At 44.8% G+C, this 71,584-nt stretch overlaps 2 protein-coding genes across 16 annotated transcripts in view; both read left to right on the top strand.

The window, feature by feature from the left end:
• Positions 1 to 21,006, top strand: part of CADPS (calcium dependent secretion activator) — a 464,832-nt gene extending 443,826 nt beyond the window's left edge. For all 15 annotated transcript variants that reach the window (XM_032411665.1, XM_032411674.1, XM_032411675.1 and 12 more), the window contains 2 exons: positions 16,339 to 16,443; positions 19,781 to 21,006. In XM_032411665.1, coding sequence (XP_032267556.1) covers positions 16,339 to 16,443; positions 19,781 to 19,960 — 285 coding nt within the window. In that variant the 3' untranslated portion in view covers positions 19,961 to 21,006. The remainder of the gene's footprint in view (positions 1 to 16,338; positions 16,444 to 19,780) is intronic.
• Positions 21,007 to 44,843: 23,837 nt separating this feature from the next.
• Positions 44,844 to 48,783, top strand: FEZF2 (FEZ family zinc finger 2). Its single transcript, XM_032412205.1, has 5 exons — positions 44,844 to 45,117; positions 45,482 to 46,408; positions 46,759 to 46,893; positions 47,079 to 47,211; positions 48,121 to 48,783. The coding sequence occupies exons 2-5, from the start codon at positions 45,545 to 45,547 to the stop codon at positions 48,378 to 48,380; spliced, it is 1,392 nt and encodes a 463-aa protein (XP_032268096.1). The 5' UTR covers positions 44,844 to 45,117; positions 45,482 to 45,544; the 3' UTR covers positions 48,381 to 48,783.
• Positions 48,784 to 71,584: the final 22,801 nt, after the last annotated feature.

Raw genomic sequence — 71,584 nt, 5'->3', positions numbered from 1 at the left:
CTTTGGACCCCATTAGAGTTGTTGGCTTTTGTTGTCTTGGAATCTTGGAGCTTTGGACAGGGCCTCTTGGATGCTGTATCAATGTCCTTTTCTTATCTGCTTGGAAAATAGCTGTGTGGTTGGACCTCGAGCATTCCATTTACCGATTTACCTGAACGTTGCCCACATAACAGCATGGAAATTATGCAAATGTAAAGACATGCTCTTTTATACTAAGAGTAACGAGTAAAACAACTTCAGTCCAGGAAGACAACTCCCTCTAAAGTCAGTACAAATTTTCCTGCATAAGAACTTCGACTTTGACTCACAAAACTCTCATGATTCATGACTCTAGAAAGTTTAATATGTGCAAATTATGAAATTACCCCTAATGTGATTAACCAACCCTGTTTTAAAATGACAAAGTTGGCACTCCATTTTATCTTTCCGTTCTGTACATGAGTTACAATCCTTATTTTAGAGTATGATTTCTATAATCATTTCTATATGGTATGCAAATTTCTTATTCAGTTGCTTACGTCAATCTGCTTGCAAATTAATGCATTTAACTCTAAATGCACTTCCCGTACCTAAGAAGCAATCAGTGAGTGGGCAGATGCTGTTCGTGAATAATCTGAATTCAGTTCATAGGATGAATCCTTCTCCTACTTCTGAAGTCCTTGTATACATATCAGAGAATAGTTTTCAGATAAATTATTCACAATTCTCACATGGATAATGGGTGGTAGGATGTGCCACCAATACTAGAATTTCGTTTTCAACATAATTGAGCTTTAAGGGATTGAGATGACTTTGAAAGTGTGAATTTGGATTATAACTATACATTTTCTCAAAACAGTAGGTTCCTTTGAGAGGGCAGAGGCTAAAGGCATGGGGGTCCATTTTCTCAGTACACAGGGAGGCCTAGGAATAAATCCTTAACATATCCACAGAAAAAGAGGCCCCAGAAAAAGGTATTGTTAACCGTGGTCAGTTTGTTAATGCCCAAACTGCACACCTGCCCTGGGCAGCCCGGGTGGCAGACGAGGCCTGGTTAGAAGCTGATTGGGGCTCAATCACATTCGGCTCATTATTTACGTCTCTTGGAGAAAGAAAGAGTCTGAACTGAGAAAATCCAGGTACGTCAGAGAGCTGTTCTTTTTCTCTTAAATGTTGCAGTTCCCCAATGTCCGCTTGCTGAAAGTTAGCTATCAGCCTCTGACTTTGCTGAAAACTTGTCTATTAACAGAAGCCAGAAACTCGAGTTTGTCCTGATTTGCTGTGATGTGTCCTGCTGATCAGCCAGGGGTTATTGGAACAGCTGTGGCCGGGCCCGTGTTCCATCTTTCATTCTGGGTTTGACCACTAGTTACATTTTTACTCAATTACTTAGAGGACCAGCAGTTTGAGAAGTCATGATGTGTACAGGCAAGCACAGATCTAATTTTGATACTTAAATTGGATTCTCTCTTGGAGGCTAATCAAAAGAGAGCGGAGAGGTATATTTTGCCATTTGGATACCTTAAGTTCAAAATTGGAAGAATTTTGCAAAGGTATGCCTCGCTCCTCAGTTTATATTAAACAGGGCATGGAGTTATAGAAAATATTATTTACTTAGGGAGCCCATGGGATCTCTGGAGAGTCAGAAGCAGGAGAAATATAATGAAAAGTAATAGCCAATTTATTACATATAGCTTATTACATTTCCTTTTCTCTTTCATAGAGAATGAATTCATACAACTCTCTGCTATAGAAATGTAAATGGGATTTAAAAAGTAACCATTTCTTGAGGTTGCTGAGAGAATTAAATGAGTTTAATTCATATAAACTACTTAGAACAGAGCCCGACATGTACATGCTCATGAAATATTTCCTGCTATTATTGTTGTTATTGCTATTTATTAATATTAATGTCATTAGAGAGCTTCTTTCCAGAGTGGATTCAATAGAACAGAAGCACCCTGAAAGATATTAGTAGGTGGGCCATGGAAAGTTGTTCTTTAGTCAAATACGTTTGGTAAATATGAAGCAGAGTTAAATGCATTTCTTTACTGCAGGACTTATCTGAGCATTTAGTTTGTTATGTAACCCTGTGACTCTGAATTGCCGACAGCAGTTAGATAGAGGATAGAGCATGCTTATATGTCTTCACAGACCCATTCACAGGCCTGTGAAAAATGCAACCCTGGAAACGTTTATGCCAGTATTACCTTTATTTCCTTTTGACATTTTGCAATTAACTCCCTCTATATAGTCTTTTTTTTGTCTAGAGTTAGCTCCACTGGTATGATAAAATGGTAAACATTCCCCAGTAAGTGTCTCTCGTTCTCCTCCTCCCGAACTCCGGAGCTGATAGCTAGAGGCCCAAGCGGGGGACACGACTTTCGCTGCAGCTGGGAGGCTGCTGGCCTTTGGTGCACACGTGTTCTTTTCTTTTTATTAGGCATTGTTCTGTGTCTTCATGGTGTTTTTGAACGCATCCCACAGCCTCAAACCCATAAACTTCAGAATCTCCTTGGATTCCAAAGGTAACAGGCCCTTACTCAAAATTTCGAAACAAGTTCTTGTCCTGGACAAAGAGAGGAGTGGCCTCTACCTGGAGCTTTCCAGTCCAAGGACGTGTCACCATTGAAATAAATAAAAAGATACAGACTCTCGGGATTGGTTGAGCTGGGCTGGGAGCCCTGCGATAAGAGGTCACTGGTGTGAGTTACTATGGTAATTGAGCACTATCAGGAACACTTTTGCTCTCATGAGCATTAAAGCACATAATAATAGGCAAACAACAGTGGTTAAAGCAAGCAGGTAGGATTACTATGTTCTTTTGTCAGAAGTATATAATGTCTTGTAGTCAGTTTTAAAGACTTCTCAACCCCCAAATCCACCCCACCATCACCTGCTGAGTAATTTTGTATGCTTAATCTCCTGCCCTCAACTCGAAGATCTCTGCTAATTTGAGGCAAATGGGTATTTCTGACATTAAATAGGGCAGCAAGGAAGCTCTGACCTAGAAAGCCCGCGTTCTGAAGCAGCGAGAAAAATATTCTTTCAACAATTTTTGTTAAGACTCTTTTGAATGAAGGTGGGGGGGTGGGGGGGTGGCGGGTAGGAATAGCTTTCACTGCAACGGGAGGTTGCAACCTCCCAAGGAAGGGTTTTTGCAGACCAAGAAAGAAAGAAAGAAAAAGGAAAGAAAGAGAAACTTGCAGAGCATCCCCGCTCTCAACTTCCCCCATAAAACTTGTCACTTCGCATTGCCATCCGCTACCGCAACAATAATCACTCTGTGCCTATTGCTAATTGCAAGCACAGCTGAGGCCCAGCGGGGGGCCCTTGCACAGTCTCAGGCCTTTATACGAGGCTCAATCTGTTGTATGGCACTTGTTCACACACAAAAAAACTACCAGCAAAGGCAGAAAGAGGCAGAGTCACAGGCTCCTTGTAATCCCTCCGCCTCCCCGCTGACAGCCCAGCCCTAGAAGCATTCCTGGTTTTGTCCTCCTCTTTACAAAATCTGAAGTGACCTTAAGCTACATGCATGTCAGCTTTTGAATGTGAGTTGCCGGCTCCTTCAGGTGCATTAAGGAGTGGGGTGGGGGGGGCTACATCTGGCTTCTGCGTGTCTGTTTGCAGCACCCCTGGGGCGAGCTGTGGCTTCCTGTAACATGTAAAATATGAGTGTGAACTCAGGGTTCATGGCAAGGAACAGGAGGTCATGCCTCCATTCAGTTCTAAGTAAAGAAACTGGGAGTTTGCAGATGTTTTTCTGTATGTGTAATGACACCACCCCCCTCCCCAGCCACCGAGCAACCGAGCGCCGTTTTTTGATAAAATGTGCCACAATCAGTGTGCTACTTGCAGATTTATTCATATCAATTTTTGCAATTTATATATTCAGAGACAAGATTGCTATTTCGGCAACTTTATGTTGGATGCCGTACGTTTGCGTCTAGAGAAAGAGGGAGAGAAGTATGGGGCGGGGAGGGTAGGCACAGAAAGAAAAGAAATTAAGTCTGTTCCTCGGGCCACCAGCTGGGGTGTTGTCAAGGAGACAAAGCATCGGACAGGAGGGTCTGTGTCCCCCTTTTGCCCAGCGGTCACTTCCTGCCCAGGCCTGGAGGTGGGAAATCTATTGCTTCTGGCCCAGAAGAAGGCCCACTAATGGCTACTGTGAGGAAGGGAGTAGAGTTGAGGCTGGCGGAGAAAATCCCCTCGGTAGACAAGGCTCCGGCCACCTGAAGAAAGGCCTTCCATCCTCCCGCCAGGTTAAGAACAGGTAGGCCCAAGAAGATGCTTGGCCCCGGCCTCCATCTGGGCCTGGCAGGGGGCGTCCAGCCCCTCGTGTCCACCTCACCACCCTCCTGTCCAGTTCCCACTTCCAGAAATTTCTGTTCCCAGCCCAAAGCCTCAGACCGTATTTTCACCAACGAAAGACATTGGTCGAGCAAACATGGAGATTAATCCTCCTTAGCCTGGGGAATAAACGCTCCTCAGTGGGGCAGGGTTAATTGCTGAGCTTGGTGCAAAGATCATTTTGAGGCATTTAAGAAATACATGATTTTTATTAGTACAACTGTTCCATGCAGGAGTTATTTCTCAGCAAAGGGCAAAAGCTTTGCCTGCCTTGCATTATTAGCCTAATTCTACTTAATTGTTTCCTAAAATAAGGGCTTCCTGAACACACATTCCAAACCTTAATAAGTCTGTTGTGCTGGGAGTGATTCTGGATGGGCATCTGCTGCCCTTTTGGGCAGAGGAACTGGGATCTCAGGGCTGAGTGCTGCTTGAGCAAATCTATGCTTGGAAAAGCAGGGGCGGGGGGTCTGTCAGGGGCCGGGGGAGTCTCTGTGAAAACATAGGAGGTGACGTGTTGCGCAGCGTGAAAAATGCATCCTTTTCTGTTGTTTGGACCCAAGCCTCTATGAGGATCCTTAGTTCTCATCTCTGGGCTTCATTTAATTCTATTTCACAGATTTAGAAATGTTGGCCCCGTGGCATGTTTTAAATAAACCAAATAAATGACTGAGCAAATGCTACCAGATTTGTTCTTTGTTCTTCGCGCCGTCTCAAAACTCGGCCTCGAGAAATTGTCTCAGTCCTGGTATTGAACAAAATGCCCATGTTCATCTTACAAAGAATTTTTTGGCTTTTTGTCAAACATGGTTGGGTGTTCGGATTAGAATCTGTATATTGTTACGTATCTGAGCTTTCCTAAGGAAAGTTTCCTTTTCAGTATAGGAAGTGATTTTTTTTTCATTTCCCATGTTTTTGTTTTAATTGTGGCAAAATAATTATAACATAAAATTTGCCACGTTAACCATTTCAAAGTATACAGTTAAGTCGTGTTGAGTACATTCACATTATTGGTGTAACCAGTCTCCAGAACTCTTTTCATCTTGCAAAACTGAAACTCTGTACCCATTTAAACGATAACTCCCCATTTCCCCCTCCCCAGTCCCTGGCAACCACCATTCTGTTTTCTGTTTCCATGAATTTGACTATTCTTGATCCCTTGTACAAATGGAATCATGCAGTATTTCTCCTTTTTCCACTGGCTTATTTTACTTTGCAGAGTGGCCTCAAGATTCCTCTGTGTTGTAGCATATAACAGTATTTCCTTTCTTTTAAAGGCTGAATAATATTCTACAGTATGTGTCTATCACCTTCTGTTTATCCATTCTTCCGTCCGTGGACCCTTGTATTGCTTCCATCTTTTGGCTTAGAATTATTATGGATATTGCTAATATGAACATGGGCATGCAAATATCTCTTCAAGATCCTGCTTTCAATCTTTTGGCATCTGTACCAAAAAGTGGAATTGCTAGATCCTTTCCTAATAGCACTTCCTTGGGTTGTGGAACTGGTAAGAATAATGGTGTTTGCATTTGAGTTAAGATAGCACCCGCAATTAAAAATTCACATTAGTGCCTCTGCTTTCTCATCATATGCCTTCCTATCATATGCCTTCCTATCATTAGGTAGATATCTATGGTTTGATCTTTGGCTTCGTTCTCTCATTCAGGGAGGGTAAACTGTTTCCAGCAATATCTTACAAGTATTAGGAAAGAAAACCTTTCAGAGACCATCACATCTGCCTGCAGGCAGCCACCTGCCGTATTGAGACATGGGATTGGGCAGGATTCATGGGGTTTCATACAGTCCGATTCTTTCAAAAGCAACAAATTCCTTTCCAATCTGGCTTTGGCTAGCTTGGATAGTTTACAGAGATTGCCAACAAGTTAATCAAACCATTAAAAAAAAAAAAAGAAAGAAAAAGAATGTCTTCTAGAGGGAGACCCCTGGATAGTCCAAGTAAGCTTAGCTTTGGATTAAACTCTCCTGCTTGATTTGCTTTCAGAAGGGATCCTTCAGGACTCTAACTTCCCTTGTATTTATCCCTCAGCAAGTAATGGTGACAGGCCTGACTCGGGTAAGAAGGGGGCAATGCATTAGGTCAGGATCCAAGTACGGATTTATCATTTCGAATGTTCATTTGAAATGTCAGTGCTAAAGACACTTGTTGGGTATTTCTGCACATTTCAAGGTTAGAGTTCAAATTTGGTCTTGAATAGATAACTGCTTATTTTAATAAAAGAATATTAAGGTATTAATTTAGGCCCTTTCAGAGGAGGTTAAAATAATATTGCTCCCAAATGCTAAATTCTATCCATCTTCCTGTAGAAGAATCAATAGTCATAAGCAGTAATAACTTAAATGAAGTTTTAAAAAAATTGTTTCGGGGCACTTGGGCGGCTCAGTTGGTTAAGTGACTCCCTTCGGCTCAGGTTGTGATCCTGGAGTCCCGGGATCGAGTCCCGCATCAGGCTCCCTGCTCGGCGGAGAGTCCGCTTCTCCCTCTGCCCCCGCCCCCAACAGTGTACTCTCTCTCTCTCTCCTCTCAAATAAATAAATAAAATCTTTAAAAAAAATTTGTTTCATTTGCACTATGTCTTCCTTATGAGAAGACACTAAAGGCAAAGAGTAGCTGAATGCTTTCGGCTCCAGGTTGTAGATGAATATGGTCTCTGGTGCCTCTGACTTCCCCATCAGTCTGGAGTGCATCAGACTTTTCGGGGTGTAATCCACAGTTTAGTACCTTGAAGAGCCACAGCACTAAGACAGCTTTGCAAAGACCTCAATGAAACGGGTGTTTTAAGCATCCAAAGAATTACATAGTTTTAAATAAAAAAACAAAAAACAACACCTCCACTAAAAAGGACTTTTGAGACAGCTCGGAAGTTCATTCTGATTACCTGCATCCTCTGATTTTGGTGTCTGTTTATCTTTTGGTGTCTTTGTGCTTTGAGCTGAGCGTCCTGAAGCCGTGACTGGGAAGTACCCATTTCTAGGTTCAATTGTTTGGGGGAACCAAATCCTGAATTACAGTAACACTGGAGGAAAGCAAAAGATTGCATCTTTCAACTGTGTGCCCATGTTTAAAAGTACTCAGATGATCCGCCCTTTCAGAAAGTGTTGCTTCAGCCCTTGGGGAACTTTGACAAATCCCGAAATTTGCATGCGGTTGTTTACTGCTTTGCCCATTTGGCGTAGATGGCTTGAACATGCCAAGATTTCTTTGTCAGATCCTGTCTGAATCTGGAATAGAACACTGAATACAACCAGATCCCTGGCAATCCTTAGACCTGAGAGACCCATGGGGCTGTGGAATTGTGGCTTGGGTTAACGAAGCTATGGGTACCTTGGTAAAAGTATAAAGAAACCCTGGATGATGCTTTTCACATGCTCTTAAGTTACCCATATTGTAAGGAAGAAATATGCATTGAAAGCTTCAAATGTGAAAGATTTCATTACGGTATTTCAATACAGCAATTTAAATAGGTTGTGGGTTTTTTTTCTCCCCCCTAACTAATAATAACCCACTTTTGTCACAAAAAGCAAAGTGAAGAACTTAGTCATATGGGTGTGGTCAAAGTATTATCTTCCTCTTTGACTCCTTGCCAACAAAGAGAATGCCCTTGCCTTCATTAGACACTCTAGGCAAGGTGTTGAGGCAATTTCTCTGATGTATGGCTGTGTTGAGTTGGAGAAAGGGTACTTTCCAAAGAAAAGATTACCATCCTCCAGCATTCACTGGGTTTCTTCAGTCCAGAAGTACAGACTGGTTACCAAGGGGTTATACATTGCCTGTTTGCACAGACAGTTTTAGAAGAATGGAAGCTTCCTCAGAAAGGTTCGTGCAAACCTTAAGAGTTGCACTTAGAGAGGTAGGATTCCCTGTTTGTGAGGCGGAGCAGGATAGCGTGGCTAGGGTCTTAACAGCTAACATGTAGTCTGTGCCCGGCTCTGTGGTAAACACTCCACACATATTAACTCATTTAATACCACCCCAACAACCCTAAGCAGTTTTTATTATAATCCCCATCTAGCAGACGAGAGAACCGAGGCTCAGAGAGGTTAAGGGACAAACACAGGAGAGGCCCGGGTCGCGTCCATTCTCTTAGCCACCAGGCTGCCCTGCCTCTTGGCCTCTTCAGCTCCATCTCTTGCTAGCTGCCAGGCCACTTCTCTGAGTCTCCGATTCCTCACCTTAGCCACAAGCTGCCCAGGCGTTTAGTGCTGTGTCTGCCGGCATATACGCCTGACCATGCTGGTTTCAAAGGAAATCCATATTTAGAGATGAACTAACAATAGAACTAGATCCTTGTGGATTTCAGCTATTATTTATGCTTAGGATATATTGGACCGAGTCACAAATTTTTAATCTGAGAAGGTGTGTGAATTTGGTGTGCGGTGGTTATTGGCCCATAGGCCAAATGCCATACTTTCAAAAAGAGCTCATTTTTACAATATTGAGCTAAATATTATCCTTAATTATAGGCATGGGGCAACATGTCTTGTTTGACATATGCATATATGTGTGTGTGTATGTTTTTCTTAAAGTGAGACACTACAGTATGGGTGTTCTACTTCAATAAAACTTTTTTTAAAAGATTTTATTTATTTATCTGAGAGAGAGTGAGAAAGAGAGATAGTGAGCAGGGGGGAAGGGTAGAGGGAGAAGCAGAGTCCACGCTGAGCAGGGAGCCTGATGTGGGGCTCCATCCCAGGATGCTGGGATCATGACCTGAGCCGAAGGCAGATGCTTAACCGACTGAGCCACTCAGGCGTCCCTCAATAAAACTTTCTTTAAAGAGAAAAGCAACAGAGAAAGAACTGGGTTTTGCACTAGACTGTTTGCATTGGATTTGTTACTCTGCCTAAAATTGTTTCTTTTATAGCGCTTTCTGATGGCATCTTTTTAAATTTCACATGAAACCAAATTTCCCCAAGGTCCTACTATTTTACTGTCACTATTCACTGAAAATTTTAAAGCTTATGATGTGTAGTTTTTCAGAACTAAAATTTTATTCAGTGTTATAACTTTTGTATCCCCAAAACTCTCAGGAAAATTCAGTCCATTGTGATAAAGGCAACTTTTCTAGTTGTATTTCTCCTTGAAAACTCAACCTGCCCTCAGTGAGAACTTTCTACTAATAGCATTTGCTGAGTTACCAGCAAATACGTAAAAGCAAATACGAAGAGATCAGGTAGGGCTACAGAGGAGAGGAAAAGAATACACTGATTCTAACTAAGAAATGGCATGCACTCATTCTCATCCAGTTTTTTCTAATCATTTCCATTAAGAGTCAGCAATGATTGTCTCCCATCCATTAGTTCTTTAAGGCTGTTGAGTGGTTTTCCCACACTCTGCTTAGCCACTTTCCAAGCTCATAAAAAGTAGAATCTTTTCAACCCCAAGCCAAGCTTGGGCTCTGAGGGAAACAGGTCCAACAACACTATCCTACCCACACACTTCTCCTTTGAGAATTTCAGAGCTGAATGACTTTGCTGAGGAGCCACCTAGAACTGGAGTTGTCTCTCTATAAACAGGCCATTACTTTTTAACATTATTGTGTTGAATGGGACAACTCACACACATGTAGTGGTAAATAACCAACTTGAAGCCTATCCTACCACTTACTAGTTGTGTGACCCCAGGCTATTAACTTAATTTACCTAGGCCCTTTTTCCTCATCTACAAAATGAGGCTATTAATAATGTCAACCTCCTAGGAGTCCAACTCAATGATTGAATTATAAGATGTTTGCAGAACACTGTGCAGAGCACTTGAACATTGTTAAGGGCAAGGTGTTCAATGAGTAGCTAAGTACAGGTTTCCCCTGCTATCCAAAAATAGCGCATTCCTCTGAAAACCTTCCTAAGTCGGAATGGTATAAAGTGAAGCAGCAATTACCATTAATTTATATGGAAAAATTTTTGAGCTTCCCCAGACCCCCCAAAATAACCTCTCTTAGGCTTTTCTGATGTCTTAGGACACATCTGGATAACGGATGCACAGAATAAATGGAGAGAAAGCACCAATGCTCGTAGACACAGGTCAAAACTCTGGCGGTGTGATGCTGAGAGGCCGAGTGCAGCTCCCAGGGAAGGAGTTTGGTGGGTCTGCCCTCGCTGCTCGGAGCGCGTGCTGCCTCTCTAAGGACTTGCTGCAACAGGGATGCTGACCGCTCTTCTTGTTTTTTGCCTGTTTTCATTAGAGCGAAAATCCTCTTCCAATTTCTTTCAGTTAGCGAAAACGGGGACTAATGTTGGTCTTTCATAAAAGCGAAGTGGCACAAGGTGAACTTTAGAAAAGTGGGGGACACCTGTACTTTCATTAATTGCGTGTGTTGCAAATCCGGTACGCAAAAGTTCTGCGTTGAAAACAGTAGGCTCTAACACCTGATACGTGGTCATATCGGACAGGGGGTTGCTTCCGTCAAGGGCATACGTTACCCTCGTGATCGGGGAGGATGGAAGCACACCGCAGCGTTCTCTGCTCAGCCCCTGTTCCTTGTTGCCATGCTGCTCACGTGTGATATGCTGTTTGCTCTGAAGACAAATGAGTCATTAACAGTAAGGTCTCTTTAGGACATGAAATTAACATCAAGATAGGGAACGCCGGTTTCAAAGGAAATACATATTTAGAGATGAACTAACAATAGAACTCAGATCCTCCTCTATGGAGGAATTTAGACGCATCTAGGTGGCTCTGATGGCAGAAGATGCAAAGGCAGCAGGTATCCTATAGTCACTGTCGTGCTTGCTGATTAGGGCATCTCCAAATCTAAGTGGAAATCCAGTTCCTGTGAACCCTCTATTGTCCAGTGATGTGTCAAGTATTCGTTGTACCTCTCAATCCTGCAGCTCTTCCGGGTGATCAGGTTTCCAGGGGAACAGGGAGCCCCGGGGCAGGGACTAGGGAGAGGTGAATGAGTCACTTCTCAGATATAAAATTTAAGGGGGAACCAAAAAAATGTGGTAATCAAGATCAATAATATTTTAATACATCTTAAAAAATCAAAATGAATGCAAATGATCCAGGATGAACAAAATATGAGAATATTAATGAAAGACAATATCCAATCCTGCATTTGCGGAATCCTGCCTCACTAGCGTAACCCTAATCCTGGCCACAGTGAACCCCGATATTACAGAAGAGACAGTTATGTATAAGGGTTTCTCTGCCTGAAGTCAGTATGTGTTCAGGGTACAAGGTGTCACCTGAAGAGATCTGCATATTAACTGTCTAAGCTCCTACTAGAAATGAATCATGAAAATTCCTTTGTGTTGTATATTGAAAGGATATCTTTATGTTTCTGAGAGTAATAATAATAGTCGCTAAATTTTATTTATTTTTTTAAAGATTTTTATTTGAGAGAGAGTGCATGCGTGCAAACATGAGTGGGGGGAGGGGCAGAGGGGGAGGGAGAAGGATGAGCAGACTCCACGCTGAGAGCCACTCAGAGCTCCATCTCACGACACTGAGATCATGACCTGAGCCTAAACTAAGAATCGGACACTTAGCTGATTGTGCCACCAAGGCGCCCCATTGCTAAATTTTATTGAGTGCTTAGTATGTGAGAGTAACTCTGCTGGGCACTTTACATAATTATCTCTTTTAATGCTCACAGTAATCCTATGAAGTAGGTACTGGTATTAACCCCAAGAGGAGACTGAGGGTCAGACAGTTAAGTAGCTTGTTTGAAGGTTATCCAGCTAATAAGTAGCCAACCCAAGCTAAAGCTGTAACTTGTCCACACAAAGTTTGAAAAATCATGCATTATTCGTCTGAATCCTTTTCATCCAATATTAAATCTAGGTCAGTATAGTTAAAAATGTGCTTTATGCACCCAGGATGGTTGTATGGGTTTGGGTGATGATCTACCACAAAACACTTTGCAATGGAATTGCTGAGAGTTAGTCCGTGGCTTATAAGACTCATGCATACAATTCCAGAGGTATTCCATCAGGAGCCATTTTCTCCACCACCCCATGCCTTTCTGTGGTCACTTGCTCAGCTTTCTCCCTTGTTTTGTGGCATTTCTTAGTGAGAGAGAGAGAGAGAGAGAGGGAAAAAGCATAGAGGGATGACGGTGATCGTGATGAAGATGTGAGTGGTGATGGTGGTTAACGGTGGTGGTGGTGGTGGTGGTGACAGCTTACATTTCTCGAGGCCTCGTTATGTGCAAGGTACGGGGCTGAGAGCCTTCCTAGCATACCTTCCTTGCGTCATCAAAAAGCCTACGAAAAAAGGCTGATTAATCCCCATTTTCTGTTCAGGAAACTGCATCTTTGAGAATGTAAATAACTTGCCGAAGCTCACAAAGCCAGGAAGAAGACAGGTGGGGCCTCTGCTCTTAAGGACTCCATTGTAGAAAGGAAGAAAGAAAGATAAAAATGACAGAGCAGCGTTCTAGCTCCTCCTCAATAGAACTTTCAGATCTGGTTGCAACTACTGGAGAAGGCCCCAACTTTCCAAGGGACTTCCTTTGGATGGGCATCCTTTTGGGTTCCAGCTCCAAAACCCTCACCGAATCATCCCCAGAGAATACTTTAGAGGGGCCCCAGGTACTGGGGATTTTATTTCTCTAGTGCTTTTTTTTAGGATTAAAGTAACTTTAGGAAGTTTCCAATTAATATACCTGAACAAAAAGGAGGCTAGCGAAGGGGTCATGATTATACTTAAATACTTAGTCCATGTCGTCAGCTCACAATTTTTATCCTAGGGTTTAGAGTGCATTTTATCGAAATCTTAGTGTCCAGGTGTTAGGATATTTCTGGAAAAGGCAAGACAAAACAAAATGGGGAGACCTTAAAACGTTTTATCTCCTGTTTTGAAGAATACTAACAAATCTGCTTTGTTAGCATCAATCTCAAATAAAGCAAACCTGAATAATAAGCACCACAGGAGAACAAGCAGGAACAACCCAGATACCCAGTAATGTGCTGATAAATGTTTAACAACTGGCTTTCTGGGAGGGAGAATGCCCTGGTTTGTGGCGTTTGCCAATTTCCACAGTGTAAAAACTCCCACTAAGGCCTATTTCTAGCTGTCAGTGCGGTACCCTGAGCGTGCAGTTGGAAGGAGGTGCACACACCCTCCGGACCAGCACGCTCTTGCGCCCCGCCTAGTGAGGACTGATTCCATGATCAGCTATTTCAGTGCAGTGCCTAATCCTGAAGAACCTCCACTTGGGGACTCACCAGCTACGTGACCTTGGGCAAGTCACTTCACCTCTCTGGGCCTTTGTTTCCTTCTCTACAAAGGATAACAGGGAAGGTCTTTTTCACCTCTAACATTTTAAAGTTCTAGAAGGCAGTGACTCTTGCTTCCTCCGACATCCAAATGCCTTTAAGCGCCTTTCTGGAAAACCAAGTTAGCGCTGTGCCGCATCCAAGTTAGTGCTGTGTGCCTCCAATTTCATCTACTGAGCATAAGGTTTGGAAAGGAGTGACTTACTCCCTTTTGCCTCTTGAAATGCGTAGCCAATGGGGCATCATACATTTTTTACACTTCTCTTGCTAGATGTGAGATCCAGGAGGAAAGGCATGGATGTTCCAGGGCTTTCTTGTTCTCCTGGGGTGGGAATCGGCAAGCGTGATACACTGATCCGTTGCTATACGCATTGCCTACCTCCCTACACTTTCCACAGCAGAGAGAGAGGATTCAGAGTATCCTACCTTTTTATTTGTGTTTTTATTTTTTACTCTCCAAAAGCCATTTTACAAGAATAGGAAGTACTTATACAAAGTGGTGGGGGGGTCGTTATTTTTTTTTTCCCCCCGAAAGGTGGCACGTCTCTCAGCAAAGAGAAAAAGGCATGTTGCGCAAGGCTTGCTGGCACTGATAACCAGCCAGCGCCGGTTTGCCCGTTGCCACAGCCAAAGCAAAATGCCACCTCTGCCTAGAAGCCAGAGTGCCACATTCCTCTTCTGTGTCCCCGAGATGCACCCGTCATGTGGCCCTGGGTTTGTAGGTTTGGCCAGGAAGTCCCCACGTTCTTTGCAGGTCACCTGCCAACCCCAGGAGGTGGGGTAGAGGGGGGGACCGATGCTTGTGACTCTCGAAATATATTACTGCATGTCAGATAAAGCCCAGCAAACAGAATTTGAGGGCTGGGGTGAACACAAGAGAGCCCCCAGTTGCCGCGAGTAAGGGAGGGCTGCAGGAACGCCAGTGACCCAGTGGTATTTCTGTCCCCAGACCCCATCTTCACAAACCCAGATGCAGTGACAGCAAAAGCTCCAGAATCCCAAGGCAGGAGGTGCCAAAAACACTCCCCAATAATCACTCCCCCACCCCCCAAAAAAGTTTCAGTAAAATGTTCTCACTCCTAGAGGGGAAAACCTGTCCATGCCTGAAGCAGCTTGACCCGGGCAAACCCCCTCCTACATGGAGTGAACCGTGAATCTCAGGGAAAAAAATCCCCACCCCCCACCCCGCCTGCTCCCTGGGGAGGGACAGAAGGTTCCTCAAACTGACAGTTTCGCCTCCATGATCTTTAAAAGAGCAGAAGTTGGCTGTGAGGCTGCAATGCCGCCTTGATTGGGGTAGTGTGGTCTCTGTTTGCGGCTGGGCTCCAAGGAGAGCCACAATTGGCTCTGATGAGGAAGGAGCCTAGAAATGAAAGATTGCAAAGAGGGCTTCTGAACGCCATGGCTGAGACTGTGTCGTTTCTTACAAGGTGAAACTTGGCAGTTCTACCTTGCAAGTAAAAAACCCAAATTAATTTTTTTTTTTTTAAAGAAATTAAGTCAGAAACAAGGCTTCAGAAAAACTGTGAGTGTTAGGCATAAACTGATTTTGGATGATCTTTAGGTGAGAAAGGGTGGAGTTACCATCAGAAACATGTTTTTATTTATGCTTTTCAAATCCCCACTGGTGTGCAATGTGTGTGCGTGTGCGTGTGCGTGCACACGTGTGCATGCGTGTTGATTAGCATGAAAGGGTGCATCGTCTCAATTCTCTAACCACTCTTTTTTTCTTACATCTCTTCTGTGCACAGTTCATATAGATGCCCCATAAATAAATATATAGGTCCATCCACACCTTTTCATTTTATTTGTAAATTGTTTGGTATAAGCGGCAATGCGTAATGAAACCTGGTGAAGTTTAAAAGATTAGATTTTTTTTTCATACTGACACTTCCTAACACTGTTCATATGTCTCCGAGTGAGATTTATGAATATATGAGCAGTACTGCAAAATCATACCGCACCAGAGACTTCCTGCACCACAGGGGTGGCAGTCTAAAGTGACACAGCTTCAAGCATTTTTCACAGACAAGAAGCAAAATTTAACCCCCTTAAGGGGAAGTATGATTTCAACAGCTTGAAATGAGCTCATTTGTAGATGGTTTTTTTCTCTCATCTTCCATAATTTTTTGGTGTTAAGATTAAAACAGATTGCACAGCCAACGTAAGGGCACAGAAGCTGCCCAGAGTATGAGTTGGCCCTTAAAGAGAAACCTCCTTCCTTGTCTCTATCCCAGTGCCCCAGGAGGGTAAATGAAGGTACACTTCACCATCAATTCATAAGCCTCTCAGCCCAAATCCCAGCACTGTCCTCCGCAGACAGGGTCTGGATTTTTCAAGAGGTAAGTAGCAAAATGACATCAGTTTGTTCCATGGAGAAACCCCCATCTCCCTGGGCATCTGAAACAGTGGCATTAAGAAATATGCAGTGACTTGAATCTCAACGGAGTAAAATTAACCAACAAAAAGGAGAATCAGAAGAGCAAAAATGGTCTATGTGAATTGATCGTGTAGGAGATGTCGATCGTGGAAGAGTTCTGTCTTAGATTCAAAGTCCAAACCCATCTCTTTTTAGGCTGATCGGGTACCTTGTGATTTTGTGTCGATTAATGTTCACAATTTGTCTCTGCTCTCAAATTCTCTTTTAACCATTTAGTCTCTCCTCAGAACAGAGCAGGTACTCAAACATGGCCTGTTGCCTCTCTCCTCTGCAAACGCTCCGTGATGTGTTGGCTGGAGAACTTTTGTCTCTTTTTTCAGCAATGGTACAACAGCTCCATGAACGTGATCTGCACCTGGTTGACGGACCGGATGGACTTACAGCTTCACATTTATCAGTTGAAAACACTAATTAGGATGGTAAAGGTAAAAGAAAAGAATAATTATTCTTCTTTGCACATAGCTCACTGAAATACATTTCACTGTCCGGCTGCAGAACTTCCTTAACACAAAGAATATTGGTTTACATATAAAACAAGATGATTTCTAAAGCAGCATCTCGTGCAAGAAAAACCTATGCAATCACTTCGGGATGCGTGGTTAATTCATTACTCAGATATCAAAGGAAAAAAAGTAACGAAAAGGAATTTGATATTTTATTCAGGCCGGAAAAATACTTTATGTATCTGTCATGCAAAAATACTGCAGGGGCCTTCGTGCCCTGTGCATTAGACTTTCAAAAGCTGGTTTGGGTACCATTATGCTAATCACATAATTACCAATTTCATTTATGGTTTAATTAAATAAAATTTTGCCACAATTAATGTAATAGAAATATTTACCTCCAGCTATTTCTAAATATGTCCTGTGATCATTATCAGGATGCAAATCAATATTGTTCTCATAGTTAATTGAAGTAGTTTCTCTTACAATGCGTGTATACAATCAAATGGAAAGGATCACAAAGGTGAGATAACATACCCTGAAAGTAGCTTTTTTCCCTGTTCTTGTGTGTGTGCCTTGGACTAATGATAATTATTTCAGCGTGAAATCTCAGTGGTTTACATGAAATAATAAGATCACAGAAGGGGGTAAATACATTTTTGATCATTTCAGTTTCCATTTGATGCTTCACCATAGAGGGTTTTAAAACATTCATGATGCAGAAATTTCATTCAAAGCAGAAAGTGTCTTTAAAAATATTTTAACAATAAAACGTAGCTGAATTTCTATTTCTTAACCATTTGCCAGAAGTCCCCCCTGTCCGCCCCCTCTCTACTCCCTACCCCTTCCATCCCCCGCCCCCCCCTCCGCCCCTACCCCATTTCTTAGTCTCTTTAGGATTAGCACCATTTCATTGAAGGTACTCCTCTACCCCAGTGCTGACTTAAAACCAATTACTGTTCTGTTGAGTGTAATTAAAGAGAGTTATTATCATCTGCATTTGATCTCACAAAGCGTCTGCCCAGGGAAGGTTACAGACAGCCGTGTATTACAGCTCTTAAAAAAGAAATGTATACACTAGGGCCATAGACCCAGCCTAATTTCATATTTTTAAAATTTCAGTTCCTTAAGGCAAGCTCACTAGCCTGACCACTTCAATTCCATTTCCTGGGTATAAATACTCTTCTTTGGGGGGATTTGTTTGTTTGTTTGTTTGACACTTACTGGGTGGACATTAAAAGGAGACATTAATTTTTAAGATTTTAAAATATGTATCTTCCCATTACTGCTGTCTCTAGATCTATGTTGGGAATATTGGAACTAGCAATATTTCATTAAGGAAAAAATGTAAGTCTGAGAGAAGGTTTATTCTTAGCCTTCTGCCAAAAAAACACAGACATGAACCACAGAGAAGGGACAGAAATGTCACTGGCAAAAGAACTCCCTTCACTTTTGCCAGAGATGGGCTCAGCCTAACTAGTGCCACAACACACAGGTATGAAGCAGAATGCACCACCTCTTCACAAGCACATTAACCAGAGGTCTCCTACCCCGAGGCAAACTTCCAAAGACAGTTGGCTTTCTTTCCTGCCTCCACATCCATTCCCTTCATTCCTCCATTCCTCCATTCATTCATTCATTCTTCAGCAAGCATTTATTCACTCATCCAACACTGGATAAATATTAGTTGAGCCCCTTCCCATATATTACAAGATGGAGAATTTTAAAATGACTAGATAAGGTCCCTGTCTGAGGCATTTAGAGTTGAGTTGGGGAATGCTGCTCTGGAATTTGAATAAAGGGGAGAATACTCAAGTGCTTTCTACCTTTCTTTTTCCAATCATACTCTGGCACCAATTATATTTCTTAAGTGGAAACAGAACCACTGATTGAAAAGTACAAAAAAATCAAGTTAATCTTCTGGATATCTGGTCTACACCATGCCTAGAATTTACTCAGCCTCCTACCCTTTCCCGTCAAGGTGAAGACAAGTCAGGTAGCTATCTAGCTACCTAGGAGAACCTTGCAGTTTGATCCATAATTAGGAGGACCTATTAACTTATTCCAAAATCAGATTACTTTTACAAAGGAAAGAAGGTGCCGTGATTAATCATGCTGGGACAACAGGTATAAAGGGGACACGTGGTCATCATATCCATAATCTGATATTATTGGACTTCACTGGGCCGACTGCATTCACTAGTTAATTCTGCAGTCATTACAACATGTGACCTTCAAGAGGGGTTGACACTGTGATTGTTGATACTTTGATTGCTTTAGATGGACGACAAGAAATGGAAGTCCCAATGGGAATGCACTGAAGTATGTTAACATTCCTTCTCATGCCCCTTTAGCAAGTGTCCCACATCAATAGAAGAAACACACAGCAGAATCGGTAGCTGAAATGATATGTAGTGTGATGAGAAAAGTTGTTAGAGAGAGACCTTTTTCCAAAAAGATGTTAAGAAGTAGACAACAGCCAGATGCTTCTGGTCATGTTCAATTAACGCTAAGGGATTTCTAGGGAAAAAAAAAAAACGAAAACAAAACAGTCCCTGGGATACCTCAGGAAATCCGAGAGAAATCGCCTGAAGGAACAAAGAATTTGTGGTACAGTAATACCAAGCCATTGTTCTTGAAAAAGAGCCAAATTTCTTCCCCGAGACCATGAAGTTGTGAACAGAATAGATACACTTCTTTCCCAGGGAGATAAGAAATGAATCACATGTCTGCGACATATTGATGAAGCATTAGCACTCCATCTTCCCCATAATTGTTGCTGCCCGTACTAGGTTTCATATACCAACATACATATGTCTGTCTTGTGAATGAGAGATACGCAGTTACGAGCCTCAAAAATATTAAAGACCAGACTGCAAAGGAAATGGCAAAATACCATAATCAGTTGATCCATTATTTATGTGTTACGGCCCCTTACACAGTCTATCATATTGTATTATACTAACCTAAGAGAAAGAACCTGACCAAAAAAAAACAGAGAGAGAGAGAGAGAGAGAGAGAGAATCAAAACAATCATGGAACATTTCTCTGTATGGAACTGAATAAACACAAGCTTATGTTCTTTGCTTTGTCTCAGCTAATACAGTTTATCCTGCCACAATTTCTCATTTTCTATTATTCGGCAAATCTCAGTTTTCAGTACCAGTGAAACCTGAGCACGGTGGCTTTTCATTTGACAATGCATAGAGTGAGTCACTTAGCCGCAGGTCAGTGTTCTCACACCCACAAGTGCCTTGTGTCCTTTCCCTCCCTTCATGGAGATGAGATCTCTCTTATCACTGATCTTTTCCCTCCTTAGAAAACCTATAGAGATTTCCGATTGCAAGGGGTCCTGGACTCAACCTTAAACAGCAAGACGTACGAAACCATCCGGAACCGGCTCACTGTGGAAGAAGCCACGGCATCAGTGAGCGAGGGTGGGGGCCTGCAGGGGATCAGCATGAAGGACAGCGATGAGGAAGACGAGGAAGACGACTAGAACGCTAGGGCCTGGAGTCCTCTAGGACAAAGTCCTGTAATCAATGCATGTCCTTAGTCTGTTAGTTAACCCCACTAGGGAATTTTCTGTCAACTACCATGCTCATGAAATGTTTACCAATACAATTGCCATTTTAGCTATGTGGTTCCAAGATTAGCAAATGACCTTCGACCCCACTGATTTCCTGATTCCATGTCTGTATGTTTACAAGCAATATGGAGCACCATTCTTTAAATACTGTTCATGGAAAATACATAGTCCAACTGCTAGGTGTGTTCCTGTTCTCAGCAGAGTTAAATGATGCTTCATTAATGTCCTGTGTCTGCATTGACAGTAAATGGATGTGAGGGCAAGTATACCAAGTATTTCACTTATTTGTTTCACATTACGTGGATGCCAGTTATTTAAATGAGTACAATGAATTAATTTAATTAAGACACATAGATCTGCTTTGTTTTTTTGGAAAACAAAAGGCAAGGCTCCAGCAAACAACTTTTGGTTCTTTGTGGTCCCCTGAAATGAAAAATGAACCCCCGGTTTCCTTGTTAACTCATCCTTCCATCGATCCGCATAGTTAGCGAGAAAAGGATGGCTACATACCAATGGATTGATCCTCTCATTTGCCACAGCAAGGGTGATCCTATCATGAGTTAACACCAAGCACAGTTCAGAGCAACTGTCTTCTGTCAAAGTTTATCCTATTAAACGTTACATTTTGCTTTTATGTTTCAATAACCGTGTATGTAAAAAACCTGAATATTTAAATTACCACCCTAGACTCTAAATGTGTTTATAATAAGATATGGGTATTTCCTTCAGTAGATTGTAACCATAATTTAAATTATTTTGTTCCACAGTTTTTTATATCTGTTATGTACATTGCATTTTGATCTGTAACTGCATGACCCCTCGGGTCCTCTGCAGAGCTATTTCTTTCTGTGTAAAGTAGTGGATCCATCTTGCTTTTGCCTTATATAAAGCCTACAGTTATGAAAGTGTGGAAAACTGTGGCTTCTCAATAAATAACTATTCAAATGTCCTAAGAATACACTTCTGTCTTTTTTCCTCTGTCTCTTTTGAAAGCCAGAACTGAAACACACACAAAATGGCAGAGGAGGGTAAGAGCAGGGAAGAGGTCATGTCCTTGAAACTGTTGGAGGGGTGGTTTTCAAATACTCCTCTTCACAAGAAACAGCAAAAAGTCCTACTAATTCAGACTCAGCTAAATCAGAACTGTGGGCATTTGGACATGTTGGGCAGATTACGCTTGCATTATAGGATAAATAAGGGTCTGCTAAGCAAGAGAGTAGTGTAAACGAGAGGAATGTTTCTCCTGTACGAAAAGAAGGCCAACAAACTGTTTTTAAGCACTACTTTAACAGCAGTGTTTGCATTCAAACAAAGCGTGTGCCAATTATATATGATTCTTATATATTTGTTAAAGCATCTTACAAGATTCTCTAAGATATGGAGCACTCTTCTTGCTCCCCATTTCTTGTCGGCAAAATAATCACCCAGGTGTGAAACAAATCAAACATTTTGCAGCCTTATCTGTTTTATTTGCGTCTGTCTCCAAACCAAACTGACCTTCCCTTGGCGCTGACTGAGGTTTTAGGGAAGAGACGAATTCATCAGTAGGACCAGGTAGACCAGTTGTTCTCTACCAATCAACCCCTCAGAATAGTACATCCTACTCTCTTTAATCCTTGAGGTCTGCAGGTACAAATCAACAGTACTTCCTGCCCTTAGTGGGATTACAAGGATAACTCCCATTTATTGAGCAACTATTCTGTACCAAGCGGTCTGTATGTAATACTTTGTTCAAATCTCACAACCACCACAAGGGAAGAGGACTGTTATTATCCACATTATAAACAAACAAATTGAGGTCAGGAAGGTTAAGGTTACTTGCTCTGTGGTTACACAGCTCCATACGGAAACATTAATCCAGAGACATTAGCATAGAATTGGTAATACATAAATGGTGGGGGTATATCATTCAGGTGTGAAAAATCTTTGCCCAATGGCATCAAGATAAGTCAATGTGGCAGAGCCAGAATTTTTAAAAATATAGCTGTATTACATTTTTAGTTGCAAAGCTAAAACGTAGTTTTTTCCATAATTGTGAATAATTCAAAAATGTGCAAAGTAAAGACAGAGTGTCTGCCCAGTGTATCGTATAGTTGGAAAGAGAAAGAAAATGCCCAGGAGCCCTGGAGGAGAGCTAAGTGAGTGACTTAGAGAAATAACCAAAGGGCGTGATCCAAAAGACGTGAAGAGAATCAAGTCTGAAAAGACTGTGCCATCAAAACCAGGGTTCAAACAAACAAACAAAAATCCTCCAAAAGGAGAAGTCAGCACAGCCCAGCACTGAGGGTCCTGGTGAACAGCATCCCCCAGCTAGCATCCCTGGAGGAAGGGCTGGGCAGAAGACAATGATAGCAGACAAGATCAGAGAGAAAGAACTCACCAAGTTAAGTCCGAAGTTACCCTTGCGACAAACTTAAAGCTGAGAAGGAGACCACTTTGGTATCTTGAGCTCTTTTCTCACTTTTTTGGGACAGAATATTAAGTTTTCTCTTATTATTATTTTATTTATTTTCTTGTTAAAATGCAATATACATACAGAAGAGTGCACAAATCTAAGCACGCAGGTCAATGATTGGAGCTGAACAGAGTGAACATATTCTTGGGACAACTGTCAGGTCAAGAAAGAGAACATAATGAACACCTGCAGACACCCATGCTCCTGGCCCTTCCCAGTCTCTACCCCCTCCCTCACTCGACAAAGGTAACCACGATCCTGAATTAAAACCCTTATGTAATTAGAATCACAGTATATATTCTTCCAAGTCTGGTTTCTTTTTGCTCTACATTATATTGTTGGTGTAGCTGTAGTTCATTTCTTTCCAATGCTCTATAGGATGAATATGCCACGATTTATCCATGTTCACACGTTGTATTGAGTTTGGGGCTATTATGAGTAATGCTGCCATGAATTTCTTTGTGCATATCTTTCAGTGCAATTTCTGTGTCATAGGGTAAAGTTATGTTCATTGTTTAGGAAATACTGCCAGTTTTCTCCGGAGGGTGAACTACATACTACTCGCACCAGCAGAGCATCAAGAGTCCCTTAATGTACCAGTTATTGTCACTCTTTTAAATTTCCATCATTCTGGTATGTGGTGTCATGGGTTATAACTATCGTTCACTGATTACAAAAATAGAGTTGATTGCCTCTACACCTGTGTACTGGCAGTTTGGTTAGCCTCTCTTGTGAAGTGCTGGTTTAAGTCTTTTTTTCCTTTTTTTAAAAGAGGAAAATTCCAGAGTTCTTTGAAGGACTGGTAGGGAAGAGGCCATAGGAAAAAGTGCCAGATGGATGGTGAGACATGGAAATGTAGAGAGAAATGTGAACCTGATGGAAAAGCACTCACTGTATTATCAATCAGCCCACAAATCGTTGAGTACATACTGGCCAGGCACTGCTAGAAACACCCAGGCTCTCTCTAGTGCATCCCCCTTCATCAGCCATGGGGACTTTTCTAAAAGGCAAGTGCAATTTTGTCCGTCCTCCAGTTAAAAGCATCCAGTGGCTCCCCTTGGTCATAGAATGAAGCCCAGATTCACTAAGGTGGCATGCATGGCCACGCACCATCTGACACTCGCCTGCCCCTTCAGCCTCCTCTATTAATTCTGCCCCTCTGGCTCCCCGTGTTTCAGCTACCCCTGCCAACGTTCACTTCCTCCTGTGCACCACGGTTCTGCCCTCTTGGGGGCCTCCCTCCAACACCTCATCTCGCCCTTCAAATCCCAGCTAAATTTGGCTTCCCCGGAGAAGCCTTCCAAACCCCACCCTCGGTTCAGCATCCATGTCCCTGGTACATATTCTCCTAACACTCTCTACTTCCCCTTCGTAGTATTCATCACACTCCTCGTGAAGGGGTTCTTTGCATCATTACCTGTTTCATGCAGCTTCTCTCCACTTCACGAGGCTGTGGTCTGTGCCAGCTTCCCTACTCTAACCTTACTGTATTCGCTAAATATATGATTAATAAACAAAGACTGAACATACAAAAATGTAGATGATCTGGTGACTATTATCCTAGAGCCTTTAGGTGATATGAATCTTCAAAAGCTTCATATAGACCACATACAGATGCAGAGGAGGGAGAAGAAAGGGAAGACTTCCTGGAGGAGGTGGGCCTTGAAGAGCACATAGGGAGGACAGGAAAGGACACGGACCAAAGCAGCGGGAGGTGAGGGGAATGTGCCTCTTGGCCAAAGCTCTTTTCTTCTCTGATAAATTCCCAGCGCACATAGTGAACACACAACAAATACATGTTGATGTAAGATATTAATGAATATGCTCAGAGTGTTAGGGGAGCCTGGCTTCCTGGGGGGGGGTTTGGAGAGATTAAGATGGAAAGAGTGGATTAAGGTTTCAAAAAAGGACATGTAGTTTAGTTTAGCTTGGGTTTGTTGGGCTAAATAACAGAGAACTAAGCAGTATTTTTATTTTTTTCAAAATATTTAAAGAAGTTTTTTAAGTTAAAAAAAATCAAATAAAGTAGAATTCTATGAAACAAAAAGTTGAAGCCTCTTCCTTCCCCAACCCATTTCCCCAAAGTAGCCATTGCTAACAGATGGGCATATATTCTTCCAAATATGTTCAAATCATATCCAATATCCAATTGGATATATTTATATATTTTATATATTTATATATTTTTAAAATATATTTTCACAAGTGGGATTCATCCTGAGCATACTAAGGCAAATCACATTTTTCATTTATCAGTGTAGGATAATTTTTATCTCTGCACGTAGAGATTTTCTGTATTCCTTTTAATGGTTGTGCTGTCTTTAAGGAGGTGGTCTGGTCAAAGGAGAATCAAGAGCAAACTTGGGCAAAATGAAAATCCAGGGTAAAATGAGGATGGACAAAACATAATGGAGGAAATGAGCCATCTGTGGAAGTGACCCAAGAGACTGTTTGAAAAAAGTGACTGAAGAATTTCTGAAACACCCCAAATCGAATCCCCACCGAACTGAACTGTATTATAATGATCTGTTGATGTGTCTGTCTCTCCGCTAGACTGCCAATTTCTCGAAGTCAGGGACTGTATCCGTTTGTGTGTGCCGGTCTGGTGCCTGGGATTCGGTAGGCATTCAGTAAATGTTGGCCGAATTGAATGGTGGGCATCAGAGAGGCACACCTGGGCATGATCATGACCAAGAAAGCATGAACTAAATGGATTGCAACATACTCTGTCTATAAAGGAAGAATGAATAAGGCGAAGAATCTCAATGGCTTTCCTAAAGTCATCTACCTCCCCACTAACGTGACCTGAACTTCTGAGCACAGGCATGAAGTCCTGATGTCATAAATTTGGGGTTCGGTAGGAATTCTAGGAAAACAACCAACGAGGGTGGTATCATTATTGTTTCTGCACAAATGTCAATATATTCATTTTCTTTAAATTTTAAAATCCAGAATAAGGATGTTCTTTGTGGCCAGTTTTTATCAGTACATGATTAACCAATCTGAAGTAAATCAAATTATGCACAATTGTGCAATTCTTGGTAAACAAATTTTTAAAAATCAGGATTCATCTTTTATTCAAGGTTGTTTTGCTTCTTCATCTAAATATGAAAAGTATCATCTGTTTTCCTACTTCTGAAACCATGCATTTCATCTAAAGTTGTAAATCTGCATTTGTTGTAAGTAAGCAAAACACAAGGAGAGGGCCGGGAAGGCGCAATCTGCCAGCGAGCCCTCTACCCCGAGGACGGCACGCCTCAGGTCAGAGAAAAACACTGCACAACAAATTCATCCCAGCCACCAGAGAACAGAGGGATAAAGTCATCACAGTTAATACACCAACCGCAAAATAACTAGAATGCAAAGGAAACAATAAGCCAAAAGTACGCAAATAAATGTTTTTCTTTCCTAAGAATTGCTGGTGCAATGGCACAAAGCAGTTATAAAGATGGTTAAGTTGGCATATTTCCCTCTGTCCATCAGAAACGAGTTGGCTTGTTTCCTGGGTGGTGAATACAATTGCAAAGAATAAACAAGGCTTTGCTGAAATAGCTAAGCAGGAAACGTAATGGAAGACAGTAAGGATTTCAGAGAAAGTGTTAGGAATTTGGGGATGTACTTAAAAGGAAATCAGAGGCAACATGAGAAGGCAAATATGGGTGGTATTCGATGCAAAGACAACTACAGTTTACATGGAAGCTATGACGAGGCTTCAAATTCTCCTGTCACTACATTATAATAAACAGGGCGGCTGAACCCTAACCAACCTACCCCCCCGACCCCACCTCCCAATGCAGGGCTGTGAACACAACAAATTCCTCCACAGCATTCCTCGGTGCTATTACTTCCATTTTGAGCACAAAGTACCCTGCAAAAAAGTCAAACATAAAGATTATTGACTCCAAATTCCAGAGCCTATGGAGGGTATTGACGTCACAATGTATTTGGAAAGTCAAACTTTGCAGAGGCCACTTCAATGAAACGCCAATCTCTACTTTTGTGATACTGAAAGCTGAACTCCCATGAAATGATTTTTGCCAGGATGAGGAGAACTCTTTCCCTCCAAAACTCAGAGAATAGTTATGATAAAATGATTCTGGGCAGATTAATGTAGACTAGTGATTTTCCAAATCAAGGGCATGGGTTTCTTTCTGCACTGACAGCAAGTAAAACCATCTCTGATCCATTTCTTGTTCACCTCTTAGTCTGTGATTCTGATACCATTTCAGTGATTCTCAATTTTTTTTCACTTTTAACATCTCTGAAATTGGATTTCATCCTTCTGCTGTAAGTAAACAAACTCACATTGCACCTACCCTCTGTCACCACCATCTACTTCTGTAATGAGGCTGCTATGCACACAGTCTTGGGGTCATATTCCCGTGGAGAATGCAAGGAAAAGGGGGTGGCTGACCCAGAGAAGAGCCTTCCACACGGTGACCTGAGCACAGGGGCAGAACCAGGGACTGACTCAGGAGTGGATATGTAAGAAGTGCCCGTTTCTCCCCGATACATAAAAGAAAGGTAATCCTGAGATGGGGAGGGACCAAGATTCTGTTAGGACAAAGGATGGGGGCTCAAACCACCCTAGGTAAATGTTAAAGGTGAAAGGTGGGGCCACAGGGATAGCAGGACGGAATAGAAAGTGGAGCTCAAGAGCATAGGCTCCCGGGGCGCCTGGGTGGCTCAGTTGTTAAGCATCTGCCTTCGGCTCAGGTCAAGATCCCAGGGTCCTGGGATCGAGCCCCGCATCGGGCTCCCTGCTCTGCGGGAAGCCTGCTTCTCCCTCTCCCACTCCCCCTGCTTGTGTTCCTGCTCTGGCTATCTCTCTCTCTGTCAAATAAATAAATAAAATCTTTAAAAAAAAAAAAAAAAGAGCATAGGCTCCTGTCCCCTCCACATGGAAGGTTTCCAGCTAGGGTGGCTGAGGCTGACCAAGCCTCTGCAGGAGACTCGGGCACCCCCTCCCCTCACACCTGGAGAAGGCAGACCATCCGGTGCCCCCCTGCACTGTGCACTCTGAGGGGACCCCTTTCCCCCATCAGTGGGAAGGTGTTTGTTGGTGGAGCTTTTCAGTGTCAAAGTGAAGGGGCCTCCCAGGAGAAGACAGGCATGGGCTCTGTGTAACAATGCCTGCCGTGGGGGGAAGGATGACTCAGCAGCCCCTTGAGCTTTCCAAAAGATGTGCTGTGGACTGATTTGATGCAATAGATGTAAATAACCTCAAGAGCAAGGAAATAATAAAATATGGTCAAGGGAAAAAAAAAAAAAACACAGGTTCTAGAGTCAGGCTGAACGCGGTCCAGATTTCAAATGATTGGTGGTAATCATTAGCCATGTGACCTTGGGCAATTGCCCTAGGCCTCAGTTTTCCCAACTGTAAAATACGAATAACCAGAAGAATCCCCCAAGCCTTACCTATGGTTTTAAGCTCACTGGGTTACCATCAAGATTAAATGTTTTAATACATGCAAAGTACTAAAAAAACAGCATACATGCTAAGTGCTCAATAAATGTTAGCTAAGATTTTACTGTTAATTTCTGAAGCTCTTAAGAGCTTGCCACATGTTTCAGGCTCTGAACAGATGACAGGTATGGCCAGGTCAGCGCCCTTGAGAAGCTGGGTCCTGTTACTCCCTGTTCCTGGTGCACTCTTCCCGCCGGAACCACTCCCAATCAGCTGGGGATTGGACGGCTGTGCATTGAACAAGGTATGCTTACTGCCCACTTGTTTTACCATTTGCTTCTGTGCCTTGGAAAGGAAGAATTTGTCCCTCTTGTCTACATTTATTTGCATTCTCCACTTTCCTCTGACTGTGGACCTCAGTAAATAATGATTGAAGGAATTAATGAATGAGCAAATGAATTTCTCTTCCTGTCTCCCCTTCTTCAACATCACTGCTTTCATTTGGGTTTCCCTAGAAACAGACCCTGAGACAAGGATTCAAGTGCAATGGTTTACTTGGGAGGTGATCCCAGGAAACACTACTAGCCGGGATGGGGAAGGGAGACTGGGAGATGTCAGCCACTGAGGGGAGCTGGAGTTGGATCGGCCTGGAGAAGTCCGGGAGCCCCCTGCAGAACAGACATGTCAGCGTTACTCCCCGGGAGGGGTGTGAGAGCTAGCAGAGGGCTGACAGCCCTGGCCCTTCTTGCCGTTGGCCGAGGACAGCCGGGAGATGAGGCTAGGAAAGGGTATTTCTCCAGCCCTTCAGACGTGCAGGGCAGGTGGACAAAGAAAACCCTGGTCATCCCAGAAAGGCCTCCGGCAAATAAATGCAAGAAAGGCGGTGGGAAATCAGGCCTGGTTGGGAGGAAGTGCTAAGGACTAGGGAGAGTGGGCAGGACACCAACATAGTCTGCTACAAAATCAGCCTTCTGCACTCCAGGCCAGAGACCAGAGTCAGTGTTGGCCTGAGGACAGCAAGACAGAAAGCGCATTTCTCATGCCAGGAACACGGCCTCACGAGGCTAGACTTGGAAGCCTCTCATGAGCAGCGAAATAAATTCTTGCCTTTACTATGATGGAATACAATGGAACCAGGAAAAAGAATAAAGTAGGGTTTGTTTGTTTTTCCTGTAATAGTCACTATCATTGCACAGGTTTATTTTATTTTATCTTTTTTTAAAGATTTTATTTATTTATTTGACAGAGAGAGACACAGCGAGAGAAGGAACACAAGCAGGGGGAGTGGGAGAGGGAGAAGCAGGCTTCCCGCTGAGCAGGGAGCCCGACATGGGGCTCGATCCCAGGAACGTGGGATCATGACCTGAGCTGAAGGCAGACGCCTAACAACTGAGCCACCCAGGCACCCCAGTTTATTTTATTTTTACTTGAGTAGAGTCAACACACAATGTTACATTAGTTTCAGGTGTGCAACATAGTGATTCAGCTGCTCTCCACCTCCTGCCCTGCTCGCCACAGTGTAGCCCCCATCCGTCACCACAGTGCTGTTGCACCACCACTGGTTATATTCCCTCTGCTGTACCTTTCATCCCTGTGACTTCTTCACTTCGTAACGGAAGCACGCTGCCCATCCCCCACCCCTTCCCTCTGGGAACCATCAGTTTGTTCTCTGTATTGATAGGTAGAAGAAAGTACGTGTATATGTGCTGATACTGCAGAATGTCCAAGATATATACTTTGGTCTTTTAAAAAGAATCCATGGGCAGACCAGCCCTTAAAAGAATTAAAAAGTCAGAGCACCTGGTGCAGTCGTTAAGCATCCAACTCTTGGTTTCGCCTCACGTCATGATCTCAAGGTCATGAGATGGAGCCCCACGTCGGGCTCCACGCTCAGCACAGAGTCTGCTTAAGATTCTCTCTCTCTCCCTCTCCCTCTGCCTATCCCCCCCAAATAAATAAATAAATCTTTTAAAAAATAAAAATAAAAGACTTAAAAAGTAATAAGCAAATCTATCCATATGTGTGTATGTGTATTTATATATACACATATTTTCAAGAGAGTAAATGGACATTTGTCATTTTGGCCTCCCAGACCCCAAATCCAAAAACCCACGGAAGGTTGAAGGGGAAAGAATGTTCCCTCTGCGTGCCCCTGACTGCTGGTATGTGGCTAACGATGCTCTAGCTCAGAACTTTGGCTCTTGAGGAGGCCCGGCAGCACTAGAGGACTCCCAGGCTGGCTTCAGGACAGTCCCGGGTGCCCGATGATGGGGCCATGGACCCAGAAGCAGGTGCAGCCCACACAGAGCTGTCCCTGTGCCTCTCCTGGCTGTGCCTCACTTCCCGTGTCCCTTGGTTCCTCACTGAGCCTGCTTCCCCAGCTCTCTCTGAGCAATTCATCAGCTCCTCTTCTGACATCAGTTTCTCTTGCTGGTGACCAAGAACAGTGATCGATACAGGAGGGCTTCAGAAGAAACTAGGAACAGTGGTTACCGCTGGGGAAGGGGACAGCCGACTTTGGATGGAAAGGAGACATGTTTTTCAGCACATAGTGTTTTATGTTGTTTAATTATTTTAACAGTGTGCATTTATTACTTTTTTCAAATCAAAAATACTTTATTTTGGGGGCGCCTGGGTGGCTCAGTCGTTAAGCGTCTGCCTTCGGCTCAGGGGTCCTGGGATCAAGCCCGCATTGGGCTCCCTGCTCATCAGGAAGCCTGCTTCTCCCTCTCCCACTCCCCCTGCTTGTGTTCCCTCTCTCGCTGTGTCTCTCTGTCAAATAAATAAATAAAATCTTTAAAAAAAAATACTTTATTTTTAAGTAATCTCTATGCCCATCGTGGGGTTCAAATTCATGACCCTGAGATCAAGAGTCACATGCTCTCCTGACTGAGCCAGCCAGGTGCCCCTCAAATTAAAAGTATGTTATTTTTTTAAATTTTTATTTATTTATTCATTTATTTTAGAGAGGAAGAAGAAGGGACAGAGGGAGAGGGAGAGAGAGATTCTTAAGCAGGCTCCATGCCCAGCATGGAGCCCGACTTGGGGCTTGATCTCACAACCCTGAGATCATGACCTGAGCCAAAATCAAGAGTTGGACACTTAACCGACTGAGCCAACCGGCGCCCCTAAAAATATTTTAAAGGACTGTTTTTTTTGTTTTTTTTTTTTTAATAAATGTACTTTTTAAAGTGTTCCAATAGAGCAGCATCTGGACAAGAAGAATCTGGATTAAAGTATAGTTCTAGTAGCAGGCACAGGATGACAGGTTAACTATTACCCTCTTTCTTCTGTGCAGGTCCTCTTACCAGGGAGAGAATCTTAACCTGGAGTGTTCGTCTAGAACTCAGAAGGTCTGTGAACTTGAATGGGGGGGGGGGGGAAGAAGGTAGCAAACCACAGTAGCATCTGCAGTATCTGTGACTTTTTTACCAACAGAAATCTTAGAAATTTTCATATCATGTTCTACTTGTTGCAGTATCTCAAGATATCACTTATACTCATCTGTACTTCTATTTTTTTTAAGATTTTATTTATTTATTTGACAGAGACACAGCGAGAGAGGGAACACAAGCAGGGGGAGTGGGAGAGGGAGAAGCAGGCTTCCCGCAGAGCAGGGAGCCCGATGTGGGGCTCGATCCCAGGACCCTGGGATCATGACCTGAGCCGAAGGCAGATGCTTAACGACTGAGCCACCCAGGTGCCCCTCATCTGTACTTCTAAATTACCTTAGGTATTTTATCTGCCACTGATCTTATTTAATGCATTAAGAAAAAAGACATATATCACTATATCACACTTTTTAAAAAAGATTTTGATAACTGTATATCAGTATGAATGGTCTCCTTTGGAATTACACATATTTTATCTTATGCATTTTAAATCATTATTTGGAGATGGGATCCACAAGCTTACCAGACTCTGAATGGGGTCTGTGGTGTATGTTTGCCACCCCATCCCCCACAGAAAGGTTGAGAACCTCTGCCACAGCTCTTCATCTTTCATTTCCCCAACCCACTCCTTGCTTTACCCATTGTCTCTCTTCTTTTTTCTTTTAAATTTGTTATAGAGACTAAGGTTTTATTTATTTTTTTAAGTAAACTCTACACCCAAGGTGGGGTTCAAATTCAGCACTCCGAGATCAAGAGTCACATGTTCTACTAATTGAGCCAGCTAGACGCCCCCCATTGTCTCTCTTCTTAATTCTCTTACCTATAAAATGTTAACAGTATCCTATCCTTTTTCATACAAGCCATGTAAGCTATATACTTTTAATTTCTTGAAAGAAAGTCAAACCACCAACTGGCCCAAACAACTCAACAAATGGTAGTCAACAGTTTACTGCTTGAAGATATTAACATGTCATATTTTTGTGTCCCTACATAAAGTGAGATCATGGCTAAAAGCAAGAAGTCTGGGGTCCCACTCTGGCTAGCCAGGAGTTTTGCTTCTGCCACTCAACTAAACATGTGGCCTTAGACTAATCACTGATACCCACCAAGCCTGGTTTACTTCACCTGAAGATGGGGACAAACAGTCCCCCTACTTTATAGGCTCCCACCGGTGATACAATGATAACAATTGTTAAAAACTGCTAGGCTCGGGGCGCCTGGGTGGCTCAGTTGGTTAAGCAGCTGCCTTCGGCTCAGCTCATGATCCCAGGGTCCTGGGATCGAGTCCCACATCGGGCTCCCCACTCAGCAGGGAGCCTGCTTCTCCTTCTGCCTGCTGCTCTGCCTGCTTGTGCTCTCTCTCTCTCTGACAAATAAATAAAATCTAAAAGAAAAAAAAAAAAACTGCTAGGCTCACAGCGCCTGGCACATATCAGATATCAGTAACCGTGGTTGCCCCCTGGGGAAAAAGACTAGATTTAGCCGAAGGGAGACTTGATTTCCACTATATTGTAGATAGTGTACTATATTATATTGTTGCAACTCAGTAAGTGGTTACAATTATTACTGTTGCATCCAAAAAGTCAATGAGTCAGGAAACACAGAAGCTGGGTCTACTAATTACCTCCTAGGTGATCAATATTAATTTACTTACTCCTTTATGTTCTCTAGGTGAAAACTTGATCTAACCTGCAAACATACATCAAAAGATAATACTTCCTATGCTGAACTATGTTAAATAAGCATATGCTCCAATTTAATTTAACAAGAGGGATAGAGATTTACTTGCTATGGCTCTTCTTTCATTCCCCAAGCAAGCTCTTATTTATAGAATGTTAAGTTTCTCCCGTACATAAATTTGTACCACCTCCACTCCCACCCCCAAGGAACCTATGGAGGTGTGGGTGGGAGAGAGAATAAGATCTAAAGGAAATCTTTATTCTGGAATTAAAATAAATATCTTCCCAATACCCAAGGAAAAGTCTGGGAAGCCTTCCTTTCGTTAAAAACTAAACATTTTTAAAAACATGAGTAAGGAGACTAAAAGCACCAGCATACATTCCAGAACCACAGAGGATGGGAAGTCAGTATGCCTCTGAACTAGTCAGGAACTAAGAATCTTGATCTGTGCTGAGCCTCATTGCAGGGCAGTGGGGAGAAACTCTGTATTTATAAACCAACATGGGGCTGATCCTATCCTTAGACACTAACCACATGTGGAAAAGAAAGTACAAAATAGTACAAAATGCGGTGCTGCAAGGTGAATTCAAGGGTGTACGTGGCAGAGACATAAAGAAAAGAGAGCATAATTCTTCCAGTCATTTGATTCATCTAACAAACCAAGGGTGCCTGTTGTCTGCTGGTGGCTGTGAGGCAGAGACCAAAGGCGAACAAGAGAGGCCCCTGCCTACCAGGAGGTCACAGGCCAGGGGGTTTAAACAGCAAAAATGTGCTCTCAAAGGAATGTTCAAGAAGGAGTGGCAGAAAGAAGGGCAGCATCTTAAGAAGTGAGTTTTTTAAATTGCCAACACCACGGGGATGCTGTCGGCAAAATTCAGACTATGAGAACTACAGGACAAAAAAAACCTGATTTTTTTTTTTCAGGAAGTAAATTGCAAGGGGAGGGGAAAAAAAGAGAGAGAGGGAGACAAATCTATAAATCAAAAGAGACTTAAAAGGCTTGACAATCAATCATAATGTATGGACCTTGTTTGAATCCTAATGAAAACAAAGGATTACTTGAAGTTATGACATTTATAAGAAAACTGGAAACCTGAACACCAGGTATTTGATGATGTTAGGTGATATTTTAGGTGATGGTAGTTAAATTATTATGGATGACAAAATATTATGCTTGGGACTTGCTTTAGAATAATAGGAGGGCAGAGTAGATGGGGATAGAGAGGAATCGGGATTGGCCTTCAACTGATTTTATTGGGGTTGGGTATGTGGGTTTGTTATATTATTCTGTGCTCCCATTGAAAAGCCCTCACAATAAGGTTCAGTTGCTTTTTATTTAGCAGGAAAGATTCAACAGAAATCACAAAGGTAAACGAAAAGCGTGCAGTTCGCTGGCTAGGGAGAAGCTCAAATTGGACATGAAAATCTAGCTCTTGTGAATAAATAATCCTCCACTATGTGCCTTCTCTCCTATTTGTGTGATATGGGTTGGACCACTCTTCTCATTTTCTAGAACTTCCTTCCTCTGGCCCTTCTGATTCTTTCTCTAGGCATGGGGAGAGGTTTGCACTGGCCCACCTGTTCTCAGGAGTGTCCCCTTCTGGCCAGCGAGCTTACATTTACAAACATCTGTCCAAGGCCAGGACAGAGTCCTTTGGGTGACTTTTGTGAGAGTCGCAGACCACCTTGGCCTCATTAGCCCGAAGCTCCCACTCATGGGGATGCTATGCCTCCAGCTACAGGTCAGAACCCACATGTGGGACCTAAGGGGCGAGCTCACCCAAGAAGGGACAGAGGGTCTAGAAGACATGAAGGGGCCAGCAGCTTGCTTTCTGACTGGGGATTTCTGAAGAGCAATGTTTCTCAAGGAAACATTCAAATCCTAAAGCCATCTGGAACCATTTGGATGCCACAAAATATGTGACACTGGTCTCCTATTTCTCTGGAAATTTATCTCTCTGAGATATCCTTTCCCATATTTCTTCATCTCTACTATCACCCAGGTCTGTACCATCATTTCTATATTCCAGGTTCTCCATAACTTGGTACCTGAGTCTGTCCTGGCCAAGAACATATGGGCAGAAATAGCAATGAGAGACCATTTGGGACCTATCAAATTTGTAAGGATTTTTTTTTTTCAGTGATAATGCCCAGTGTTAGTGAAGGTGCTGGGAAAATCATCGTACCTACTTCTGAAAGGCAATTTGTCAGTTGATATTTAAAGCTTTAAAAATGTGCATACCATTTGCCATAATAATTCTACTTCTGAAAATTTGTCCTATGAGAATTAGCTATGCGCAAAATGTATGTATGGGAAAGTTCCTGATGGGAGCTATTGCAAAAAAATGTGAACAACTTAAATATCCATTGATAAAGGACTGTTTAACTCAGTTAAAGCCATATAGTGGAGTACTACAGAGACATTAAAATTATGTCTTAGTAGCATATTTAAAATGGGAAAATAGTCATGCTATATTAAATGGCAAAGCAGATCATAAAACAGTACATATCATATGATGTCAACCCTGTCAGTGCATAGAAAGAATATACATTCATGCGTCTGTGATTCCGTAGTAGGATTATGCACACTTTTAATATTCTTTGTAATCCTCTGCCTTTCCCCAAATTTCATTGATCACCTTTTAAATCAGAAAAAAAAATGAAGTTTTTTGTACAAAAACAAGAAAGTAATTTTGGGGGGCGCACCTGGCTGGCTCAGTCGGTGGAGCACGTGACTCTTGATCTCAGAGTTGTGAGTTCGAGCCCCATCATGGGTGTAGAGATTACTTAAAAATAAAATCTTAAAAAAAAAAAAAGAAAGTAATGTTTTTGCCCTCTTCCTCCTCCTCCAGGCAGACTGAAGGACCGTGGTTATGGATAACAATAGCTCTTGTAATAACAATAGCAAACACACATGGAGTGCTTTCCCTTGGCCAGTCACGGGTGCTTGAGCTTCGTGCATCTTCTCATTTAGTCCTCGACGCCTTGTGCCCAAGTAGATGTCCATCTCCTGTCAAAACTGGGCAACTCCTGCTTGCAGAGAGTTTTTCCAACCTGCCTGTTGACACACAGCTGACTGATTAGCCAGGCTTCTAACTTGATCTGATTCTAGAACCCACAGTGCCACAAAGACACTCAGCCCTACAAAACCCAGGAAGGAGTTCCATATTGTGCCATAAGAGCACGCTCCAGGGAGACCCAAGTCCACCCAGACCAGAATCCTATATCTAGAAAAATCACCAGGCAGCAAGCTGCCAAAGGGGAAGTTTACCCACCCATCACAGATGCCTCCAGAAACCTGTGCTTTATTAGTTCAGCCTGCCACCTCTGTTGGGGCGGGAAGTTTCTTAAATTTTCTAACTTCCCTGTCAGGGAGTTCTTTGGGTATGCTTTTGTTTTTTACTTTTTCCCCTCTAACTGCCCTCTTTGAGAATCTTGGACCAAACCTAGGCACACCCATTAGCCATTCTCCATTTCTGGGCACAAAGCCTGGTTTACAGAAGGTATTGATGCATGCCTATTGGCTGAGTGAAGGAATGTAAGCTGCAGCTGGGCAGGGATCGTGTCTATATCGGTAAGCGCTATATCCCTGGCATCTAGATGGTGCTCAATATAGAAAATCTCAAGATAGGTGTGCTGGCTAAATAATGAATTAATTATATCACGTTGGGTCTTATCTCCTCTCACTCTTTCAGGACCAGAGAATTATTTTTAGTCTATCTAAATTAGAGCACCAGTTCTTACCTCCTCACTCCTCCCTTAATTGCTTTAGTTGTAGGTTCTTGGTATCTTTCTTAAAGTGCTGAGATCAGATTTGTAACCAGTGCCACTGGCAGAATTCACCAGAGATTTGCACAAAGGGATTGTCAAGTATTTGGTTTGATTTCTGTATCCCAAGGCTTTTTGCTGCTAAAATAAACTTTGCCACCCTCTCCCAGAGCAAAACCGCTAGTTCTGCTAACTGGGTCACTTGCCAGAGAGCCAAGATTTGGTCTTTTTTCCCCTGGTCTTGTCTAGGGCCAAGACCCAGTGAGTTGAGCTCTAAAGACTTGCCAAGGCTTTCTATTAATGCCAATTCCTACCATCACCCCGTACCTCACCCTCCTGCCTTCAACCAGATCCTCCACCTCCCAAGGCAACTTGCCAGACTGTGTCTCTGGAAAGTTTGAGGCAGTTCCTGGCCTGACATTCTTCACCTGGTGCCCTGGGCAAAGAGTACAGGTCCAAGGTCAAAGCTGCCATCCTTCCTCTGAGGTCTTGGGTGAGAAAAATGCTTCAAATAAAATCCTCTGATTAAGCCAAACATTCTTGAGCCCATTGCAGGTTCCCTGGGAAGTTGGATCAATGGCCCAGGCTCCAAAGACAACTGTGTTAGGAGTTTGGAAGCAGCTTGTTTTTAAAAGTCTATATGAGAGGTCAGTTAACTAATGGGATTGTCTGGTCTAGAGGAAGAAATTCAAGGAGCATTACTCAAGAGGCAGGTGAGCATTGTCTCTTTGGGGTTCTGGGGAAGGGGGGCAAATCAGACAACCTAATGCTAATTATTCACTTATTTAACAGATATAGAGATATTATAATAGATATATAGAAATGTGACCATATAAGTGTATTTAAAAGATATATAGAAGTATAACAAATACATAAAAAATATTCAAAGAGTAAGTGTACACAGCTTGATAAATATCCACAAACTAAAACCCAAGTCAGGAAATAGACCCTTACTAACACCTCAGAACCCCCCCCCACCTTGTATCCCCAATTTTGCCTATTTTTGAACTTTTAAAAATGGAATCATGCAATATGTAGTCTTTTGGATCTGTTTTTGTTCAGTATTGTTTATGATATTCACTGGTGCTATTTAGTATAGCAATGGTTTGTTGATTTTTATTGATGTATATAGTATTTCATTTTGTGAACATGCCATTATTTATTTATTTATGAGTTCCACACTTGATCGTTATTCAATTTCCAGTTTAAGACTATTACCAATAGCAGTGCTATGAACATTCCAGTCCACGTCTTTGAGTGAACATAGGAACACATTGCTGTAGAGTATATTTTTAGGAGTGGAATTGCTGGGTCCTAAGGAATGCAAATATTCAGCTTTGGTAGATACTGCCAACCAGGTTTTCAAAGTGTCCCAATTTATACCCTGCCAGCCATTCAGGCTAGTTTTTAGCTCTGGGTTTTTAGTATGGTGGCTACAAGTACCGGTTCTGAAAACAAACTCTTCCCAGTTATGTGACCTTGGATATCTTATCTAGCCTCCAAGAGCCTCAATTTTCAAATCTGTATAATGGGCATATGACTATATACTTCATAGGAAGAAGTGAGAACTAAGGAGAGTGGGTATTAACTCATTATTGTGTCTGGCATGTAATGGGCCCTCAATAATAAGTAATCACCTATTGATTGCTACCCTAGCTTAATCCCCAAAGAGAGAGGGTCTGTGTGTGAGGGAGACAGCAAGGGAAGCAGCAAGAGGCTGATTCATTCTTGATGGAGCTCTACTCAACATCCTTGCAGTTGCCATTTTGTCTTTACCAAAGTTAGTCTACAAACTACCAGGGTGGAGCACTCAGACCAAAATCTTGACCCAGGACTGGAGAAGATGGGATTCGGCTGAACAGTGTAGACCTCAAGAAACCCAGGCTGGAAAGAACTTTTTGCCCGCACACCTGGGAAGTGCCTATCAAAGCCAAACCAAACCAAACCACCCACCAAAGGAGAGAATGGAGAGATTCGCTTCAAAAGTGATCATAGCATTTCAGGTTCTTAACCAACGGGCCAGCCAACACAGACCTATGCTGCCCGGCAAATTTCCAGAAGTTTGGACGAATCTGAAATCAGTTCCTCTCACCCCTTTGCCCCTTCCAGTCCTTCCTTTTCCCTGCCGGCTTAACTCCAGCTCTCAGCACTTAACACTAATACCTTTGGGCAGGCTCCACCACGGAGTTTAACTAGCTGCCAAGTTAAATAACGCGGAGGATCCTAAGCCGTCTTCCCAGGAAGTCAGAAATCTTCAGCACCCGAATTAGGCAGGGCCAGTCACTCACCAAAACTCCTTTTAATTTCATATATATGTGTGTGTGTGTGTGTGTATACACACACACACACACACATATATGCGCACACAATATGTATATATTACACGCACATATACGTGTATATGTATATATATGTATATGTGTGTGTAATATATATCAGTTGTTCTTCATAAATGATTGTTTCCTCCGGGTTGCACACCAAAACAGCATCGCAAGAGGAAAACGCATTTGCGTGAGGCGCCTGCCTTCCCCCCTGCGCCTCGCAAAATGACACGTCCGCTGACAAATTGCTGCGCGAGGGTATTGGATCAGATTCCTAATTAAATGACATTTCTAAGTGAAGGGTTGTCGATAGCAGTGAATATATATACATATACACATACATATATACACAATGCGCATACATAACGCATATATATGTATTTAAATATGTATACTTAATTACATACATATTTAAACCTGTATTTAATTTGTGACTATATATGCATCCAGTAGTCAGAGAGAAGCGCTCACTAAACCTGAGTGGGTAGAGACTGCAGATCTGCTCTTTGGGGAGAATCCCTCTGGCCTAGGAGCGCGTATTTCCAGATTTCCAAATACGTATCTAATGTCCTCTGATGTGATGGCAGAGGGGGTTGGGAGGATTCTGGAAATCACGATAGGTTTGCACCACCGCCTGATTCTCCTCTTGGCTGCAAAGCCGGCCGCCCTTGGCTTATAAGCGCCTCTCGTGTTCAAGGGTGAAAAGCAGTCCGTGGGTGCATTGAGATTTGCAAACTAGTCCCCGAATGCAACGGGTGCTGCAAAACCGCCGCCGGGTGCAGTGGGACAGGCGCTCGGCCACCGAGGCTGTGGGCGCCGCAGCCTCCCTGAGGACGCGGGCAGATGCAGACGGCTCTGGCCCATCTGTCCCTGGAGGCCCGGGCCCGAGACTGTGCTCCCGCGCTCCGTGCGGGTATCCGGAGCCCCGGAGTCCTCCGGGCGCGCCCGGCCAGCCGGGGCCGGGGTATCTGGGGCTCTTTGTCTCCTGGCCGCACTAATCCTGCAAACCGCGCGCACCGAAGGCGGAGGCCCCTGAGCCTTGGACAAGCCCGCTCCTGGCAAGCCGGTCCGAATGTTTTCAATAAAATGCTTCCTGGGGGGGTGGGAAAAAAAAGAGGATCGCAGAAAAATTTCTCTTCAGAAGTTAATCTATTTTCAGCGGTTAAGCGTGGCACCATGTAAATCAGATCCTAAATATCCCTTTAGAAAGAAGTAAGAAAGGGAGGGAGGGAGTGAGGGAGGGAGAGTGCTTCAACCGTGAAGTTTGATTTGGGGTTTTTGTTTTGTTTTCCCAACAAGTTACGGAGGAGCGGGGAGAAAACATCGAATCTGCCCGGTGGGGGTTTGCCCAAGCCCAGCAGCCTCGAGCCCGCCGTGGGCCCCCGAGCTGCTCAGCTCCCTGGGGAGATGGCGGGAGGCTGTATTAAGTATTGCAACCTAAGACTCAGGTGAGAAAATCATAATAATATTTAAAATAATAGTGCCTCTTGTCACCTAGAACCAACGGATGCAAGCGACCAGAGCCGGAAGTGCGACGCCTCTCCTGCCGTAGAAACGCTTGCCTTTCTCCTCCGGGAGGCCGGCAGTGGTGCGAAGTGTGAGCTTTTGCTCAAGAGAGGGATTTTCCTCTGAGGTTGTCTCCACCCCGGGAAGGCGTCTGCTAAGTAATTTGTCCTAAAGTGAGGGCGACTTCTGGCATTAAACAACAACAAAAAATAGAAACAAAAGTCATCATTACAGTGTTCGGGTTAGTGACCACAGAAAGGCCAGAGGGAGGGGGCAGAAGGAGAGGGGAGCCTCTAGCAGCGCCAGTCATATTTAATATGCTTCCCACAAGAGAAGCCCTTGCAAAACCAATAGACAGCCGCCAGCTGGGCTTAAACCTGCGATTTCAATTAAAACATTGCGCTCCAGGCCTTGGGGTTGAGCCTGGATCCCCAATCAGTGGTGTGCGAGCGGCTTGGCACGGGCGCGGCGTCCCACAGCCGCGGATCCCCGAGGTCGCGGCGTCGGTCAGGCCCAGCGGAGCCGCAGAAGCGCCCGGCCTTGGCACCCCGCTCTGCAGCGTGGGGCGAGCACAGGCCGCCGAGGGGCGTCAGGCTTAACTCCGGCCGTGATTCCCTGCCCGGGCCGAGGTGTTGAGGACCACGCGTGGGCCCAATGGGCCCAGGGGAAAGCGTCTGGCTTTCTCGGCTGAGGCGCCGGAACGAGAGGGGCCCGGGGCTGAGGCCTCAGGGCGGAGGAAGACCCCCACGGTGGGTCCAGGCCTGGCAGGCCAAGAGTAGTGGGCCGCCGTCCGCACCGTCCAGGTGAGGCTGACCGTCCGCCACGGGCCTGCGTGTAGGAGGGCAGCTCGAAATGCGGCCCCCGGGGCGGAGCGCGCGCTGAGGCCTAGTGGGCCTCGCCTGGGCCAAGACCGCGTGCCTCCGCGTGAGGTGGCTTGCTTGGTCCGGTTGCCCACCCAAGGCACATGCACCTCCAAAGTGGAGCTTTTGTACCAGTCTGGACTGGGGAGACAGATGGGACCTCTCATTTATCACCACAGTCTTGGTCCACTTCTAACTATTGCTTTGAAGGACAGGACTTCTTTAGCGCGGGAAGCTTTGGAAAACTTTATTTAACGTAGAAGGATTCACATCCCGGAAACATCTGCTTATCCCTGGAGCCTCCTGCTGCCCTTCACGTGGCGTTATTTTGGACCTCCCCCATCACTGAAAATGTGTAGGTAGAAAAAAAGTGACCCCTCATCTTGCAGAACTCTGCCACCAACTTCATAAAATTGTCAGATTTTCATTCCTATGGCTGTCCCTCTTTGTTTTGTTTTGTTTTGTTAACATTTCAGCCTCAAAAAAATGCTGCAAATGAGAATGAATTTGAAGGGTTGGGGGGCAGCGAATGGAAATCTCAGCACTCCCTCCACGAAGCGCCACGTTTCCCTAGTCCTCTTTTATTCTGCCTGAAATCATCTCGTTTACAGAAAATATTTGTTTGCACTATTAGTTGGTACTGGAGTTAATTACTCAATGTGTTAACGTGAAGTAATATGTATAAAAGTAGGATCAGTGTTTATTGTGTGGGTGAGCTGTTGAGCGGTGCTTGAATAAACTGCAATTAGGGTTAGATAGAGATTAATTAACATGTGAGTGGCAAGGTGTAAAATAGTCTCCAACCCTCCACTTCAATATAATCTGCGGGCAAGGGAAGGAGAAGTTTGTGGAAGCTAATTAAATACTTTTATAAAAGCCAGTGTATTCACCCAACATTTGGAAAGAGAGGCACATTAGGGGCAACTTGTTTTTACCCAAATGTTTTCTTTCTGTGGAGGTAGCACTCCTTTGTGATGCGGGGGAGAGCGGGACGGCTTATGCAGTTAAAAAAAGCGCTAGGGATGGCCAGACAGGTTCACGGAAAGCCTCTGGAAGCCTTTCAGCTTGATGGAGCTTTCAAACCAGCAGATCTTTCGTGCTGCTGAGATCAACAATTACCCAATTTGGAAAGGGGGTTGGGGCGCAGTGCCGGTGACTGCACGAGACACGCAGGAAAGTCGGGATAGAAATTCGGGTTTTGAGCCCCTGCGGGTGTATTGATACTATTTCAATGTCGGGGTGAGTTGTTGGTTTGTTTCATGTTTGGTGGCGGTGGTGTGTGTGTGGGGGGGGTTCCTCTGTGTTGTTTTCACATTAACATGGGGATGGGGGTACACTGGGTCTGGAATTCCACCTCTCTGAACATCTAAATTCAATGGGCTGTATATGGAAATATTTTTTTTCAGACGAGCAAGCTTCTTTCTAGCTTCGAAATCTGGAAGTTGGGGGAGAAGGGTTTTAGGGGGACAGACTCATGCCTGCTGAATTTTGGGGCAGTAGAGGCAGTTTCCCAGCTTGGCAGGGTGAGAAAATCAACCCACGGATGTCACCCTCCAGGCCACTTTCCCTCGGAGACATCTCTTTGTTCCCTCCCCTTGCTTTCCAAGTACACTTTTCCTTTCCCTCACCTGCCAGGTCAATATCGGGTCTGAAATTGCAGGGCAGCGGGGGAGTGGGTAGTAGAGAGAAGTTCTGAAGGGAAAAGGAGTGTTTTGCCTTCAGTTACAACTAGACCTTTCCCATTCTCTCCCTGATGGTTTTCTGGGATGTTTTGCAGCTGAGAGGCCTCGGGCAGGATACTCAGTTCCTCAAGACCTGTTCCTGAGCGAAGAAGGAAAGGGTTTGCTTCCAGTAGCATTTTCTCGGGGTCCACAAGATCGTGTATCTTTGGAGATAAAATTCACTATCAAACCCTCAACCCTGTTTGCTCATATTATACCCACCGTAATCCTCTTAAACTGTGGTTGCGGCTACAAAGCTCGTGGTCTTGCAAAAGCCGGCTGGCAAGATATAATTGTCGCGCAAACAAAACCGTCCAAAAGTTTTTAAAAACCCCTGCACCCCCCTTCCTCCTCCCTAAACCTAATTCTCTCGCTCTCTCTCTGGCTGGCCTTCCCCCCACCCACCCCCACAAGAACCCTCAGCCTCGACCACTTTTGTTGTCGCCAAGAGCGCCCGGCCTGTTGAAAGTGCTGGAGCGTCTTTGAGCAGTTTGTTGTGATACGCAGGTGGAATGGTCTGCAAACAGATGAATTCAGCCCCTCCAAACCGAGCGTGGAGCGCGCTGCTTTTGTGCGCCAGGCACAAAACGCTGAATTCCTCCGAACTTACTTGGGGCCTGTCTAGAAAAGGCCCTTTTCTTCCCTCTGCTTGTACCTCTGGCCACACTAAGTCTCTGCCCGCCCCCCTTCAAGCCCCCTCCCTTTCCCCTCTGATAATCCTTCTCTTTATTTTAGAAAAACACAAAACCCGGTTCCACGCGGTGCTTTAGTGGCTAAAAGTGAAAGAGCTGCCTTGGCAGAATTCAGCTCTATGAATCACTTCGGAAAATTGGTTCGACTGAATGGCCTTAGGAGGAAAAACGTTTTAATAGGATCCAGGGGAGGTTCTGCTGTTTCAATCTGCTCCTTAAACAGGTGGAGATTGGACCTTCTCAATTATACAAACAGTAAGTACCCATCAGCCGGGAGAGCTGCCCTCCGAATCCTCCCCGCACGCAGCCCTAAACCAGCCGCGGAGCCCGGCTTTGCCTCAGAAACCCGATCACAAATCAGCGATTCTGATCGATTAGGATCTCAAACAGTCCTCCAGCTTGCTGTGCAGTCTCCCCCAGCCGCAGGCGGGGAGTCGGCCAGAGAGGGGGAGGCGCACCCGCCGGGCGCCGAGGCCCCCAGGATCTGGGCGCGCGGCCTTGCTCTTCCGGACGCTACGGGGTCGTCCTTAGGCGGCGGGAGCTCTCTTCCGACCCCCGACGCCAGCCAAGGCGAGCTCGTTGTTTTTGCATAAATTAATATTTCCCCATTAACAAGTTCCCCCCTCCAAACGCGGCGCCCGCGTCCATGCGCCACATCCTAATGAGGTAATTATCATTTGCGCGTGTTCGGGGCTGGCGCCGGCTCCGTGGCTAAATGGCAGTTTATTAGCACGATGCCCAGCTCGGCTGCAGAGGGCTAAGGGATAGTTCAGCGACTAGACGGACACCCAGGGGCCCTTTGGGGCGGCGCGTGCAGGACCCTCTGCCCTCCCCGCGTCCCTCAAACCTATAGGCCCCCAAAGTTGTGAATCACGCACGGAACTCTGCCTGGGTTTGGGCTCCCCCCACCTTCTTTCCACCGGCAAAACCATCACGATTCCTCCCCCTCCCCCTCCCGTCTCTTCCCTCCTTCCCGATTCGCGAACCGCTCGCACTTTCCCGAGGGGAGCGCGGGCGCCAGTTGCCTCCTTTTAAAGTTTGAGGGGCGGTGGCGGCGGCGGCCGGCAGGCGCGGGGGAACACAGGGGCCGCTACGGGAGCCGCGCCGCCGCCCATGTCATTCCACTTCAAGTGACTTCATGTGATGTCAGCTGAATGTAAAAGACAGTGATCTCACGCGGAGGGGAAGATGTTTGCCATCAAAATGTGACAGAGGAGACACGCTGCATGGCTCGGAACGCATCTCCTTGGCGGTGGGGGAAAGAGGTAAATGCGAGGTGGCTCTCCTGGTCCTCTTTAACTTTGCCCCTTCACTATCCAGCTCCCCGCACGCGTGGCGGAGGCCAGGGTCCAGGGAACGGCTCAGGGGGGGTTAATTTGAGGCTCTTTTCTTTCTTTCTTTTTTTCTCTCTCTCCTTTTCCTTTGTAAACCCTCCCCCTTCTTCCCCCTTTCAAAGTCTCAGGGCAGGGGCTGGTGGGTTCCTTTGCGCGCCGGGTTAATGGGCGGTAATTTGGTACCCTTGGGTGCACTTTGTTCTGCCCCTGTTCATTTGAATGCAAATGGGTGACCTGGACCCGACAAGGTGCTTATTAAATTGCGGTTTCCCTCCCTGCCTTTTCCGGAATGCAGACTTAGAGGAGAGAGGCTGCGCCCTGGCCCAGTCCGGCACGGCAAGGCTCGGCTCAGCGCGCCATGGCCAGCTCGGCTTCCCTGGAGACCATGGTGCCCCCGGCCTGCCCGCGCGCTGGAGCGTCGCCGGCCACTTCCAAGACGCTGGCCTTCTCCATCGAGCGCATCATGGCTAAGACGTCGGAGCCCCGTGCGCCCTTTGAGCCCCGGCCGGGGACGCTGGAGGCAGACGGCGGCCAGGGCAAGAAATTGCTCAACCTCTGCTCGCCGCTGCCCTGTATGATCCCCCTCCAGCCCCTAGGCTACGAGGTGCCGTCCAAGACGCTGCTCAGTTACTCCGAGCTCTGGAAAAGCAGCCTCCGGGCGGGCGGCGGTGGAGGAGGAGGCGGCGGCGGCGGCGGCGGCGGCGGCGGCGGTGGCGGGGGGGCCCCGGTGTGCGGCGCCAGCGGCTTGTGCAAAACCAACTGTGGCGTGTGCTGCAAGGCCGATCTGGGCCTGGCGCCGTCTGCGCTGCCGGCGGGCAGGGTCATCAAGCCGCAGGTCATCAACCAGGCGGTGGGGCTGCCGGCCAGCGGCTCGCTCTACTACTTCAACTACCTGGACTCTGCCGCGTACCCGCCGTCTGAGCTCCTCGGAGGCCACCTCTTCCCATCCGGCCTCCTCAATGCACAGGCCCCCGCCGCCCTGGCTGCGCACCCCAAGCTCTTTTTGCTGGAGAACGCCAAGTTGGCCGGCCTGGCCGCGGACAAGTTCCCCCATCCGGCCCCCTATGCCCATAAGGAGCGCTTGCCCGCGCCGCTGGAGCAGGTGCTGAAGGAGAACTCGGCTCTGACCGCCGAGCGCGGTGGCGTCAAGGGCCACAGCAAGCTGCCTGGGGGCTCTGCGGACGGCAAGCCCAAAAACTTCACCTGCGAGGTGTGCGGCAAGGTGAGGCCCCGGGTCCGCGGGGGCTGGGAGGGATGAGCAGGGACAGCTGCTTCCCTGAGGCAGCCTGGACCGCCCTTTTCTCAAGTTCAGGAGCTCCCCAGTAGCTATCTACTACTCACACTGGGGGCCTAGTTAGGCCTCAGTTTCCCATTCTGTAAAATGGGGATGTCGTTGTCAGCGGCCACACGGGACTGGAGTGCGCAGTGGGTTGGGAAGCGCTTTGCGAAATGAAAAGGGCTCTGGTTTCTGAAGGGAGTATTGGTTGGGGGGTGTAGGCTGTGGCCTCCCCAGTTTGATTCTAGCCTCTCTCGGCCGGACACACCACAAGGCCCCCTCGTGTCCTTCCATAGGTGTTTAATGCGCACTATAACCTCACCCGCCACATGCCGGTCCACACCGGAGCCAGACCGTTCGTGTGCAAAGTCTGCGGCAAAGGCTTCCGCCAGGCCAGCACGCTCTGCAGACACAAAATTATCCACACCCAGGTACGTGGCCCCCGGGTCCAGGTCGGCCCGCGCGCAACACCCCGCGCCTGAGCGACGGTGGCAAGGGTTCCCCTTACCCCTCCCGGGGGCCCCGTATCCCTTCAAGGTACCCCTTCAAGGGGCCCCTGAGGTGGCCTCTCCTGGCCGGGGCCTTGGCCTTACTGTGCGCGCGCCCCTTTCCGCAGGAAAAGCCGCATAAATGCAACCAGTGCGGCAAAGCCTTCAACCGCAGTTCCACGCTCAACACGCACATCCGCATCCACGCGGGCTACAAGCCCTTCGTCTGTGAATTTTGCGGCAAAGGCTTTCACCAAAAAGGTAATGTGCGGGGCGAGGCCCTCTCCTCACCTCTCACCTCGGGACTCGGCGGGTCGCTGCGAGCGGGAAGGCAAAGAAGGATCCGCAGAGAGGGAGCGTGAGAGCTGCAAGCTCGGGCGCAGCATTTCTTTGGAATCGGGTTGTGACGGGTTTGGGTGGGAGCTCCCCGGGCCGGGTTAGTAGACCTCGCTGGAGTCAGGCTGGTTGCACTGGGAGACTCCGAGTTTGGGAGGTGGGAAGGAAGAAAGGGGCCGAGGGAAAGGAAGTAGGAGAAAGAGAGGCTATTGCCCTATAGAAAAAGCTTGTCTTTGTAGCCGGGACACCCCTTTCAGATGAAAAAAAAAAAAAAAAAAATCGAGGCAAACTCCACCTCCTGGGAATAACAAGACTGGGGGAAACCACTCCTGTCCCCAACACCTCCAGGCCCCGCCGGCCCGGCTTGGGTTTTCCAAGGCACTTTTGGATCTCCAGGTGGTAGCTGGGGGGACCAGAGGGAGTAACTTTTAAAATGAGAAGATAAACAGAAACTGAGGGACGAAGCCCGGGTTCGTGCGAATTTCTTCCAGCGAGGCAGCCGCCGGGAGGAGGACCCGGTGCGTCTCTGGGTTGTGCAAAAGTTTCCCGGCCAGCCCAGCACAGCGGGAGGGACGCTGCGCGGGCCTGTGCACCGGGCGGGGCAGGGGCGCGGGGCGGCGACGCGGGGACTCGGCCCTCCATCCTGCCGTGAGAGCCTTCGGCTTGACGCAGACGAAGTTTGACAACTTCTTCACTCGGAGAGGTCGCGCCCGCCTAGCCAAGCGTCGCCTTCTTTGCGCGGGCACCTGAGCCAACCCCGGGACGCTCGGGGGGTGGAGGGGGCATCCTACTTCATTCCCCCCGCCCTCCTTTTTTGTTTTTGGTCTCCCGTAGGGAACTACAAGAACCACAAGCTGACCCACAGCGGCGAGAAGCAGTACAAATGCACCATCTGCAACAAGGCCTTCCACCAGGTCTACAACCTGACCTTCCACATGCACACCCACAACGACAAGAAGCCTTTCACGTGCGCCACTTGCGGCAAAGGGTTTTGCAGAAACTTTGACTTAAAGAAACACGTGCGCAAACTCCACGACAGCGTGGGGCCTACTGCGCCCTCCACAAAGGACCTGACTCGGACAGTGCAGAGCTGAGAGCTACTGCCTCGCCCTCCCTTCCAGCCCCATCCAGCCCGAAAACAGATCACACGTATAAACTTATTTCTAAAATTAAAAGAAAATTAAAAAAAAAAAACTATAGCAGAGAGGCTAAAATCTATTTATCGAAACCAGCATATTTTTTGGAAAGCTAAACGTTTCCTCGATGACTGGCAGCAAACGCGTGGCTCCCACCTTTGTGTATTCGGGAAACATTTAAACCCAGTGCGCTGAAACGCATTTCCTTCCAGGCCTCCGCTTCTCCTCGGGCGGCGGGTTTTCACCCCAGCCTGTCACGTGAACGCCCCGGAAGAGCGCGGCGCCCCCAGCCATCTTTATACAGCCATGTAAATCCTCCTGTACAAGCGAACTCGGAATATATACATGTCTAACACAATAAACAGAATCACTCGTGCTCGTTTTCTTTCCCCCCTCCCCCCCTCCGCCGCCGGGTCAGCTCGGCAACCCCAAAGAATGAGAAGGAAATAGGCGTTTACAGCACTTCCCTGCCCAAATGCGACTTCCTTTGGGGTGCTGGGACCAGGGTGAAGCCAAGCCGGGGTTCCTGCGGCGCTTGCATGTTAAGAGCCCCCCACCCCACCCCCATACACACCGGGAGCGAGGGAGCAAAGGTCTACTTCGGCCTACACGTGGTGCCAAGTTTTTCTTTGGTGACTTCCGACGCTTGGGATTCTGGGTGTTGCCTTATTTGGGTGAGAAAATTAAAAAAAAAAAGGAGGGGTTAAAAGTGGCTGGGTGTAGGAGAGCTGGTTTAGGTGCATCTTTCAGTAAATCGCCTTGCCGCGCGAGGGCAAACGCCCAGGGCAGTGCCCCGCCGGCGAGCTTCTGGGCATGTTCCCTTTTCTGGGCGACCTCTGAGGTGGGGGCGGGGAGACTCTTCCTCCCAGTTTTTCCGGGAGACAGGAGCTGGAGGCCAAGGGTCCCCAGCCCAGCCGGAGCTCTGGGGCTCCCTGGCCGCTGCTGTTGATCTGGGGCCAGCCTCCGGGTGCTGTGCGCCCTGCCGCGGGAGGGCGCACCCGGACTCCGGGAGCTCGCCGCCGCCGCCTCCCGCGCCCTGATTACCGCGCAGTTAGCCCATTTTCTGAATAGCTATCTCCGCCGCCGAGCACGCTGATGAAATGATCTCACGCTTGCTTCCTAAGTAATGACCCAAATTAAGAGAGAAAACAGAGACCCTTCAAACAGCATTACATTAATCATCTAATCATTCCCAGGAGGGGGTCGGCCGCCGCCGCCCCGTTTGATCCGAATCTGGATAATCAAGAGCTCAGATTACTGGCTCGGCGCGCCGGACCTCCCCCCACTCCACACACACACACTCTTAATATTCGCGCCGCGATTCAGCCCACGTCTTCTGGAACAATGTTCCCGGGCGTGGGGAGGAAATGCGGCGCCGGGCCGGGGAGCGCGCTCCACGCAGCCTTGCCATTGCAAGGGCTAGGGCGGCGGCAGCTGGGCGCCGATCCCACGCGGATTTCCACGGCAAGTGGAGGTTATTTGGAGGGAAAGATAGTTAATGCAAAAGGAAACTCCCCCGTAACTTTGAAAGTGACTTGAGCGCGGGTTATCCCAACACCCGGTATACAGTAGGAGCTCAGTGCTGCTCGCTCCAGGGGGCTTCCAAGATCATAAAAGCTCACATTTCCCGAGGGCTTGCCTCCATTCCAGGCACTCGCCACACGTGCTTTCGAATGTTCACAACAATCCTCAAGCGGGGGATGATTTACGGACGGACAAAGAAATTGAGGCAGAGATAAGCCAAATGACATGCCTAAGGTCACAGGACTGGGTAGGGCTGGGATTCGAAATCCGGGAGGCTTTTAGGGAACCCAAACGGCCTTCAGTTCTCGTGGGTGGGGGATGAATCTCCAGGTTGGGACCCGCAGGACGACGTTCGGCTGCTGCGTGGAAGCTCTGACCAGGTTACAGCCAAAGGTTGGGTCCCGGCCCCCGCCCAATTTGCCGACCCATTGCGCAGGGAAGGAGAATTGTCGATTTTGTTTGCACAGAGGACGGCGACAGCTTCCTCAGGCTGTCGCGGGAGTATTTTTAGTACCTCCGATTCAGAAATAGGAACGTGTACATTAGAATTCCATTTCCTGAAAGGAGAGCGTCCTCGTTTTTGTAATCCCCCCCCCCCCAAGTCTGGGAAGACGCAGTGAGGGGAGGGGGAACGAGGAAGCGAGGAGGAATTTAAATGTTAGCTCGTTCTGGCTGCAGTTCGCTGAGGGGAGATTGGGACCCAGAGGGATATGCAGATTTAACTCCGAAATCTCCATGGATGCCACAAACCCCAGGAAACCCCAGGATGGGCGAGGAGGACTTGGCGGCCAAGGATATGGAAATATCGCCTTGCTTTTCCCAGACATCTATCCCCAGGGGGATTGCGGGCTGGTTTGAGGAGTCAGCTTTCCCCCCTGTGCTCATACCAGGTTTTATTTGACCCTCCTTACACACACACACACACACACACACACACACGCACACACCCTCCCCCATTTCTGGGAGATCGCGGGGCCCTGTGACAGTCCTCTTAACTGAAGTCCTTTCCTTCTTTCATTCCTGAAAAGATGCTTTGCAGATTCACTTCTTGGAGACCAGATAATGGTCAGGACAAGCCCACCTTCTTTTTAAATAGTTTCAGAACTTTGGGCAAGGGGCAGACACCACAAAATTTCATGCAAATCATCCACTTAAGAGAATTGGGTTAAAAAGTTGGCCTGCATGTGGAAATCGTGATCAAGTTCTCTTCTTTCCCTTTAAGAAGAAAAGATTTAAAAAAAAAAGATGGGGCACCCCCATCCAGGGAAATCACTTTCTAACCTTCAAGGGAGAAAACTTTGAGAAATTCTTCTGTACTAAGTTTTCACAGGAGAAAGACTACAAGTGTCACCCATCTCATAAAACTGGAGAAATTTGTTTCCAGGTGACAGTTCTGAAGATGGCGCGCTTGCAAACAAGGCAGCAAATGAAATCCAAGCAATGGGTGGAGCACGAGACATTTCTCTCCTGGACTGCTCATCTCTGCAGTAACTGTGACTCTGAGGTTCACCTGAGCAGAGTGTCTGGCATGCTCCAACCTCCTTGAGGTTGTTTTCCGCATAACCTGGCTGTTACTTAACCTTCACACCAGCTCCCGTCAATCGCTCTCACCTGAGGAGGTGTTATTTCACATCTGGCGGTAATTGCAGATAAACAGAGAGTTCTCCTGTATCTACAGGGCTTAGCTCTGCTTTCCACAGGTTTGAAGTCACTCCTCCCGGTTTATGATGTCCTGCCTCAGGTGTGGGATTCAAGAAAGGATTCCTTCACCTGCAAAGGGGAGTACCAAGAGAAAAGAAACCTTTTGCCTGAGTGGCTAAACACCTTTCACAGCCCTCCAAGGTTCTGACGCCAACACTAAGCCTTTCAGTAACCACCTCAACTGGGATCCTTCTTAGCTATTCACCATGCATCGGAATTGATGGGTGAAAGGGCTCTGTTTTCAGATTTCCCCCCTCTTAATATTAAACTGTTTGCATGACTTGTAGTTTGCAATATTAATAAATGACTTAAACAAGGTAGTCATCAGCTGCATATTAATCTTCTAACCTTGATTAAATTGAAGAGGCCGCCCTTAAAAAATATTTAAAAAAAAATCAAATTGCGGGGGAGGGGAATCCTGTCACAGACACAAAAAAGACTCCAATTATCTTTTCCCCTTCAAGATGTTTGTTCTGTCCATGACTGCTCACACTTCAGCAATCTTGCCAGCAAGACTCAAAAAAAAAAAAAAAAAACCCTCCTTCTTCCAAAGCCACAGCCTTGTACATAACAGATTGTACAGTCCTATTGCCTTAGGCGGGTTAGAGGTTCCTCTCTGCAAAGAGCGACACAGGGAAGTTGCCAGCATCCAGACACATTTTGGGGGGTACTGTACTCGTCCTTGCCTTGGCTGCAGAAGTGGATCTATGTGGTCCCCATTTTGCTGTTTGGCTCCCAAGAGGATAGAAGGCTGCCTGAGCTCGGGGTGAGAGTTACAGCACCAAGACATCCAGGTGTGCTGGTGGTGAAGGGGCTGGGGGAGGACGAGGGGGGATGGGAGTCAGGGTGGGGGGCTGCTAAAGAGAGGACAGGAGTCTTGAGAAAACGCTGGGAAATAAACAACCTCAAGGCAGCTGCGTTGCCCTTTTCCCTGCACTTCCCTCTCAAACGTCTGAGCAACCAGTTTGCTCCTAGAAACATGTTAATTGCCAACGGAGCTCATTAAGGCATGCACATGCAAAACACAGCAAGAAAGATTAAATGGACAAAAGCGCAATAATGAACTGTCAACAATCGGGCCCATCTACGACCAGGATCACTCAAGAATGAGGCATTTAGAGGCAACAAAGGATTGTCTGGGACAGGAAGAAAAGACGACCTAGACTTTTGTTTAGTCAACACAATTGATTACAAATGAGAGATTAACAGGATAGCTTCAGATTTTTTTAAAAAGAGGCAGAAAAGAAAAGTCCAATTAAGTCCACCGAATGTTAACTACATTGCGTTCCATGCCTAGCCCCAAAGAAATTCTCATTAAACCATCCCTGGCGATCCCTTTTGGAAAGTAATTTGTCTCCCTGATGGAGCAGAGAAAGAGAATCGTGTAAAAGAAAGCGTTAGTTCTTGGCACAATGAGCTTAGGAGACACACTAGAAAGAGCCAAAGGGGGAGTTAATGAGCATCTGACAAACTGCTTGGATTCAGGCCTAGAGAACAGCGATGAAAAGATGAAATTGGCCAACAACTATTCTTTATATCAAACATAAAAAGGCCAATCTGAAATGGGGCTGCTCAAAACTGGTTGAAAGTACATAGCCCAAGAAAAGGGAGCTGTGGCCAGGCCCCTTGTTGGACACTGGACACAGAACTCGACGGGCCAAGAGCTAGGAAATAGGCAGAAAGGTGGGCTCTCCACCGCAGAGCAAACTCCAGCCACCAGCCCCCAGGCTTTGAAGATGCTGATCTGAAGCTCTCCGTGCCCACCCCCCTGCCCTCTGGATGTTTCTCTCCGAGTGAAAAATGTATCAGGCTAGCCTTTAAGGGTTCCCTCAAAGTTCTGGTAATCTGGTAATTAGTCCCTGGCATTCACCAAACTACTTCGCTCTCTTCTAGAGTCATCGGCCCCCCAGGAGCACCATATGTCACCCGTTCACATTCAGTGCTTCCGCGCTCCCTCCTGGTGACCATTGGAAACCCTCCCCACCAGGTGACTGCCTTCCTAATTTTGCAGAATGCAGAGGGGGCGAGGAGATGAAGACACTGATCACACAGGGCTTTATGGAACTGGTTAAGAAGTTTTAAAACTGTTTCTCATAGTGGTTCATCTGGCTTTAAGAAACCACTTCATTTTAATGTTTCCTTTTTTGAACAAAGTAGGTCAATGGTATGTGTCTATATGAGACATACATTACATCTTAATTAAACATAAGTGTCCAGGCTTCCTAACAGCACAAGTGTTTGGGTGTTCCTTTACACCCAGTGTCCAGAGCCAGGTAAACAGAATCTAGCAGTGAGATGGGCTTTTCAGTTCAGTCCATGAAAAAGCTAAGGAGCACAGAACAAATTTTGTGTGTGTGTGTTTTTTTTAATGCCTTATTTATTCCATCTTTGACGTGGGACCAGTGCCATCTCAGATACTAGAGTGCAGCATTTAAATCTTGATTCTAGGTTTTGTATTCTTACTCTCAGATCCTTGGTAACAGCTATCACATTTCTGAGGGCTTGGCTTGCACTTCAGGCTTTGCTCATGCTTCATGGAAAAAAATATATTGGTGTCTAGAAGTAAAGAATGAGGAAGAAGAAGTATACCAATTCAAAATAAAAATAAAAACAGTCATCTAAGATTAAAGACTAGTTCTGGTTTTCAAAGCACAGAGGTGTTATAAAATCTAGAAAGGTGCATTTCAGGCAAGGGGAGGAAACGAGACTTTTCTATTGCAGGTGAAGCAGAGACTGAAATAATTAGTTCTTCACCAAGGCATGACCTGACACACCATTGTCATTGTTTGTCTTCTCTCTTCAATGTTTTTCAGTCCGAGGCCATATTTGGAGCTCCTTTTCCTCCAAGAGTTTCATTGTCCTCATTTTGCCGCCCCCCACCCCAAAGTGGGTGGTGGTGGTGCATGCCTAGGGAATGATAATATATTATCTATAAGCAGAAAGTGGAGTCAGCGGGGTCTGGTATCCAAGCAGCTGAGTTCAAATCCTAGCTAGCTCAGCCATTTTTCAGGAAAAATGACTTTGTTTCTGTTTACTCATCTGCAAAATAGGAATATCAGGTGTACCTCTCACATCTGAAGCAAATATAACGTTGGATGTCAATTATACCTCAAAAAGGAGAGAGAGAGCGAGAGAAAGAGAGCGAGAACCTACCTCACAAGGTAGATGTGAGGCTAACATGAGTTAACACATATAACTAGAACGTAGAACAGCACCTGGCACATACATAGTGAGTATTCCACAAGTTAGTGATTATGATTACAAAAACTCAAGTAGTGAAACTGGAATACAGCACTTTATACAGAAACTTTACCTGCGTTGCCTTGTTGATTCACTACGTATGTATTAGGTAGGTTTTCTTAGCCCCATCTTAAAGAGGAGTAAAGGAAGTTGCTGAGGAGGTATGACTCCCCTTAGTTCACACAGTGGGACACAATGGCGTGCGGACTCACTGAGGCGATTCTGTCTGACCATGCTGCCATGGTTGTAACAGGAACGTGCACAAGAATCACAACAAGTTTTTGCTGAAAATGCAAAAACTGAACCCCATTTACTGAGATGCTGAGTCAATAGATCTGCTCTGTGGCCGGGACTCTGTATTTTAACCTGAAGCAGTTGGTTTCCCAGACTGCATTTTAAGAAACACTGTTTAGCATCTGTGTTCTTTCCACCTCACCATGATGCTGTCTTTGATAGAAGAAATAACACCATCAGCTTTTCATAAATCAATGAATACATTTGGTCATTCATTCCACAAATGTGACGTGAATACCTCCAATGTGTCCAACTCTGGGTACTAGGAGGAGAAGGGCAGAGCCTCTGTCCCAGAGTTCACAGTTTATTAGAGGAGAAAAATCATAGACAACAAAAATCCCCATACGAAACTTGGTTATGAACATGAAATTGGGCATTCAATCCAGCCTGGGTTTGGGTGTGTAGTGGACATCTGTTATTTTTGCCTGCTGATCATCATTTCCCCGTCTGGTAACAACATCCAACATTTCCTTTGGAGACGTCACCCCTCCCCCATTCTCAGTCCATATGGTTAAGGTGGGGGCTAGCCCGTCCCCCCACGGTGGGCATGTGACCCAGGCCCGGCCAATCAGAGCACAGCATCTTCCTGGCCGCAGTGAGTGGCTCAGGACTAGGGCACCTGACCCAAATAGGGCCAATAAAAGTCCCACTCAGGACTTTGGCCAAAGCGGAAGCCTTTCCTCTGGATTTCTTAGAAGGTTGGTCGTCAGTTTGGGGGTGTGGTGTAGGCGTATTTGCTACGATGTTAACAGAGACCGTCCGGTACTGAGAGTAGTAAAGGCGGAGAGGGAGAGGAATTAAGAGCCCGCCCTAAAGACCTCCTTGGACCCTGGTGTGACTGAAGCCCAAAGCACACATGGACTTCATGGCTAGTTGCTCTAATACAGAGTCTCTGCTCTCTCCCTAAGACTTCTGACTGATACTGGGCAGAAGAAAGGGAAGTCTGAGATGCCACTGTAGGGGAAGTGATGCCTGATGTGAGTCTTCAAAGACCAGGAGGTGCTAGCTATGGAGGAACGGAGGAAGAGCCGTCTCCGGCTGCCTAAGCGAAAGCCCAGAAGTTAAAGAACCGTGACTTGATGCAAGTAGGTGGTGTTCGGTATGGGGTTGGGAGATACGGTATGGTTTAATATCGGTAGGTGTGACTTTGAAAGCCGGTTCTGCTTCTGAGCAGCTGTGGGACTCTGGGCTGGAGGCTTGCCCTCTCTAAGCCTCAGATTTCTTCTCTGCAAAGTGGGCTGTTAGGAGTCAATGCAGTGGGGCAAGTCAAACACCTGATTCTGTTGCAGGCATTCAGGTGAATGGCGGCAGTTGTGATCAGCGGAAGCTGAGGCACCTTACGAGGGAGTGACTGCTTGGCGTTCGGAATTGCCTGCGTGGTTCAGTGGAGTGGTCTGCTGGAGCTAGAACTATCTTAGGGCAGAGATTCCTCCCCTAGTCTCCTGTCCGCATCTGCCTGGCTGCTGAAGCCTGCCTGTTTGTGAGTGAGGCAGGCTATGTAGATGAGTATTGGAGGCTTCGGAGTCACCTAGACCAGCTGATTGCCACACTCACCAGCTGTGGGACTGAGGGTGCTTCCACTTCACATTCGGAGACCAAGCTGCCTCATCTTTAACATTAAGTTGGTTGTTAGAAGGATTTAAATGAGATAATATGTGTAAAGTGCCAGGCACATTGTAAATGTTTGATAAATTATAGCTATTTACTCTTACTACTAGTTACTACTATTAGAATCATCATTGAAATACTTTTGAGATCCTTGGTCCACAAAGCAAGTAGGACTGCAGTATTCTTTATTTAATTCCAGTACAGTTAACAGCCAGTGCTATATTAGTTTCAGGTGTACAATATAGTGATCCAACAGTTCCATGCATCACCCAGTGCTCATCAAGGACTGCAGTATTCTTTAACAGTAAAGTGCTGTGTGTGCTACAAGGGCAGAGACTGTCTGCTTTGTTCACCGCTGTGTGCACAAAGCTTGGCACATAGTAGGTATACTAAAATTATAAGGCGGATATCATCTCTTTCTCCTCCCCATGGGTTAGAAGGTTCCCCTGCTCAGTCTAGGCAGACACTTGCACTCCATTGTGTACTGATTCAGTTATAAAACAAATATTTATTGAAGGCTGTGTGCCAGGCATTTTGGTGGGGAAAGAACTGTAAACAAGACAAAGTTCACCCTGGTAGATCTTTATCCGGTGGTGGAAGGTAGATGACGGATAAGCCAAGAGTCAGGAAATAATTTCAGATTATGTAAACACCAGGAAGGAAATAAAAGAGAGTGACATAATAGGACTTAACGTAGGAGAAGGCTGCTTGAAATAGGTGGTCGGCACCAGCACCAGCGTGGGTACTCCTCTTGCACCCAGGAGCTACGTGAAGCGTCCACAAAACTCAAGTTGGACCCTAGAATTAATCTATTTGTACTTAAAAAAAAAAAGAGCCTCTTCCCCAGCTCCACAGTACCCATTTGGTAGGTCCAGCTCAAATCTGCTTGGGACTCCAAAAAAGGGTTTTCCAAGGTATGCTACAGAAAACAAAAAGCATCCCTGGGCAGTGGGTGCTATAGGCCATTGACCCACATACCATTTTTCCTACTGAATGGCATGGTAATTGATCAAAGTAAAAAAATTTATAGAAAGAGATACTGCTGCCATGTTTTTAAAGCCTGTGTTTCCCAGCCAAGTCTCCAGATGGAATCACCGAAGCAACACATCCTTGACTTAAATGTGACTGTTTAACAGTTATATTGGGTAGGCCATATTTTTCCACAAGGAGGTAGTTGCTTGTCTTAGGAACTTGAGACTCTTAACAGACTTTTGGGTGCGAGCTTTCCAGGATACCACTCTTTCTCTCACACTTCCTGAAGTCACAGGAGTCAGAGACCTAGCTGTCGTGTCAGGAGAGGGGGACGATAGAGTGAAGTGTTACACAGCTCATGGAATGATGAGGTTTAGGGGATGTCTTGGTGCCAATCACTGCCACTGTTGAACAGCTCATAAGCATAAAGATGGTTCATTTGTTTGTTTTTGCCTGACCGTCATCCCCTTTCCCTTCTTCTGGTTATCAGCATTCTGCTTTTGCTTTGAGGGAGCTGCCCTCTTCCACTGAGCACAGACCAAGGTAACTGTGAAGAAGGCTTCCCATGCCACATCCACTGGCCAAGGGATAGACCTGGAGCAGGAACCAGGTCATAGAGATGGCTTCTTTAAATTTGACCCTTGGACACAGGGATTAGATTACAGGTAACTGATGGGACCTTCATTCCAAGGACACTGTGGATCAGCCTGCTACTTACACACATCCTGAGTTGCACGAATCCCTGCCCTTCCAAACCTGGTATTACAACTCTTCTTGTTTTATTAGGTGCCACATAACATTCCAATGAATTAATTTTCCACAGAAATTGGCTAGAGTTGTTTTCTGTGGCTTACAACCAAAGATGCTGACCAGTAATCTTCCCACACATGACCCACCTTCTCCTTACAGTCTTTAGAAACCGAACCTCTGAAGTTAAAGATGAGGTTTTCTTGTCCAGCATTTTCATTGTCTACTTGAATTCATCCTTTAGTTTCAAGAATCTTCCAAGTGGATATGGCTTACTTTGCTACATGAAACAATTTTGGAGGAAGAAAACCCTATAACCCTACCTACACCCCACATTTCATATTTAGAATAAAAATAGAGTATTCAGGATGAGGTGGGGCTGAGGCTGCCTCAAGCAATTCACGGAAGAAAGAAGTTAAACACAGCACAACAGTGGTGAGATGTAGGGTTATTTTGTGTAGAAAGCCCTCTTGAGTGAGGTCGGGGAGGGGGTTGGGGAGGGGAGAGTGGAGGGCATGGGGAGATGTTTGTCAAAAGGTACAAGCTTTCACTTAAAAGATGAATAAGCTTTGGGAATCTAATACACAGCATTGTGAATATAGTTAATAATAGTGTATGTTATACTTGAAAGTTGCTAAGAAAATAGATTTTAAATGTTCTCACTACCCCCTGCCGCCCCCACAGTGATACCTACGTGACTTGATGGGGGTTTTAGCTAAGGCTGTGGTGGTAATCCTATAGCAAAATATAAGTGTAGCAAATCAACCCCTTGTATGCAGTGTTATATGTCAATTATATCTCAGTAAAGCTGGGGAAATAAAAAATACCCCTCCCCCCCAAGAAGGAAGGAAGAATACTCAGGATATGATCTGGTTCTTTTTTTTTTCCAGCATTCCCATAATGTAGGAACAATTTGTAGAGTGTAGTACACACACCAAAAAAGGATGTCTCAACATAGATTTTAGGAAGAAAGTTGGCTGAGGTCAAGCAGTGAGATGGAAAGAAGGCTGGCTTTAATTTCTGGGGCTCTGAGCCGAGAAGAACACAAATCCTAAAACATAGTCACATTTGGGGCAAGAAGCATTATTATTTGTCCTTTTCCAAAAATGAATTAATATAATTTTACCCTAAACCCCGTATATTGAATAAGGTGGTCCCTAGAAATAGAAAATCAAGGTAACAAATAGAAAAATGTGTGAGCTACAAGGGTTAGAGAGAGGACTGGCTTGGACAGACACTGAATCTTCTGGGAGCGAAGGCAAAATGGGAACGACAGGGGGTTTTATTCTGCTGCTGTCTTCAAGAAACACCAGAAAACAAATAGAACAGCTTCCTTGATCAGATTTTCTTAGAGATTTTCCTTTCGAATTACCCCTTCCAATCTTGAATCTTGTGAAGTCTGCGCTCACAAACCCACATACTGATCAAGTTGATATGGGGTTAGCATCAGTTGGGTTGTGACTGGAAGGTGCCAGCCAACTTCAGTCATGGCACAGAGTTCATGGAAAAAGAAATGCGGGAAGCCAAAGCCCTCTGACTACTGTGGCTGGTTCATGAAAATGCATGGCTTCTAGTAAAAGTGTCCTCCCGGCCAGACTTTTTCTCTCCTATAAATTTCTCATATGTTATACATCTATCATAAAATTTGCAGGTTTTCTCTGGGGAGGAGGGCAGAGCAGAGTTGGCTGTCTTGAGCGAGCCAGAGGAAATGTGGGATTTGACTGTAGAACTAAGATTAATCTGAAGAAGATGCGTGGGGTCTCTACGGTTTTCTCTCAGATCTATAAAATTGACATTAGACCATTGACTATCTACTGCAAAGGAATATTGTGTTGGAAAAAGAATGTACTGATGTTTGCAATTGCATCCCTCAAGAGGCGCTTTGTAGAACACAGAAGTGGCTGCTCTAAGCTTAAAGTACTCATCACATCACTTCTGGGTAGATCGTGGGAAATCAGTAGCTTTGCAAGACAGTGTTATACATCCCAGCCTCTGGGAAAATAAATGCCAAAGTGTCTGCTAGAGAGGAGAGATTTGGGAGATTTTCATTTCCCTATGAGTTTTTTTTTTTTTTTTTTTTTTTTTAAATAGTGGCTCATTTCTTTTTCCGTTTGAGCTTTCCCACTTCTGGTATTCTGCACATGCTGTTCCCTGTATTCAGCCCGTGGAGTGGTCTCCTTCCCCCTCCTCTACCTCGCTCTTCTTGTGGCTGGTTCCTTCTCCTCCTCCTAGTATGGCTTATTTCAGAAAGGTCTTTCTTGGCAAGGAAGGGGTTCAATAACACAGACCGGGTAGTAACAAAGAGGCCTACAAAGAGGCTTATCCTGGGAAAGAGCCTATGTCTCCGCTCGCTCCCCTCATTAACTTAGATGTTCTTCCTCTGTTCTTCTCCTGCTCACTCACTGCCTATTTCTTCCCTTCCTAGGAGTTGTGCAAATCATGTGTTTACTTGTTCCTTTCTTGTTTGCTCCCAAGTACACTGGAAGGACCACAGTCATGTTGTCGTGTTGCCATGAGCACGTGTCCAGGGCCTCGCTCCATGCCTAGCGTGTTGTAAGCACCCATCACATCTCGGGGTGATGAAGTCACATACCTCCTTGAAAATATCATGGGGAGAATGATGTACAAGGTTTGGATTGTGGTTGTCTCTGCTTGTATGCTCTCACTCAGAGTGGGGAGCAGAAACCCAACAGAATTTATATTCTACCATGAGAACTTGCATTTATTTGGCATCTTCTATGTAAAGGGAATTTTATCAGCATTATTTTTATTTCTCTCTAACCTGCAAGGCATGTGTCCTGTTACTTGAGGGGAAGGAGGTTCTGGAAGGCTCCAGTTTGGCCCCGCTGTTACTGGCTGAGTAAGCATTAGAAGCCACATCCAACTTTGCCCCTTCCAGGGGGCTCTCCTCCCTGCCTGGACGTGGCTAAATTCTGTGCACCCTGAAGGTCTGACGTAACACTACTTCCTTCTTCCAGTTGCCCCAGTGGGAGTTGTCTTTCTTAAACTCTCACAGCTTTTTATCCATAGCTCTCTTAGGATGCCTGTTTTCTACCTCGGATCACCAGTTTCTAATTCGGATCACTTTACCTGGGCTTACCCATCCAGCCTGGTCTGGCTCCAGCCTATGCTATACTTGCCTCCCGAGTAACTCTCTCCTTCATGCTTTGGAGGCTAGCTGTACTGGTTTCTTTTTGTCCTTGCAACAGGCCACAACTTTCATTTCTTGGACCCTTGAATGTGTGGTTCCCTCTCCTGACCTATTCTTTCCTCCACGGTTCTATTTAGCTCTCACCTCTGCCTCCTCTAAGACTCTCCTCCAATATTGCCACCTCCAAGAAGTCTTCCTTGATGCCCATACCCAAAGGAAGCCTCACGGTGCACTCCCCTCACCTATCTATCAGTATGTAAGGTCCTTGATGTGGTTTTCAGCATAATCACAACTGGCTGTGACTTCTGTGAGCCAGTTGACTTGCTTTTCTTTCTTTCTCACTCAGATATAAGCTCCATGAAAGGTGGGGACTGTGTCTGTCATATGCATCAGTATATGCCAAGCACCCAGGTAGATGGCCTAACACAGTGCTTGGCCCACAGTAGGTGCTCAGTTGAATATTTGCTGAAAAACACTGGATCATGTCGCTTCTCTGCTCAAAGCTCTCTAAGGCTTTACCATTTACCACTCAGAGTAAAAAAAGCCTTACAGTGACTGACAAGCCTCCTACCCCTCCCCTTGAACTGATGTCTCTGAGCTCCTCTGCCTTCTTCCCCTCACTTACTCCACACCTCCTCGGTGTTTCTCACACGTGCCAGGCAAGCTCCTGCCTCAGGACCTTTGCATTTGCTGTGCCTTCCTCTGGAACCCTCTTCTCCGTGGATCGTCCCTTTCTCCCTTCAGGTCTTTGCTCAGATCTTGCTCTCTGAAGGAGGCTTTCCTCTACCATTTTATTTGGAATGTGAAACTTTCCCTTAGATGCTCACAGATACACTTATTGTCACACATTCCTTCTGCTCCTCTGTGTTGTATTTATTTTCCATTCCCCTCCCTGCCCCCCACTAGAGTGTAAACTCCCATTAGGGTGGGATCTTTATATATTTTCTTTCACTGCTGCAACCCTGGATCCCAGACTAGACCCTAACACATAGTAGGTGCTCAGTAAATGTGAAATGAATGGCTGTCTTGCCCCATCTGATCTGCCCCATTGTTCTTCATTGCCCTTGGAGTAACAGCAAACCTTCATTGAGTCTCACTTCAAAGAATGAATGACTGTCACTTAGATACTAAATATGGTCTCTTCTAAGAGTATACCAGATACATGTGAATTAACTGCAGCTCCTCAGCAAGCCCTTGCAAGACTTTCAAGAGAAATACTACTGAACTAACACTGCAAAGCCTTAGCTTTTTGCTTTCTGCTGTCCTTGGTGAATCTGACTAATTATTGATGAAACAAAATGTCTTTCCCTGCCATCTTTTGTCCCCTGTCCCTGCTGACATTTCTCATGGCTTCCCCTCTGCAGTCTCCCGTTTCTTTTCATGGGAGACCCTCTCTGGGCTAAGGAGCTGGATTTAAGGGTGGGGCATTTCTCTCAATCCTTAGGGTATGTAGATACCTCTAGGTTTCTCTCTAAAGAGTGGAAACAAAAAAGCAATCAGAAGGAGTTGAAGAGCATGGGTTTATGAAGCGTTTTTCAACCTTATTCATACAAAGCTAAATGGGGCTGTTCAAGTGTGACCTTAATTAGTGTGGCTTTTTAATGACGGCAGGTCCCAAGGTGTGGGATGGTGCCTGCTTTGAGCAGCTGGGCTCTGTGATGCCGCCATATTAAATAGAGCAGACTGAGTTTTCGTTCTTGTTTCAAGAAGCAGTGCCTCCTTGGAGTGTATTAAAGCTTTCCCTTTTGCAGAGATCGCAGGACACTTTGCTACCCAGCCCCCCCCCCGCCCCGCCCCCTTGTGCTTCACTCTGCCAGCACCTAGATGCTCTCTGCCACAGCACGTTCCAGGCTCTGCCTCACTTGCTAGTTTCCTCCCCTGCCCACAAGCTTCCTGGGCACATGGATAGGAGGGGTTCCAAAACAGTTCATTGAAAAAACTAATGAATGCATATAATTTGCTCTCCCCTTTCCCTTCCATTAGCAGTTTGGTTTGCTAACTTTCATTTGACCCAAATGTGAATCACACTGGAGTTACTCTTCTTAGATAACTGGTCAAGATAAAATGTCTCATTTCATTTCAGCTTTTCAGGAAATTTAGACCAAAATCTGTGCAGAATCTGTACTCACCTAATCACTCTGTGGTTTTGTTTTTGTTTTTTTAAAACAATTACATGTTTAGAGGGAGGCCTGATTAAGAAATCCCTTCTTCTGCTTATTTCATAAAGTATGAAACTAAAAAAAATTTAAGGATTAAAAAGACATGAATTTCTGTCAATACTCACCTTTTGTTAGATACAATGCCTCTTAAGCCAGATAATTTCTAAATCCTGCTCCAGAATTTGCTTCTGTTCTGTCGCACTTAGACTGATCAATTTTCAGAAGTTGTAGGAGAGAAAATAAATTCTGTCTCCAAATGATGTTTATAATCTCAAATCTAAATTAAAACATGTCGATTCCACAGCAATAGTCACTATGGAAATAGAAACATATAGGCCTCGATTCTAAATCAAGAGAGTGTTTAGCTGGGTGGTATATATTTTCCATCATGTTTTTGAAAAATCTGTTACAGTGTATGCATTTTCAAAGGCTTAGATTTGATAAGCTTCTAAGAAATAGTACATGTGTGGGTCACATTAAAATTAAATGTACTTTGTACATGTTTGAGATGTGGTTTATAATGTCCTGCCCCTATCAGTGAAAATCCTGTTAAGGTATTAGACTAGACTTATGGAACTTTAAAAAATAAAACAAAAACCTGTTTGAAATAAATGCGTGGAAGCCTCCAGAGCAGGCAGATACGCCTATACGTTATCTCCATTCAAATTCTTCTAAAATTCAAATGTTATATTAAGAATACTAACAAGTATAGAATGGATTTGAAAGAGTTTAAATAGAATTGCCACTCACATCTCAATTTACACCTAATTATCAAGCTTCATTTAGTTTTAGAAACTGTTTAAAAATATATTTGCTAGTTTAAAAAATTGTCAGCTTAAAAAAAAAAACCCAAAGATAATAATAGGAATCGTTTATTCTCAAGGTATCCAGTACAAAAAAGACTTTAAGCTTATTTAAAAGTTTTAAAAAGTTAAAAAATGTTTTCCCCCCTCTATTCAGATGAATAAACAATATGCCTTCATCCTTTTAAACTTTTTTTTCCTAGTAATTAGTCAAATGGTCCTTCAGCCGGGATCTGTGTGCCTACTACGTGCTAGGCAATGTTCTAAATTCGAATGCCACTTCTCAAATAATATAAAACAAACATATGCTGCGATCATTTTGCTTTAAATACCATAAGCCAAGCATCTAACTCTTTTACATAAAATACATAATTATTCTTATTTTAAAATTACATAGTTCCTTTCTTTCAAGGAGCCCAAGATTTTTTTTTTTTTAAGAGTCAAAACCACTATCTTCACGTTACCTGCCTACAGTTAATGGAAACCAAGTGCGACCTACCTTTTCTTGCACCACATGCCTCTCTAAAAATGAAAAATGGAAAGGAGTGATTGTTTCCTTGCCCAGTGGTCTCTCATCAGTTGCAGAATGAGGGTGGCCTAGCCTCCCCCTCCCCACAAAAGGATCTGTTGTCAATATTCAGTCAGTCTCCCCCCCCCCCCCCCCGCAAGATGAGATCAGCGTCTCTCCTCCTGCTGATACTTAACCTCAGCAATCACCTGCTTATATACCCTGTGCGGCAGTACCGTGTAATGAAATAGGTCAGCTCATCTTGTGTCTGTTCAGAACTTTAGCCGTTTGGACATCCTTTAAAGTGTGCAGCTTGTCTCTAATTAGCCAGAATTCTAAGATCCTTCTCTAGCAGCTGACACCTTAGAGTCGTGCCTCCAAATGTATTAGGGATAATGATGTGTGAAATTCAGATGTGTGAGAGTTCTTTTTTCCCCTTGTTCTAATAGGGCATCCGTTTTCTTGTCTACTTTTTTTTGCTCTATTTTACTTTTACCCCATTTGCTAGACTACCCCTAGACTTAGAGGGTTGTGCCATTGGGGTTTTTCCTTGATACCATACCAACTCGTATACTTACTTTTTTTGTTGTTGTTTTGAGGTGAAAAAACCAGCTGTTATGGAGTCCCACAGGTCTGCTATTAGTTGAAGTTCACAGTCTGCTTAACCAATGACAGATAGGATGTTTTGCCTGGAATTTTAAAAAGCGAATGTATCATTTAGAACTCTTACCTGCAAGTTACATGCAGGTGGCTTGACTGACAAGGAAATTGATAATTTCATATTACAAGAAAGTCAGAAGTAGGAGCCTCAGGTCTGTTTCTGTGTGATTCTCTTAGATTGGCCCTCCCCTGTGTGAAGTCTCCGTTGAGGCTGATGGAAAGATGCTGCAGGAGTCCCAGCTCTCTGTGCAGGCCAGATGATGTCCAAATAAACAGTCTTCTGTCTCTTAGGAGCAGGAGAATATTTCCCAGAAACGCTCCTGGCTGACTTGCTGTCCTGCCTCATTGGTCAGAATTTTATCACCGAGTTCATTCCTAAACCAGTCAATGGCAAGAAGAAGGGGATTAGCATGACTGGCCTTAGATCAATCAGTAAGCGTATATCCCCTGAAACTACCTGTTGGGGTGGGGCAGCTTCCCTGAAGTACTTAATTCTTGGAGAGATGAGATATCTGAATAAAACCTAGTTGCAGTCAAAAAGGAGGTCGGGGCACCTGGGTGGCTCGGTCAGTTAAGCATCTGACTCTTAGTTTCGGCTCAGGTCATGCTCTCAGGTTCCTGGGATTGAGCCCTCTGTCAGGCTCCCTGCTCAGGGGGGAGTCTGCTTGTCTCCCTCTCCTTCTGCCCCTCCCCCTGTTTGCACACACATTATCTGTCTTTCTCTCCCTCTTTCTCTCTCAAATATTTTTTAAAAAATGAAAATTAAAAGGGGGTGGAGGAAGCAGTGATAAGAGAGCTAGAAAGCCAGCCAACAGTGCCTGCTACACCTAAATTTGGGAAAGAAGATAAGAAAGTGTTTTACAAAGCCAGGGTGGCATTGTAGAAACCGATGGATGATTTCCTCGGGTTAGCAAAAGGAAGGTCGAGTGTGATATATATACATATATCTTTTGGATCGTAGGGGTTTTTTTTATCCACCTCTTAGCACAATGAGCACACTGGGTATAGATAGACTTATTTAATGTTGGAAATTCCCACTTAGTACAAGAATAGATTTAGTCTTTTTTTTTTTAAATTAGCAGCTTATACAATTAATTTGTTTTGTAAATTAGCAACTCTAATTAACAACGGAAAGCATTTAATAACCTCCACGTCCGAAGTTCAAAATATTATCAATGGAGATAATTAATTAGCTGAAGTCATCTGAAATACTTTGTAAATTTGTTTTCCTCTCAATTTGATTTGACATTTATATTAAACCCAGATTTTGAAAAAAAAAAATGTTTTTGATGCTACTTGGCATATCTTTGTACTACATTATGTGTTGCTGTAGAATTTACAAGATCAACATTTAGATGTCACCAGAGAGACATATACCCCGGCACTGTGATAGACATTATCAGGCACTCCCAAAGTAGCAGCAGCTATTTACATTGAACTTAAATAGACAACTATGGAAATGTCAAGAAGCATTACATTTTTAGAAGTTGGAAACATTGAGGAGAATTAGGCTTTTCGTTTTTTAATTTGCATTCAAGTGACCAAAAAGTGTCTTCTGTGTGAGAATGATTCGTCTGGGCAGAGCAAAGACCAAGGTAGCCAGCAACCTCTAGCCATGCATCACACACCTTTTAGTGTATCATGACATCAATATACGGGTCATTACTAGCATTTTTCCCTTTCTATTGTTTAATTTAGAAATGAACAGAAAGTATCAAGCAGCATTATACGCAGTAGGGGAAAGAGTGGAGTGGATTCATTTCATTTGAACTTAATGTTTTTATTATGAAAAATTTCAGAAAGTAGAGAGCAGTAGAATGAACCCACATATACCCGGACCCAGATCCAACAATTACTAAGATTTGTGCCATATTATCTTCATCTTTTTTTTTTTTTGCTAATATATTTTATTTTTTTTAAATTAATTTTTTTTGATGTAGTGTTCCGTGATTCATTGCGTGTAACACCCAGTGCCCTCTTTAATACCCATCACCAGGCTAACCCATCCCCCCACCCCCCTCCCCACTAGAACCCTCAGTTTGTTTCTCAGAGTGCACAGTCTCTCATGGTTTGTCTCCCCCTCCGATTTCCCCCCCTTCGTTCTTTCCCTCCTGCTATCTTCTTTTTTTTTTTCTTAACATATATTGCATTATTTGTTTCAGAGGTACAGATCTGAGATTCAACAGTCTTGCACAATTCACAGTGCTCATCATAGCACATACCCTCCCCAGTGTCTATCACCCAGTCACCCCATCCCTCCCACCCCACCCCCCACTCCAGAAACCCTCAGTTTGTTTCCTGAGATTAAGAATTCCTCATATCAGTGAGATCACACGATATGTCTTTCTCTGACCGACCTACTCTGCCCAGCACAATACCCTCTAGTTCCATCCACATCGTTGCAAATGGCAAGATTTCTTTTTTTGATGGCTGCATAATATTCCATTGTATTTGCTGATATATTTTAAAGTGAATCCCAGACATTATTTCATTTTACTCCCATATATTTTAGGATGTACTTTTTTTTTAAAAAAAGATTTTATTTATTTATTTGACAGAGAGCGACACAGCGAGAGAGGGAACACAAACGGGGAGTGGGAGAGGGAGAAGCAGGCCTTCCACTGAGCAGGGAGCCCGATGCGGGGCTCAATCCCATGACCCTGAGATCATTACCTGAGCCGAAGGCAGACGCTTAACGACTGAGCCACCCAGGCACCGCTAGGATCTACTTTTAAAAACATTATAGACCTCTTCTTACGTTACCACAATGTAATTGTTATCAATCTCAATAAAATTAACAATTATTTAATATTATATAATATACAGTCTTCTGGATATCAAATATTCTACTTTACCGGAAGGACTCTTTTTAAAAATAAATCTTTTTATAGTTGGTTTATTTGAAACATAAAACTTTTGTTTGTGTGTCTGTATATCTGTGGTGAAATAGATTTCTTAATATAGATTATAAATAAAAATATTCTGGGAAGTCATTTCTGAAGACATTGACAAGTTTTTGTTGGAGACTCAGGAACAAACTTTTCTTCTCATAGACAGGAAGTTTCTATAGATGCTTAAAGATCCCATAAGGTAAAAATTTCAGCAAACAATTGCTTGTTTCCTCTAAGCAGAGCTACAGAAGTGCTCTTCTTCCCCTTCCCAGCTGAAGTATGAGTTTTATTTTATGAATACACAATCCATTCATTCTAAAGAGGCTATTGATTTGACTATTTGTGGTACTTGATTACATAATGCAGGCTAGAGGAGATGCAACCTCACATTTAAGAGTCTGTCCTCAAGCAAATAATGGATTTAGAACCTTGTTCTCGACTAAAAAAAGCATTATGTGGGGTTAAGATGGCAATATTTAGTTATGCGACATATATTTAAAGTCTATCTTTCTTCAGGTTGACAAATTAGGGAATAGCATGAAACAGTTTTCTCAGCAACCATGTTCTCAAAGGTCCACTGAAATAGTGGCATTCTACCCTTCCAGCCACAGGACCTTTGCGTATACGATTTCATTTGTCAAGAAGAATTAACTTCTTTACCCATTACTGCTTCTCCTGGTTTTTTCTTTTCTTCCTTTAAATCTCCATCTCCCCTTCCCTAGCAAAGCCTTCTCTGAGCTTTTTAAGTCATATTCCACCATTATGTGCTTAAACCACCATGGGCCACTCCTTTCTAGAACTTATTTGTGTTGTAATTTTACATTTCTCTGTTGGGGCAATTCATCTAATATCTCTTTACTTGCCTCATCTGTGAGCTTCACAAGAACAGGGACTTTGCTTATCCTTGTAGCCTCAGCACCTAAAACAGTTGAACGTAACAGAAATTTGATGAGTGAATGATGTGCTGACTGATGAACTGAATGCTTTCACCATAAGGCAGTTAAATGTTCAGGCTGAAAACATCTTTATAATTAAGCGTCCTTGTCTTTTTTCCAACTTAAGAGTTTTCCTGGAGTTTCAAAGAAGTGGGGCATGGGCGATTTTTTAGGTGCCAAAGTCAGTCTGTGTTGTTTTTTTTAAATGTCTAAACTAATACAATGATATTAGCCAGACAACTTTTATAAATTAGGAGAGAGGTTTATAGATAATGATTATTTTGCAAGGCTGTAAGAGAATGTAATGATTTAAGATACTTTTATTTTTTTTTTAAAGATTTTATTTATTTATTTGACAGAGGGAATACAAGCAGGGGGAGTGGGAGAGGGAGAAGCAGGCTTCCCACCAAGCAGGGAACCCACTGCGGGGCTCGATCCCAGGACTCCGGGATCATGACCCGAGCTGAAGGCAGACACCCAACGACTGAACCACCCAGGTGCCCCTTAAGATACATTTAAAAATGTGTAAGGTCAATCCTGGTTATTGAGAAGTTTCCCGTCGTTCTCAAAGCTATGACTTATGTTAGAAACATGGGTGAATGGTGTAGAATCATTGGATAAAGTCCATGAGACTTAGCCCAGCCCGCAAGACTGTTCACAGTTCACGCCAGGCAGCCTTTCGAGTCTCCATTTCTGCCACTTGTTGCTTCAGTCTTAAATGCTCCAATAATACAGACCTATATGTTCTCCAGATATGCCTCTTTCATGCTTTCTTGCTGTTAGCTGTTCCGAACACCAACCCTATCACCCAATTCTTCCGTTAATTTCCTTATACTTTAAAATACATTTTCCCATGAATTACCTGTGAAATATTAAAGTGTGACCTATAAATTTAAGGTCCCCCTTGACAGTTAACTTGCTTCTGTGCCCTCGGGCATTCACATGCACATTGTATCCTTGTAAGGCATGTAGTAGTAACTCTGCTCATATTTTTTTTTATTTTTATTTTTTTAAAAGATTTTATTTATTGGAGCACAAGCGGGGGGAAGGTGCAGAGGGAGAGGGAGAAGCAGACTCCCCACTGAGCAGGGAGCCCGACTCGGGCCTTCATCCCAGGACCCTGGGATCATGACCTGAGCTGAAGGCAGATGCTTAACTGACTGAGCCACCCAGGCCCCCCTGTGTGCTCATATTTTTAATAGAAATGATATACTGAATAATTCTGCATTTTGCCTGTTTCACTTAGAAGTATGTCCCTGAGAGGAGTACATATTATGTATAGATTTATCTCATGTGATTAACTAGTGTGTATTATTCCATTGTATGAATAGGTAGTGGGGTTTTTATCCATGTCTCTACTGAGGATATGCACGTTGTCCCTAATTCTTTTAATACTACAAGACAGGCTTCAGTAAGCATTCCTCTGTATGCCTCATTGGCCGGCTGCGTGAATGTTTCTCTAGAATGTAAGTGGAAATGTTGGGCCATAGGGTGCATGAATTTTGGGGATTTATAGATACTGTGAAATTGTCCTACAACGTGGCTGCCCCTACTTACGCTCCTCCCAGCAGCATCCAATAGGACATTTTCCCCTCTTCTTTACCAACACTGAATGATACTAAATTTTGTTAATTTTTTTTCTTCCTGATTTCCTGATTCTCGTTAATATTTCCTGATTATTTTACCTGATTTTGCTGATTATTGTTGAGATTTAACATTATTTCTTACCTTGAGTGGCTCTTGTCATCTCCTTTTCGGTGACTGTCTTGCTTCTGGCTGCCCTCTCTGGTTCTTCTTGTTTGGGCCCTGGTTCACTACTTTGTCTCCTGTGCTCTCACGGTTGGGCACTCTTGGTTGGGTTTTCTTCTTGTTTTTGAGCAGGGCTCTCTGGGTATTAACTTCTTTCTCTTTTAATTTATTCAAAATCTATTCATCAAGTGCCCGGTAGGTGCCAGGCACCGTGACAGGG

This window comes from Phoca vitulina, unplaced genomic scaffold (assembly GCF_004348235.1).
Source record: "Phoca vitulina isolate PV1807 unplaced genomic scaffold, GSC_HSeal_1.0 scaffold13, whole genome shotgun sequence".
In the NCBI taxonomy this organism is placed as follows: domain Eukaryota; kingdom Metazoa; phylum Chordata; class Mammalia; order Carnivora; family Phocidae; genus Phoca; species Phoca vitulina.
Note: the sequence above shows the minus strand (reverse complement) of the source record. Positions and strands in the feature narration are given on the sequence as shown.

What these genes read in the sequence shown, in the direction of transcription:
- FEZF2 (XM_032412205.1), top strand. Translation starts at nt 45,545, where the DNA reads ATGGCCAGCTCGGCTTCCCTGGAGACCATGGTGCCCCCGGCCTGCCCG. An exon ending in CCTGCGAGGTGTGCGGCAAG is followed by an intron (nt 46,409 to 46,758) that starts GTGAGGCCCCGG and finishes GTCCTTCCATAG; the next exon opens with GTGTTTAATGCGCACTATAA. An exon ending in CAAAGGCTTTCACCAAAAAG is followed by an intron (nt 47,212 to 48,120) that starts GTAATGTGCGGG and finishes GGTCTCCCGTAG; the next exon opens with GGAACTACAAGAACCACAAG.